The following is a 72,089-nucleotide window of genomic DNA, read 5'->3' on the forward strand; positions in this document are numbered from 1 at the left end:
TTTATGATCCTGCATAAGTTAGTTAACATTTCTGTGCCTCAGTTTCTTCATCGGTGGAGATATCAAGGCTAATCTCATAGGGTTTTTGTAACAATTACATGAATAAGAATACAGTGATTTATGTGTTAGCTATCATTTTTATTATTATCATTAGAAGCAGATACTAGTCAAAGCACCGAACCAATCTTCAAAAAAATTCTTAGGTGACTGACACATGGTGAGGTAAATTTAATTACTCATGATAACACCATTAGTAGTACTGGACCCAAAATTTGACTTTAAACATTATGGACCCATAGATTATTATGCTCCATAGAAACAAAGTCTTTATTTACAAAGCATTACAAAACTGCTATATAGATCACTAAACAGAAGGTGTTTATGATTTTAAGATTTGCATTAATCCAAATGACTTCTCCAAGTGACAAATTTACGATAAAAAACATTCATTATTTTACCACTGCAGTCTGAGAAATAGAGACTGTTTAGATGGTGTATTGAAGCAAAAAGCTTCCCTTTTTTCCTAAAGACATATTATCAATTAATAACAAGTAATTAAGGGAAACAGTTGATTGAGGTAACTGAAATAAACAGCTTTTAGAATGTATTCAGAATGCTTTGCCATGTGAATATTTTACACTTTCTCTATTTTTTATTCTTAAAAATTTATTTAAGAAGTAGAAATCTCTGAATCCCAGATTGAACAATGCATTCTAAAAGAAATACTGATTACACTGTTCCCATCTAGAACTTCTTTACTTCACAAACGAGTTGCTACAGTTGATGGAAGAAGGCATGTTATAGTTCCTCTGCTGAGCAGGTATGTACATGGAGACATATTTCCTCATTTTCTTTAAGTACAATCTCATGCTTGCAGAGTGGTGGTCTGTGAGAGAGAAAAGGGGAAAGGAAAAAATAACTGTTAGTATAACAAAAAAGTTTCTTTTCTTCTCATTAATGTCAGAATATTTTATGTCTATAACTAATTAGTTCTCCAAATTCTGGGAGTTGGAACAAACCTAGATGATGGTTTCCACTCTGTTATTGGGCTATAATGGGATGAAGTAGACACAGTGTTTGTGAAAGAAAAAAAAAAATACTCTGTGTGTTTCAACTTCTCTCTTTGTTGTTTCATTGGAATATTTACAATATATGGGAGATATTATTAGATACTGAAATAATTGAAACCTGAACTTAACTCAGTGGCTAGGCCTCCTCTTCTGACTCTGATAGTCAACATGGGTGAGTTGATCTGAACTGCATAAGCAAATGTTGCCAAAATGATTTAATCAATTCTCTTTGCCACCTACTAAAATGGAAATAATAATGTGTAGATTATTCTATATCTTGGAGATATTGTGTAGTTAGTATTTGAAGATTTCTGAAAAGTCAAGTAACTGGTAAATCAGGCATCTTATCTAGTTATCTTCCTATTAATGTCTTGAAAATTTCAAAAAGGTAATTAACTAGAATAAGACAAGATTAGTAAAGGTTCAGAAAAGGAACTAAAGAAAGAAATGGTAGCAATAAATAGAAATTTTCTGTATCAGCAATAGTAACTTAGTCAAGGAAAAAGGAGCAGTTCAACATCACAGGTGCTGGTAGTTCACCTTTATTTGTCATATGCACTTTTCTAGTTCAAGAAGAAGACATTGCTCCCGTCTTCTGCTAGCTTGGTTAAGACATCACTGAATATGTTTTTAAAAGATTCAACAGAATTTTTAGGTTAAATTATTCAATTTTAAAATAAGCCAATTTTCTATTTCTGTTAATGTATTTGAAAGCGATAAAATATAGACATTCATATTTAATTACAAAAGTTGATATAAAATACTACAGTACTTTGCATTTAAGATAACAAAGGTATGTTAGAATTTTAATGTTTATAGTATAGCAGTAAATGTAAAATGATAGTACTCTAACCTCATAAGATTTTTTATTTATTGATTTTTAAAATATATCTTTATTGATTTCAGAGAGAGGAAAGGAGAGGAAGAGAGAGACAGAAACATCAATGATGCGAGAGTCATTGATCACCTGCAGCGCACAGCCCAGGCATGTGCCCTGACCGGGAATCGAACCCTGATCGCCTGGATCCTAGGTCGATGCTCAACCGCTGAGCCACGCCCGGCCGGGCTCATAAGATTTTTTAGATGTTAGCAAAAATATCTTTTTATTACATTATCAGAGATCAGAATGTAATTGAAAAATCAGACTTGTCCTTTCTCCATTATTAAGAAATAAGTAGAGAAATGACTTTACCACTCTCCCACCCAAATGTATCTTTACTTGTATCAATTATTTATCCTGCCACATTCCTTATTCTCTGAATGTGCCTTCAGTGTTCTGGATCTCCCTCCAACTCATTTCTTTTCTTTAAATTTCTCACCTGAAGATATGTTTTTCTATTGATTTGAGAGAGAGAGAGAGAGAGAGAGAGAGAGAGAGAGAGAGAGAAACATCGTTGTGAAAGAAACAGCAATCGGTTGCCTCCCATAAGGACCCCAACTGGGAATTGAACCCAAAACCTAGGTATGTACCCTGACCAAAAATCAAACCACAAAATACCAACCAACTGTGCCACCTGACCAGGGCCCCACCTTGTTTTTTAACTTGCCATAGTAGGACAAGTGTGTCATTAAACTTTCTAATAGATAAGTAAGTTTAGTAATTCTGCTATTAAGTAATTCTGCTATTCACATATTTATAACATAATATTAGGGTAAGTATGTTTTTCTTTTCTACAGTAATATAAAAGCTCTCAACCCTGGTACCATTGAAATATCTTCAATTAGTAATTTACTAAATGCATATTTTTAATTAAGTGTTTCACACTGTACAAAGCCTCTACAAGAATTACAAAACAGTTTAGGCAGGTTAATAGTGCTTACAAAGTTAAATTTTACCAATACATATGAGGAAAATTAAGCTTGTTTGTTTTTATGTGGTGAAAAGCTAATCTAGTCCTACTGTCATGAATCTAATTTTGACATAATTTATTCTATGTTATTAACAGTTTCTCTCCCCAGGCAATAAAAATGATTTTTAAAAACCTATAATTTATAAGAAAATCTGTGGTTTATGTTGAGCTACCATGGGAAGAAGAATATTATGCTTCTTTTAATTTCAAAAAGAAATTAATATTGCATTTTAATGTTTTGTTTACCACAAGTTAGCAGAAATAAACACATTACATTGATAAAGTACAAACCAATAAAATAATAGAAAAAAATTCAGTGATAATAAATATCTCTTAAATTCAAACAAAATTAGTTTAATTTTGTTTTAATCCATATATATTAAACCAGTTTACAAGAAATATACATTATTTACAAGAAATATACTTTGAAAATTCTCCCTATGGCTTTTGTACAACATATCAGCACATCTATGCATCTAACATTCATTTAAAATTTTACTTAGGAGAAAGTTTCCAGCACTGACACTGGTGCCTGCTCCTGCATGCCAGTTGGGAAAAACCGATCACTCACAGGTCGCTGATGAAATGCATAGAAAGGTCGTGTGTCAATAGTGGGGATAGGAAACATAAATCTGAGCACTGCGTCAGGCCTGCCTAATCAATCTTGAAAGTGGGACCTGAAAGAGTCAACTTGTTTGTAGGTAAGTTAAGAGCATCTTGAGAATAGCCTAAAGAATATTCATAGAAATACAAAATTATAAAGCACCCAATGTGATAAAATGCACAATGCCTGGCATCTAATCAAGAATTACCAAGCATGCAAAAAAGCAGGGAAATGGACCCACTTGAAGGTCAAATAATTGAAACCAATCTAGAGCTAGCACAGATGTAAGAATTGGCAGTCAAGGGCACTAAAAGAATTGTTATAATTGTATTCCATGTATTCAAGTAGTTTAGGAGAGACATAAGAGTTATTTAAAAAACAAAAACAAAAAACAACTCAAACTTCCAGAGAAGAAAACTACAATGTCTAATATGAAAAGTACCCTGGATGAGATTCATATCTGATTAGGCATTATAGAAGAAAAGAATAATGATCTTAAAGACATAAAAACTAAATATATTCAAAATAAAATGAAAGAGGAAAATAAAATTAAAAAATTAACAAACCATCAGTGAGTTGTGGGATAATTCCAAGCAGCCTAAGAAACTTGAAATAGGAGTCCCCAAAAGGAGAGGAGAAAGAAGGGACACAGAAAAAGATATTTCAAAAAAGAGTGAGATCTTTTTTTAATAAAATTTGATGAAATCTATAAGCTCACCAGGCCCAAGAAGGTCAACAAACTCCAAACACAAGTGGTATAAATAAAATTACGTCACATCACAATAAAAATATTTAATATCAGTGATGGGAAAATCTTAAAACTACCCAAAGAAAAATGGCATATTTTCATCATAGGAACAAAGGATAGTGACAGATTTCTCATCAGGATAAATGCATGATAGAAGACAGTACAGTAATATTTTTAAAGTAGTCAAAGTAAAAAAAACAACAACAACAACAAAAACTGTCAAACTAGAATTCTATAACCAGATAAATTATCTTTTAAAATGAAGTCATCAGAAAGCTTTTTCAGGTTCAAAAATCTGACAAAATTCTCAACCACACTAACAAAAACATCTTAAAGGAACTCCTTCTCAAGAGATAAATTATACCAAATGAAAAAAAATGTATCTACATAAGGTTTAAGAACTGCATCAGAAATGGTAACTAAGTGGATAAATATATGAATTTTCCTAATTATTTATAATCTCTTTAATAGTTTGACTCTTTAAAAAATGATACATTTTTCAATAAAAGTTTTAGCATATATACAAGCAAAATATATGCCAACAACAAAACAAAAGTTAGAATAAAAGAAATGGAATTATATTACTATAGAATTTTTATGTTATATGTTGCACAGTGGTAAAATTCACCTGAAGGTAGGCTGCAGTAAATTAAAGATTATAATATAAATCCAAAGAAAAACCTTTAAACTAATTTTCAAAAAGAGTGATAGATAATAAACCTACAAAGGAGCTAAAGTGGAAGTGTAAGGCTTCTCAATTTATACAAAAGAAGGCAGATGATGAGGAAAATGGAAACAAAGAAAAAGAACAGATGAGAAAAATCGAAAACAAAATAGCAAGATGATAAATTTAAACGCAACCACATTAATAATCACATTAAATTACAAGATGTAAATACCCTTAATAAAATGGCAGAGGTCATCACCATAACTTGTTGTTAGAGAAATGCAAATTAAAAGCACAAGGAGACCTCAATACACCTATTAGAATAGTAAAAATAAAAACAAAACAAACAATAAAACTGGTGAAAGTGTAGTTTTTGGTGCAGGAGTACAGTGGAATTCTGATAAATGCCAGTGGAAATGAAAATGTACAATCACTTAAAAAAACAGCCTGGCAGTTATGGCAGTTTCAATATGACCCAGCAATCTCACTGATAGGTATTTATCCAACAGAAATAAAAACTTACGTTCACATGAAAATCTGCATGCAAATATTTATGTTGGCTTTATCCAGAGACAGATATCAAAAACTGTGAACAAACCATATGTCCTCCAACTGGTGAATGGATAAATGAACTCTGGTGTATCCATACATAGAATATACTATTCACCCATAACATTCCATTGATGTAGGAAACAACATGGATACATTTGAAATGTATGAAGCTAAGTGAAAAAAGCCATACTTGAAAGGCTACGTACTCTATGATTCCACTTATATACTGTTTGAGAAAGGGTGAAACCAGGTACAGTGATTGCCAGGGAGTAGGAGTGGGGAATGAGGCTGAAAATAAAGCAGCAGCGAAGGGCAGTTCCTGTGACTGATGGAAGCGTTCTGGATCTTGATTGTGGTGGGGGTTTCATGACTATGAATTTATCAAAACTCATGGAACTGTATGCCTAAAGGAGTACTTTTTACTGCTAAGTTTCCAAAGGTAGCTTTAGTCCAACTTTTCTCAGGAAGTTATACCAGGTCACCTCCACTGTGAATGTCCTTCTTAGTCCCTAAATTTGAAAGCCCTGCTTGCTGGAAAAACCTAGCCGAGAACTCGGTTGCCGTCTATCACAGTAGGTTGCAGAGAGAATTACTGGCTGAGTGCTTACACGGTTTAATCTGTACCATAAGGCATCACATTTTTATAACTCATGTTCCCAACAATTTGGCAGTGCTGATTCTCATTAATTGCACTTTATCTGTTTGGACAGATCTAAACAGAAAAAGCAACTAAATGGTTATGACAATTATGTAGGTAATTAAACTTAAAGCATACATTTCATCCAAGCATCTGTTAGCATCTCCAGCCAGCAGGGAATGATAAGAGTTTTGTTAAACACCCACAAGGTATTTTAGGTTTTTTTCCTCTTGGGTAGAAAACAATTGTATCTACATTTTGTAAATTTAGTAAATTTTCATAGTCTATCCACTATTTAGATTTCACATAAAAATTAAAATTACGTGCATGCTTACGTTTTGCTCTTAGCTTATCCCTATTTCACCCTACTAAGTGAGTTGTATATAACGTTTCTTTATGTAAAACATGATTGAGAAGGCAATGAGTCAAATATAACAGTGGTCACATCTGTCTGCATTTCCTTTCCCTGATAATAAGTCATTTAAAGAAGAGAAATGCTCAGAGAAGGCAATGGCTGTCTGGAGGCTCACCAACGTTCTGCATCAAGGAGTGAACATCATAAGGTGAGGTGGAAGATTTGAAAATGCCCCTTCTCCTTGATATTTCTCCTATGAACACATTGTTTGCGGGTAGTTTTTATTGCGCGCTCTACTACCAGTCAACATAAAACGTATAAATACGTTTCCCACATACAATGTGTGAATATAAAACAAGGAAACTTCAAAGTGCAGATCGTTGTCTATGCATAGCCAGTGCTTATGTCGAGCAAACACTGGGGGAAATGAGGTATCCAACAATAACTCAGCTGAATATCCCACAGAAGATGGCAGCCATTGACTTATGGTTACAAAGGGGAAATTGCTTATAGCCAGATTTATGATGTTGCAAAGCTTCAAGCACATTATGATCATATGGTTATCTGTGAATAGTGACCCTTGAAGCTATTTCAGGGACTAAGCTGCATGATTCCACAAAGATTTAAGTAATGAGAAAACTATCCAGTCCTGGCATTCGTCCACAGGCACAGGATGGATTATCCTTGGTTCCTTTTACTGTTCACATGTACAAAGCTAAATTTATCTTTCTCACTTTAATCTCCTGTGCTGTTTATGTACAAAGGTTCTAGCTAAATTCCTGGTGTCTGGCCACAATTTACATTATATACTTCTTCTACACTGTGGAGGTATCTCTTTTGTTTTTCTTTCCATGAATGATACACAGGAAGAAGACTTTGTTCCTGGGTAGTATGAATCCTTTACATCTAAATGCCAGAAACAGGGGATGTAAGCTACAGCCTCTAACTTCACTGTTCATACTCACCTCCTTTTATTTATGGCTTTTTAAAAATTATTAAATGTATTGGGATGACAATGGGTGATAGGATCATATAGGCTTCATGTGTACATTTGTATGATACAAGATCTGTATATTGAACTGTGTGCCCACAACCCAAGTCAAACCATCTTCCATCACCATATATTGGGCCTAGTCACCTTTCTTATGCTCACAGAGGTATTGATGGGGGAGAACAGGGAAATATAATCATGCAACAACCCTGGCTTCTTTAAAATCTAGCTAGTGAGGACCATAAAAATAGAGTTGTTCTGCCCAGCTGGGTGTGGCTCAGCAGTTGAGCGTTGACCTTTGATCCAAGAGATCGCGGTATGATTCCCGGTCAGGGCACATGTCCAGGTTGCGGGCTCCATCCCCAGTCAGGGGCGTGCAGGAGGCAGCCCATCAATGACTCTCTCATCACTGACGTTTCTATCTCTCTCTCTCCCTCTCCCTTCCTCTCTCTGAAATCAGTAACAGATATTAAAAAATAATAATAAAGTTGTTCCTTGAACAATGCAGGGGTTCCAGGAGTGCAGATCCCCTGAGCAGTCAAAGATCTGTGTTTAACTTTTGACTCTCCCAAAACTTAACTACTGATAACATAAGCAGTCAATTAACACATATTATGTATGATATATGTATTATGTACTGTATTCTTGCAATAAAGTAAGCTAGAAAAAAGAAAATATTAGGAAAATCATAAGGGGGAAAATACTTATGTATATTTTATGCATGCATGACATACCTAAATTTTAATTTTTTAATTTTATTTTTAGGATATATGATTCATCTGCAGTTTTTTCACATTGTCACAAATTTTCAAAAACTTTTCCAATATATTTATTTTTAAAAAATTATCCATGTGTTAAGTGGACCAATGCCATTCAAACCTTTAGTCTTTCAAACATAACCCCATAACACACACCCCCCAGCAATATACTTTGTCAGGGAATGATGTTGCTAATATTCTTAACTAAGAATATCCATATATTCTCATATTTTTGTAAGTATTTCACTCAAAGGAAAAGGACAGTAAAATTATCCTATTATATACTTTATACTTCTACATTACATACTTCTTCTACACTATGGAGGTATCTCTTTCGTTTCTCTTTCCATTAATGATATACAGGAAAAAGGCTTTATTCCTGGGTAGTATGAATCCTTTACATCTAAATGCCAGAAACAGGGGATGTAAGCTACAGGGAATGTAAAATTTTTTCCATCTGACTTAATGACTTTTGAATTACTAAATATTCTTATACCAAAAGTTACAAAATAACTTTCACTTCAAAGAATTTTCCCAACTCTATCGATATGTCAACTAAATGAATTTCTTATTTATTATTTTTATTCTTCAAAAATTCTTATTTACTAATTTCAACATTCATAGAAAGGCAATTAGGAAATCAAATATGTTAATACAGAAACATAAAGAGAAATAAAGATGAAGTGCTACAATTGACTGAAGACAAGAGATTTCTAGCAATCCACAACCCACGCTGTTGGCGCTCGGTTGATTCCCACCAACAAAGCACCTCACATATTCAAAGCTGGGAGATGCTCAGCCCATTAAAGACCTCTTGGCGGTTCTTAGTGCTTTCACATGGGTGTTTTTGTGGAAATATGGATTCTGCCGTGGTGAGCATGTACATCCACACCATGTGGACAAGGGTAGTGGGAAAACCTCTTTGGCTGGGAGGACGTGAAACCAAAAACAGCATATTAAATGGGCTTAGAAAAATACTGGCAGAATCTATTGTTTTTTAAAAATGGCACCTACACAATAATGATGGTGTCACAGTTTTTGGAATGGGGATTTTTGTGATGTTACTGACAAACCAAGACAGGTGACTATGAAATTAAAGCACAGAGTCAGATCCTCCTCAAGCTGTTATTGTACATATGCCAGAGTCTCACTCCTGTCAGTATATTCTTGGGGTTGAATCTCCAGTAATCTGGAGAATCTTAGATGCAGCAGATAAAAATGAACATTTCTCTTCACAAAAGAGTAGTAAATTAGGTGAAAGAAAAGATCATTGAAAATTGTAATGATTTATATATATCTTCTGTAAGCATATGTCTCATTATAGAGTTTTCAGCCATTGGACCTCATCTAAAGGATTGTATAAAAAGACTCGAAACCACTCTGTAAATATATATATATAAGAAATTATTGATAAACTTCTACAGCAGACATTTCTCTTCCTTTTTTCATTTTTGTTGTGTTTTAGAAAGTAATTGTGTGTGTATTTCCTTGCTTGGGTAACATGATTCCAAATGAATCTCAGCCAAACCAAAAAACAAAATGCATTTTATACCTTTTAGATATTCCAATAAAATATCATTTGAAATACACAATAAACAGATATTTGAGTACATGAATTCTTAAACCATTTTTTAGCAGGCCAATACGTTCAAGTTTAAAAGATGATGTATTTAAATTTAAATTTGATTTTCTTACCTTTCTGGATATGTAAGTGATTTTAACGTGAGACTCTGGATGCTGTATTCGCATGTGGAACACTGCCGGTTAGAGCGCCGATGGTACGTCAAACCAATGTGTGAAATATTAACAACGTCATTTAAAAACTCAGCAAGAATCTTGACTTCTTGAAGGTTACCAAACACTTTATTCTTCCTAAATGGAAAATTTGTCATACTTAGCATAACAGTAATTTGAAATATAATTTAACTCTAAAATCAATATAATATTAACAATGCAAGATAGAGACCAGTCTTATAGGAAAAAGCCAAACAATAAATGTTTGCTTAAAGTACTTATTAAAATAATTTAAACAGCAATTTAAAACAAAAAAATAATATTTGCATCCCCATACACAATATTTTGGAAATACTTTTTGGGGAAAACATGGACATTTTATCTTTCTGACTAGGTGTTTAGTTGTTCATTTGTCTAAAATTAGAGAAGTCATTTTATGCTTCTTTTTTTTAGACACCTGAACAACTATCACAGTTTCTTAATAATTCTTTATTGTTCTGTGCCACTTTATCAAGTATTTGTGAATTAAAGAAATAATTATAAAAGCCTGAGGTTCAAAAGAAAAATAAATTTAATAGTCAATAAGTACAATTTCCTGAGCATTTACAATGTACTCAGAACTGTAATAAAGCTTTTCACACTTGATATCATTTAATGATCTCCACCACTTCTTTTATTAGTAATATTAGTATTACTATTTTACATACAGGTAAGAAAACAGAGTGTATGAGTGCCTTTCCCAAGCAAGTGAATGCAAAGCTGGAATGCAAACACAGCCATGCCAGTGCTCTGTACCCCTCTACTCAACTCTTCATCCCCATGTGCCAGAAACAGGCGGCCCTGGCATCATGCCAACAGGGTCTGCTGACCCCAAAGGCAACTCCAAGGGAAATGAGGAGAAGGAAGGGGGGAGGAGGAAGGGGAGAGGGGGAAGGAGGGAGAGAGGGAAAATGAGAGGAGAAAGAGGGGAGGGGGGAGGGGAGGGGAGGGGAGGAAGGAAAGAGAGAATTTTTAAAAAATCTGATGAGATAATTTCCTCCTTTGAGGCAATGTTTTGCTTACGCAAAAGTGACAATCACACATAGAACAGCCAAAGTGAGACCAGTGGGCACCCGGCACTGGTGCCAACTTATATTTATCCCTGCCTCCTCTCCTTTTCAATCTCCACAACCTACACAACTAGTCAGAGAGATGAAAAGTCCACGTTTTCCCCAAAATGTTCATTATCACTGCTCTCAAAGTTCATTTCTGTGCCCACCTAGCTGAGTTACTACCTCCTCTCTCACAGGATATGTCATTGGTTATGTCTCTAAATTTTATCCAAAAGTTTATCTCGATTTCTCAGAGATACTTCAAAGTCAGCATATCCAGATGGGAATGTGTTGTCTTCCTCCACAAATGCACATCCACTCCAGTGGTTTCAAATATCTTTGCTTGTGGCACCAAATCTCCGCCCCCAGCTGAGTCCTGCCTGCTGGATCCAGACACATATACCCACAGTTATTGGCCCTGGATATCTACTTGGATACCTCAGGGATGCCTGAAGCTCAGTAGGTTAAATCTAAATGACACTTTCCCCAACACCTACCTCTCATAAAAAGAAATCCTAAAATTTACAAATTTCCTTACCATTTTAATTTGCACCACCGCTTGTTGCCCAAACCAGACAACTAGGATTCACCCTTGATATTATAATCCCTTTCAACCCCGCATTCAGTGTAGCATCAATTCCCCCTCACTGTACCTGTGAAATATCCTGAGTCTGCTTTGAATTCATTCTCATTTCTCCGCCTCCCCTGCAAACACTATCTCAGGGCTGCCTCTTGCCCATATTCTTGCAACAGCACCTTGTCTTTCTTGCTTCCACTCCACTGTGGTCAATTGTTTTTCCAAAATGAAAATCCAATCCCGCCCAACCTGATTGCCTCAGTTAAAACAGGTTGGCGGTCTTGATTTTCCCAGTGAATAAAATACAAATCCAGAAGCATGTCCTACAAACCTAGTTCCCACAAAATCTAGGTGTTCTCTAGCTCTCCCCCTGCCCCTATTTACAGACATAATGCGCTCCCTGAAATGGCCTATGCTCCCTCCTGCTCAGGATCCCTTTCTCTGCCTGGAAAACAGCAAAGCAGACCGACTCCAGCTCACCATGCAGGCCTCAGCCAAGAAGTACAGAACATCCTTAAAGAGCCTTTCAGTGGCCCCAATTTTATGTTTCCTTACACACTGTAATGTGCCTCAAGACATTTTTCATGGACAGATTTTATTTACATATTTTTATAATTATTTAATTACATGTACACCCTTCATTAGGCTGTAAGCTTAAGGAGGAAAGGACCAGGTCTGTTTTTCGCATCACAGCAGCCTCACCACTTAGCACAGTGCCTAGTTCCATGTGGATAGTCATTAAAAATTGTTCGAATAGAAAAATGGCTGACATCATTTTATTTGTATTATATATCGATAAAGTGTATCTGCTCCACTAGAAAAGTTATATAAAGACAAAAATATAACTTGTCCAAAATTTTATCCCCAATTTTTTGTGCAATTCCTGGACTACATAAGTCCTCAAGAATTTTTATTGAATGATTAAATTGGCTCCTCTCCATGGGTCTCCTAGCTCAGTGAGTGGCACCATAATTGAAATAGTCATAAAGAGCCCTAGCTGGTTTTGCTCAGTGGTTTAGAGCATCAATCTGTGGACTGAAGGGTCTGGGGTTCTATTCTGGCCAAGGACACGCTGCAGGCTCGGTTGCAGGCTCGATCCCCAGCCTGAGTGGGGGTGTGTGGGGGAGGCAACCAATCGATGAGTTTCTCTCACATCTATTTCTCTCTCTCTCTCTCCCTCTCCCTCTCTCTCTCTTTCTCTCCCCCTTCCACTGTCTCTGAAAAGCAATGGAAAAAAATATCCTAAGGTGAAAATTAAAAATAATAATAAATAAATAAATAAATAAATAAATAAAGATTAAAACTTGAATTCACTAGAGGTCAGTTTATTTCCTTCACTTTCACATGCTTAATCATAAAAACAGATCTATTCTAAATTCTATAAACCCACTTCCACTTGCTAGGTCTATGCCACCATCATCTTTCATGTCAATCATTATAATAGTCACCCTCTGATCTAGTTCCACTCTAACCTCCCCATTAGTCATTCATCTGGGGGATCATTCTAACCTGACTATCCATGACCGATATCGCCTGTTTAAAACCCTTTATTGGCATATATTTGGTATATTTTAATGGATGTGATTTTAATGATATATAGGTAAGTGATCACACAATTGCGTTTCTATAAAAATCAGAATGCAGAACACATTTGCAACAGGTTTGTAATTTTGATAAATAAAAAAGCAATATGCATGTACACAGGGAATGTCCAGCAAGGAGATTCAGGAGGAGAAGGAGGCGGGGAGAGGGAGAAGGGGTGGGAACGGTTATACACCAAGGGCTGATCTGAATGTCCCTGGGTAACGTAATTGTAGATGACTCTCATTTTCTAATGTATTATAGGACATGCTTTTTACAGCAAGCAAATATTCCTCTTTTAACTTTCAAAAGAGAAATGAAAGATCATTTAGAAGTCTTACTTCCCTGGCATCTAAAACAGTTTAAATCCCAAAGCATGACTAAATTTATTAACAAGAATTATTAATAGAAACATACTAAATTCATTATCCAGGCTTAGATGGACAGATTTACCATGGGTAAGTGTTCCATTTTATATTCCTTTATTTTAAAAATACACTAATTCAAGTATTTGAATAAAATACTCCAATATTTCATGTGTTCTGCAGAGAACATGATGTTTATAAAGGTAACCAAGACTCACAGTTCCTTTGCCTTCTGAACAAGTTTGAAACAACTGTTCCAGGGCTGCAGTCTGTGTGCCACTGTGGAAATCAGGTATATTCCTATCTCCAGGCCTTTGAAAGCACCCTGGATAGAAAATCCACACTATTTGGATTGTCTTACAAAGTGGATGCTCAAGAAAACAAGCATTTAATTTATGAAGAAAAATAATACTGAATTATACTTACTTATAGAGCCTTGGTTCTTCAATCTTTCCAAGCTGGTTCTTTAAATTAAATGTAACATAGCCATCCTTCATAGCACCATCCAAAACAATTATACTGAGAACAAAGTAATACACTACAAAACAAAAATATAGAATGCAATTCACATTTTTAAAATAAATTGTTTTGGTACATATGTAGATATGAATGTATTTATATCTGTATGTAAACTTAGCGCATATTACATATGCAAATAATGTTAAGAGGCACTTCTTTGGTATGTGGGTAATGTATTTCAGTTCTTGTCAATTTTTAACTAGTCTTGAAAATGAGGAATGACAAAGCCTGCCAGATAGTCATGGGTTTGGTAAAGAGGTGAACAAATAGTGAATACTAACTGTTCTGCAAACCAAACAACTTCAGAATTTAGGTCAATTAAATTATTTTTTAAAATAGCACATCTAAAGTTAATATAAAGTTCCCTAATTATCTGATTAATAGTCCTGGCTAAACTTGCTTGACAAATATATTTCCAAATTTCACTGGTTGTTTAGGAATAACTATGAAATTAAATAATCCTAAATAGATTGAGCTCATAGTAGTTCTTATTCAAAATGCTCCTATTAAAAATTGACATAGTATACCTTTCAGAGGTAAGGATGCTGAACTTACCCCTATAGTCTATATTGATTGGACTACACAGAAAGTTCTGACTCTGTAAGCTTTCCCAAGTACTGACACCATGTCCTAAAGATAATATATAAACAGAACATATAATGCATAAAATTTTCTTGTGAGAAATACAACTTACTAAAATTGTTCATGCTAGTTGTTAAATGTTGCTACTAAATAGCCAAGAATAACTTTTTGTCTTTTGCCTGATGCTTAGTACTATCTCAAATAAAGTAATGGATTTATGATTCGACCTCATCAATTTCTAACACAAGAGATACATAGGAAGGCTTCTTACTTTGATGTGACCCCCCCAGCTTTAGACAAAATATTTTGGTCAGCCTCACCCAAAAAAGGTGGGTTCAGACTTACTCAGATGATTTCTGGAAGCATGATATATTGAGATGTTATAGAATAAGCCCTCCTCCTGCTAAAATCACATAGACATTCTGGATATACAATCCATAAGTTAAATATACAACCAAGCTCAGAGGAAGAAGGAAAATATTGGGAGGCATAAATGAAGAGAAATTAAAGTAAACTCTGAGGCTATAAGAAAGGCTGAAGCCCTGGATTTCTACAGAACTTAAGAACTGGGCGTAGCATGGAAATAGAGGTTTAAGTGTCAACTTCCATGCTGAAACAGAAGATGTGATGTTAAGTAATAGAGTTCATAAAAATCCCTGCACAGTGTCAGGGTCCCTAATTTTTTGCTTTGTCATTGAAAGAGGAATCTGGAAAATTCTTCATATTGGCTGTATGTAGGTATAAGGTAGGGGAAAAAATTTCTGAGCCTCTTAAAAAAAAAATAAATAGAAAAATATCAGCAAAGAAATAGAGGTTATAAAAAAAAACAAAGTAGGAATTACATAAATTAAAAAAATGTAATAACATAAAAAAGGTCACTGGATATGTTCAATAGCAGAGTGGTGACGACAGAGGATAGAAATCAGTGAACTTGAGGGCAAATAAATCTGCCACTCAGTCTGTACAAGAGAGAAAAAACAGACTGAGAGAAAAAATGAACAAAGCCTCAGGGACCCATGGAACTATAACAAAGATGTAATATGTGTGTTAGCGCAGTGTCAAGATGAGGGAAAAGGGAGTGGAACTGAAAGAAAATTCAAAGAAATAATAATAATATTCAAAGAAATCAACTTTCTAAATTTGGTAAAGGAAAAATCACACAAATTCAAGAAGCTGAGTAAAACAGGATAAACCTGAAGAAATCCTCTCCAAGGCATATCATAAACTTCAGAAAACTAAAAATAAAGAAAATCCTGAAAGCAGCCAAAGGGAAATGATTAATTGCCTATAGGAGAACACCAATTTGAGTCACAATAGATTACTTACCTGAAACCACAGAGGCCAAAAGGAAGCGGCACATTTTTCAAGTGCTAAAAAAAACACTAACTTTGAATCTTAAATCCAGCAACAATATCCTTGAGAACAAAGAAGAAAAAAAGACATTCTCAAAGAAAAACTAAAAGAATTTCTCATGACCAGACCCATTCTTAATTATTACAAGAAGAAATTTCTTCAAAAAGAAAGAAAGTGATAAAGTAAATAATCTTGGAGCATAAGAGAAAAAGATGGAACAATGGAAAGAGAAGATGTATGGGTGCATACAATAGATTATCCCTTTCTTCATGAATTTTATAAATCTTATTTGATGAGTGAAACAAAAATGATCATACAATCTGATGCTCAAGATAATGATATTTAAAAGTGGAGAATGTGAAGGGACCTAAATGGAAGTGAGGTTCCCACCTTTCACTGAAGTGATAAACAGTTATTACCAGTAGACTATAAAATCTTGCATGCATGTTGTAACTGTGGTACACCCCCCAAAATATGCCACGTCCTACTCTCTGGAACCTGTTAATATGCTACCGTAAGGAGCGAAGGATAATGAAGGTATCAAATGGAATTTATGTTGTTAATCAACTGACTTTAAAACAACGAGATCACCCTAAATTATCCAAGTGGGTCCAATGTAATCACACAAGAATTGCAATCACAAGACCTTAAAAGCAGCAGAAGACAGAATAAGAGAATATGAAAAATGGATGCGATGCAGAAGAAAGGTCAAAGGGACTGTTGCGGAAGACGAGGCCACAAGCCAAAGAATGCAGAGTCTCCAGAAGCTCAAAAAGTCAAGGAGACAGATTCCCCCCTCGAGCCTCCAGAAGAGAATGCAGTCCTGCTGACATCCTGATTTTGCACAGTAACCCTTGTTTCAGGCTTCTGACCTCCATAGCCGTGCAATACTAAATTCCTATGCTTTAAGCCACTAAGTGTGTAGCGATTTGCTACGGCAGTGATAGAAAATAAAGACAGATTTTGGTATGAAAACTGAGATGGAGTACTATGCCGCTGTAAAAAAGAAGGATCTCTTACCCTTTGGGACAGCATGGAGGGACCTGGAGAGTATTATGCTAAGAGGAATAAGCCAGTCAGAGAAAGACAAATATCACGATTTCACTTATATGTGGAATCTAATGAACAAAATAAACTAACAAAGAAAACAGATCCAGAGACATGGAAGCATACAACAGGCTGAGGACTCTCAGAGGGAAGGGGGGTGGGTGAGGTGGGAAGAGATTAACCAAAGAATTTATTTGCATATGCGCACAACCCCAGGACACAGACAATAGTCTGTGGAGGCCTGGGGGCTGGGGAGGGGGGAGGAGCCTGCAGGAGGGGGTCAATGGAGGTAACAAAAAAAGGGGACATCTGTAATACTTTCAATAGTAATGATAAATTTTTAAAAAAGAGTAAATACTTTTGACCTTGCAAAATCCTTTGTGAAAAAAATTAAAAGACAGTCAAGTCACAGATAGGGAGAAAATATTTGCAGATCAAATATCCAACAAAGGCTACTATCCAAAATATATAAAGAGCCCTCAAAATTCAACAGTTTAAGAAAATCCAATTGGAAAATGGGTAAAAGACACAAAAACACATTATGCCAGAGAGAATGTATAGAAAATATATTCAATATCATGTCGACATGGCAACAAAAATTTAAAACCGCAATAAGGTATCACCATTTGCTTATCAGAATGAATAAAATTTTTAAAATAGTGACAGCACCAAATGCTAGTAAGAAATCAGAGGAACTGGATCACTTTGCTGAGAGGAATGTAAAATGGTACCTCCACTCTGAGAAGCACTTTGTCAGTTCCTTCTAAGGTTAAATCTGCAATTAGGTCTCACCCAGCAATTGCAGCCCTGGGCCTTTACAATAGGTAATAAAAACTTAAATTCACATGAAAACTTGTATGCAAATATTCATAGCAGCTATATTAATAATAGCCAAAACCTCAAAAACATCCTAATATTCAACAGATGAATGATGAACCCAGCTAGAGTACATACATACCATGGAATACCACTCAGCAATGGAAAGGAAGGAACTATTGCTACCTGCTAAACATGGATGAATCTTTAGAAAAAGGCCAATTAAAAGGTCACATACTGAATTATTCCCTTTATGTAATAGTTTCAAAATAACATTTTAGGAATTTATTAATGGATTATAGGGGTTAGTAACAGCAGGATGGAAGGAAGGTGGTATATGTGGTTATAAAAGTGCCACCCAAGAGATATTTGTGATAAAACTGTTTAATATTTTCACTGTGGTGATAGATACATAGCCCTGTATGTGTGACTACAATGTGCAGAGCTAAACACACACAGCACACATACACACACACATAGTCACAAGTCTGAGGGGAAATATAAATAAGATGTATAGATTATGTTAATGTCAATATCTTGGTAGTGATACTATATTTTATGAAATTTATACCATTGAGGAAAACTGGATAAAGTATACACAGGGTCTCTCTGTATTATTTCTTTCTTTCTTTTTTTTTTTTTTTTTAAATATATCTTTTATTGATTTCAGAGAGAGGAAAGGAGAGGGAGAGAGAGAGACAGAAACATCAATGATGAGAGAGTCATTGATCCAGCCCGCAACCAGGGCCTGTGCCCTGACCGGGAATCAAACCCCGATCGCTTAGATCCTAGGTTGACGCTCAACTGCTGAGCCACGCCCGGCCGGGCTCTCTCTGTATTATTTCTTATATCTGCATGTAAGTCTAAATTTAGCTGGATAAAATTTTAATTTACAAAATACACAGGCCCAATTCTGGACAGTAGAAAACATCACTAATGTTTAAAGAATTATAATATCTTATAACTAATACTAACTGTGACTGCAAAACATTGACAACAACTGACCTAAACATATTCTTAAGTATGAGAATTGATTTTAAATATTTATCACCCAGTAACCAAGGTCAATGACTGTGACTAGAAACTTTTTTCACAAGATCCTTTATATAACAGGATTTACTTTTATTTATAAACCACTTCAAGCTTTTCATCTAAACAGAATAATTTTGCTTTCTTAATAGATGTCATTATTTAGTACATTTCTAAAAGAATTTCTCTTGTTCTTTAAATTATTTTCCTTTTATCTAACTCTAAATATGTTGGGGAAATTATTATTTATTTGCACATTCTTTCATTTACATAGCTTAGTTTTGGTTCCCAAAAGTGTAAAATAGTGTAGATAGATGTCTTAAACTCTAGCCTGTTATATGTTGACATAACTCTAAAAAAGGGAAGGATCATCATGCAAATTTGGGGGGAAACAAGGACCTTGATTGTTTCTTTGGGGAAATATTAGCCAAATCATATGTTCATTTTATCTAAAAAAAAAAAAAAAAAATCAAGCCTTTATTTAAATTTGTATAACAGACTAACAAATTTTAAAGTTTATTGAAATCGCATGATGAAATTTGAATGGGTAGAAAGAACATTTTGGATAAAACTTAAATTAGTGTATAAAACCAATCATTTGTTTGTTAAAAATGTTAACTTACTACAGAATGGACTCTTGGCAGCAGTATCCAAAAACACAGTGGTCCTAAGAGATGTTCTCATTCTTTCTATTAAAACATCATTCCATAGCTCTGCTTGATAACCTGAGATTTGAGAAATAGAACATTAGCAGTTAGACTTACATCAAAAAGCATGAAAAAACTTCAAATTCCTAAAGGAACTAAAGCATCAATGTATAAGAATAATATTATTCATGGATTTTTATAACTGAAAACCTTTCAAATAATTTCACATTTTATTCAATTACAATAATAAGTCTTAAATTTAAGATTTGCAAATAAACCTTCTCCCTGGAAATCTTATCAGAACTCAACATACTCCATATGTCTGCAGTCCATTTGCAGACATTTTTACTATTGTATTACAAGTTCAGAATTTTGCTTGTAACTCTTTTTAGTAAATTCAGCAGAATAAATCTATTAGATATAACTTGAACACTAAATTTAGCTCAATGAGTACAGTCCCCATACTTCTATATATACATTCATCTAAATATGGTGTGCATATATATACATTATATATAATATACAGAATAGATAGCATCTCTATATATTAGGCATTACATATATTATATATATTTTAGATACATACATTATATGTGCATTAGGAATATGTATTACACAAACATGTATATATGTAAGGTGCTTCCCACTTCATGTATAGGTCTGTTCCCACTTTGCTACCTCCAAAATTGAGACCTGAGTACAGTAGAAAGGATACCTAACTGGGAATTCAGAGGTTTAATGCTTGTTCTCACTTGTGCCCTGGAGCCATCCATATGTTCACAGGAGGTCACAATTTTCTTATTTATGTGGAAAAGCAATGGGACCAGAAAAGCAAGCCCTGCATAAAGTGTGAAGAAAACGATTTCTACAGACTGTCTTATGGACTGACGGGGCCTGGCAAAGCCTGCTTCTTTCCTGCCTCTCCCGAGCAATTTTCTGTAAGTTAGTCCAGTGGTACCTCGGTTCTCGAACGTTTCAGAACTCGAACAGTCTTCGGGAAAGGGTCACATCAGAAAACCGAGGCACCCCGCTAACCCCTCCTGCTGGGGGAAACCGCGGCGGCCCTTTATTCAGCCTTTGTAATCGGTGCCCGTTCCACTGAGCCCCTCGGCTTCGGAAACATTTCTGGCAGATCTTGTCATGACACTGATCAGATGTTTACATGCTCGGGACATGCTCCAGGCCTGCTATTCGCTTTAAAAAACCCTGAACAAACAACCTTTGAGACTCTTTCCCGCTCTAACATTCTACTTTTATGTGGAATCTTTTTTTACTAAATGTCCCACTGGCAGGCTTTAGTTCTCAGAAATGACAATACTTAACTGCTCTCACCAAGTTTTATAGATTTAGAAGGTATGAACCACATATGAGTCATGTCTCCTTGCTAGTAGCAAATGAAAAGCTATGATTAGCTCTTCACTTGCTCCTAATACTTAACACACAAAACAACAACAAACACACCAGTAACACTAAGAATGCACAAGTCTCTTTTTTTAGTGGAAATAAAGATGGATGACATATCAATGAGATCCTTTTGTATATCAAAAACAAAGATCATCATGAAACCACCAAATTCACCCACTATATTGAGCATAGAAAGGCAGTGGGTCAAGTTCCCCTTACTAAACATTCTTAACAATATTTAGTAAGAAGTAAACTATTTTTCCTGGTTGTTCCACAGATAATTTTTCCATAAAATGTTGACATAGAAATAAATATGAAAATCTCCAGCAGAAAATACTAACACAATTATGTTACTTATTTCCCACAAAGAATTATAGTAATTAGAACAATCTCTCTTACCTAGCCTAGGGCATGATTTCTTAAAGTTGTCACAATCGGTACATGAACCAGTCTTGTAATCTTTGTATGAATGACAAGGAAAGGAAATAATATTGCACTTTGTTTCCAAAGCTGCCATGAACAAGTAAACTGCTCTCTGGTGGTTGCATTTAATGAACTTTATTCCTTAAGTGTTAAAAAGCAAGCAAAAGAATTGTAGACGAATTAAATTAAGTTCAAGCAAATCAGAGAAAAATGAAAGATTAAGCTCTACTCAATACTGTGCTTTACGAATTGTTAAAGTGTTTACTACAATGCAGTGTTATCTCGAGCAACTAAATAAACCGTACCTATGAAAACTTAAACTTAGTATACCTTTTACATGATATTTATAAGAAATTTTTCTAAAGTAATAATTAACACAGAAAAAAGGTTAATTTCAATGATTTTACAAACTCTGCAAACATGGTCCTACCACACTTTATAACGAGCATGCCGTCTCTCTTTTCCAACCCCGCAGGCCCTCAGCATTTCTCAGCATTTCTGCTCAGTGTCAGAGGGGACCCTGGAATCAGGTGATATTGAAACTGTAACCTGCCCCGCCCCGGCCAGGAGGCCGCGCCGGTGGAGCATCGCCCAGGGCACCAAAAGGGTTAGGGTTCAGGCCAGGTCGGAACACGTGTAGGTGAGGGTTGAAAAACAAAACAAAGCTGTGTCATGTGCCTTTCCTTTGCCGACGTCTCACAGCCTTACTCCTGCCACCAAACGTGCAGTGACATTTAGCGATGCCCTGCCTGGCCAGTTGCCACCGCGGGACTCAGAGCATTTCTCTCGAAGGCTCTGAACTTAGCCAAATCCACCCCTGGAGCAGCTGCTCAGCTGTTTGTGTGCAGGACAACCAAGAGCAAGAGTTCACAAATGTGTGTTTATACTACGGTGACAATGACAGTTAAATTGTAAGACCAGACTTGTGTTATATGATACTTGGTTGGCTACACCTAAGTGATCCTTCAGTGACTTACAACTTTTCCTAATGGAAAAATTATGAACAAAAACTTCTGAAACTATAATGTACTAGGCCTCACCCATGCCCACATGGGATGCCTACTGGTAAACTGTACAAACTAAGAAGGGTAAAATTAAACCAGTTTTCACCGATAACTCCTGACCCTTGGGCAATGGTGATCAAAACCCTGCCCACAGGTTAGGAGGGGGGGAAAGAGTATTGATTTTCTTTCATCATTTTGAATCATATGAAATTCATTTGAAAATACTGTTAGTATACCTGCAAATATTGATTTAGGACAGCCAGGCTGCTTTTTTCCTCCATTTGGATAAAAATCTATATGTCCCAAGGGCTCGTTAATGCCTAAACCTGAGAAGAAAAGCACCCAAGAATCACAAAGTGCATCTAATCAGATCAGCAACACTTGTATAAAATAAAACCTCTCTTAAAATCTATTGAAAGAGACTTAAATTTTGAATTGAAAATAAAGTAAACGCAATTTTTAAAAAGATGAATTTTTCTGGTACTAATTCCTCAAATTAATTCCTCATGAAAAGTATGGTTCATTAATTTAACACATTTATCAGTCACCAGTTTACTATGGGCCCATCATAGTTCTTTGAGCTATGAATATAAGCAGAAAAAAAAAAGTGGAGCAATAATCCTTATTGTCGGGGAAGTTACATTCCAGTGGAAGTAAGACATAATATAATAAACGAGTAGAGATACAATGCGTCAGACGAGTGCTGTAGGAAAATTTACTAGAATAAGGGAACCATAAGTGATGCTTGAAAGTGGTTGTTTGCACTTTTTTTTAATCCATTTTATTTCATTGCTTAGAAGTATATGCATCAGTTTTTATAATTTCCCCAAATCTATTTTTTTAATTTTAATTTTAATTTTTGTTGTTGTTTAAAATATACAGATGTCCCTTTTTCTCCCCAATGACCATTCCCCCCTAAGTGATTCGTTAGAGCGCTTCTCACTGAGGAGAGCTGAGCCAAGGCTGAAGGGTCACCTGTGTCGCATGCCCGGGCATTGAAAGAAGCCAGGCTAGCCAGGGCACAGTGTGTAAGGGAGCACTGGAAGAAATGAAAGCTGCTCGTCCAGGGCCTTTTATTTGAGAGGGATCACTTCCTCTCATTCTGGATAACAATGCCTCTGGCTTGGTGCTAGATTCACAAATTGGAAAAAATCTAAATATGCTGTTTCCGCTGAAACAAGTTGGGCCAGGGTGACATGAAACACATAGCTGTGACTTAAGAGCTTCTGGGCGTCTGTAGATCTTTGGGGTACTGGGAAAAGTGCAAATTCTGGATCCTTTACCAATATGGGATCTGTAACCCAAGGGAGCCATAGGAATGAAAAGGGTAGCAAGCTCAGAATATTCAGCACTGTGATTGGATATGAAGTTACAATGCTTTGGCTTTGGGCAGAAGAAATATCCTACAACCCAATGAACTCAAAAAAAAATCAGTAATAAATTTAGCATAACGAAGATAAATACTGAGATCGACAGTAAGTGTTAAGATGGCCCTGTAGAAAATGAAAAGAACAGCAGGCCTGCGGGGACACAGCAGTAGATCAGGCACAGCTGCCACAACTGCCTAAGAAGGGTGCATTTCATACTAAACTTGCCAACCACTGTAAGCTTTAATACCATTTCTCAGGGAATTCCAAACATTAATAAAGTATTGACTATAGTGAAACATTTATTGGGAGACACTGCAAACTAAAAGTAAATTTTGGAAAATGTTTTCACAGGTTGTTAATGGTAATAAGATTTTTGAAGATGAAAAAAAAAGATGCAACAACTTGATTTAATTATAGCATGTCAGAGAACAAGATAACAGCGAGTGAGGTGTCCCCAGGGCCTGAGAACGCTGGGCATCACTGGGCATGTGCATTATGGGGAAGGGAAATCAGCACATATGGAAAGAGAAAGCGTGATTTAGACGACTGCATTAGAACCTGTCGGAATTCAGCAAAGCATATGTGGGCTTTGATTGTGACAGTGGAAAGGGTATGCTAAGCAGTCCCTCCTTACATTCCATCATCTGCTTAACTTGTGGAATTTAAGCAAGGATAAACAGCTTCCTGAATATGGTAAAAAAAAAAAAAATTCTATAAGTTTTGAGATCTTTAAAATTTCCTCATATCTAAACTCAATGTGAAGTTTCAAGACTAAGGGTTCCAGGTTTAGAGCCATCATTTTCTCTAGTCTGCCCCTGAAGTAGAATCAAACCAAGAAGGCTGCTTAGGAATCATGGAGAAGCAAAAGAATTTATCATTAACTTACAAGCTGCTGATTCAGGCATGTTATTTCCCTTTTATCAGATGAAGAGGCAGGGCAGCCTAGTCTGCTTAGGTCATGCATTCCCTTGGCTTCAGGAAGGGTGGGGAGAGCAGATGTGGGTTTTTAATTCTCTTTTATTGTAGATGTAACACATAATGCAGAAAGGAATATAAAGCTAGTGATTATTATAAAGCCAGTAGCCACTTGACACCCATGTCAAGAAATAGCAACTTAGAAGGCCCTACTGTGCCCTAATTCAATCACCAGCTTCTCTCTTTCCTCTAAAAAAACAGCCATCTTTCCTATTAATAAAATCATGTATTTTGCTATTCTCTACCTTCTAAGCATGTCTCCCAGAACATTACATTTAGATTTGGCCATTTTGAAAATGTATATAAATTGACTCATACGTCATGTATGCTTTGTGTCTGGCTTCCTTAGAGTATTAGTAATCCTGACATTAACCCACATTGTCAGGTGAACACGCTGTATTGAAAGTCTCTGTTCCTCATTTGTGACTGTCATAAAAAGATCAACAAAGATGCCAACTCTGTGGTTTCTAGTGGCAACTTAGATCTGATCAGCTGTCTTCCAAAGATGTTGAGCACAGTTGGCCCACCATATCCATGAGTTCCACATCCATAGAGTCAACCAGCTACAGATCAAAAATGTTTAAAAAAATGTTATGTTGTTTCTGACATGTGCTATGCAGTTAGGCCTATGGTAGTTGCATCTCTACCGAACACCACAGACTTTTTCTGGTCATTATTCCCTAAATAATACAGTATCACAACTATTTACAAGGCATTTACATTATATTAGGTATAAGTAAAGTAGATCTGATTTAAAGCATGTGGGACGATGCGTGTAGGTTATATGCATGTACTGTGCCATTTTATATAAGGGACTTGAATAGCTGAGGATTTGGGTATTTGAGGGGGTTCTGTAACCAATCTCCTATGGATACCAAGAGATGACTATATATGACAATCTAAAAGAGTTTATCAGGAAAAGTCAAAAATGCAAACAAAAATAGGAAAAAGTATAAAGAGCTCATTCAAAAGACCATAGGCAGAATAGAAATTGGGGTGTCAGAAAGAGCTCAGACAAAGAACTTGAGAGTAATTGGGCAGCAGGTGTGCTGTGTGTAGGAATTTTAAGCTGATATAAACAGCTAAAGATAAAGGAGACTAGAGAGGTTGGGGTTATCGTACTAGAGCTATGAAACTTTGGGCACTGTAAGTGAACTTAGATTCCAAATAAGGAGCAGAATTGCTCCCATTATAGGCTCAGCCCATTGGCATATAGACATAGAAGTTGAAAAGTTGTCATCTACGGCATTTATGGCATTTATATTCCTCACAAAGTCAGTGGTATGGATCGATCACCATAAGGTAAATCCAGAGGAATATGGGAACAATAAATTACCTGGACCAAAGAAAAAGAAACTCGAGGAAACAGGGAAATAGAGACAGTCTGGGTGTCACTTCCTCCTGTCTCTACCTTAGCACTATAGCCTCCCACGCCCACAACCACAGCACACCTTGATTAGCACAACAGGCTGGCACAGTGTAGACTCTGTAACCAAAAGGTTTGATTTCAAATTCTGCCTCTGCCACTTGCTGGCCTCGTGACCTTGACCCTAGATTTCCCATTGGTAAAACGTGGATAGTAATGTTTGCTTATCTCATAGGGACTTAGAGGAATTTCATAATTAATTCATACAAAGCAGTTAAAGCATTGCCTGATGTATAGGAAGTGCTCAATAAATATTATTATGATCAGTGTCAAAGGGATCAGGGTCATCTAAATTATTCCTTGAAAATGTCTGTCCAGTGTATTCTGGCCAAAACTATCAATAGTCTATTAGACATCTTCAAGAAGATAATTAAAAACAATAAGATATTCTTCCCCTACCTTTAGGGAAAGGTATCCTCTATCTGGGCCTGAAGTGCTGTGCTCAATTCTAGTTGATTTACATCTACTTGAGTGGAGAGAATGGTAACCTAAATACATTAAGCATGGGGGAAATTGTGATCAAATCAATAACACTGTCAATAGAATGAACAGGATGAAGCATTGTTTTTATAAATTTTAAATTTTTTTGGATGACATGACAGTTCTTGAAACCTGAAGGAGGAACACCGGAGGCAAAGAGTACCACTGGACACCACAGGATTTCACTAACTCCCAAAATGGTGCTTGTTGGAAACAGTCACTACATAATTACAGGTGTAACATCACTTTATCTCCAACTCTTTCTCCTCTTAAGTTCTCTTTTTCAAGTGTCTACATCCCTTTTGTTCATTTTCAAATAATTAAGCAATTAAGTCTTGCGTTGTTACCATCAATGTCAGAATGGATGACATCCACAAACTTGGCATCAGTGTAATGCAATCTGCCATTTGATGGTTTTCCAGAGAATTTTGGCCCAGCAGGGTCAAGTCCTGAAATTCAAGAAAGAAACTATCAATCTATCAGTTATGTCCTACTGTAGTGTTCATTAAACCATACACTTGCACTATTATTACATCATAAACATAAGCCTGTACAGTTTTAGCTTAAACTTGTCTAAAAACAACTTTAAAGATAAATAAAACTGGGTGAATATCAAGTATCTTTGCTATTTTAATAATACTTTTTACCAGTCTTCAGAGTTTATCAACAATACAGTATTAAGTCACACTAGAGATGCTTCAACAAAATATTGTAGTTTTTTTAGCAATTTTATTTAAGAAATAATTATAAAAAATGGTAGAACTTTAATAATAAGTAACTACTACTACTTTTGGGGGGGGGGATTAATACCATCCCGTCCTATCTTGAACCTGTGCCTTACTTGTTCATACTGGATCTATCTATAGGTCTAAAATAATTTGTAAGCATTAGATGCAATTTGGGCTATGGGATAAAACATATTTATTACTGTTTTATATTTAAATAAACATTTATTTATCATTCACTTCTCACAAAAGTTTACCGCACACATAAGAAAAAAATATATTAAAAATTCCATGAAATATGAATATATTTCTGATGCATTTGAAATTCTAGGCTCATGATTCTGGAGAGTGTCAAAAGAGGAGAGAGGAGATAAAAGTCAACATCTTGAGAAGATCTATGAAATGGAAGACACAATCATCTTAAAAATATATTTTAGTTAGTAAAATATAAGGTTGTTTACCTCAGACCCTTCTGTTATTCTTGTTTATTTTGCTACTTACTGAATGAGGCAGAAACTTCTCTCTTCCTATAGATTATTCTGATGGAGAAGCACAACATTTTCTGACCTTGTAAACTTTCATAATTGCTTGGCATGTGGAGCCTTTCAAACTGGTCTAATATGTGAGTAAACACACCTTAAAATAAAATAGGATTTCCACCAGTTGAAACTGAGCTAGCATGGTGACTGAATAAGAAAGCGCCTTGGGTGCCAGAGACCTTTGTGCAAATCCTGGCTTAGCTGCGCTAACTTTTTAACCCTGTCACATTCATTCGATTAACCTCAGTTTTCACATCTGTATAGTGAGAATGATATTAGAACTGATCAGAGTATGGAAAGTATACTAAAGGCCTGTAAACATCCTAACAATCTGTACAAGTTATCCACATCTCCCCCGCCCCCCCCTTTGCTTAATTAACTTCACTAAGAACTCTATTACCTTTTATGTACACTTGAAATTATTACAAATATTCTATGGACATCAATCTCCATAATTTTTAAAAAGCTAAATTGGTTGGGGAAGCATAGTACATACTAGTTCTAAAACCACCTTTATTCCAGCGGCAGGTAGCTACTAGAATTATTGGAGGTGGTCACTTTGTAAATCATATAGCTGCCTGGCCACTATGGTGTACACCCGTGAACAACATTGAATGTCAGCCTCTCACTAAAGAGGTGGAAGCACACTTGCTGTGTCCAGCTAAGCCACTTCTGCCACTGTCCCCAGAAAACTAAAACATGCTGCTAGAAGATGGTGAGCAGAGAGAAAGACCTGTGGTCCAATTTGGGTTCTCTCACTAAAGAGACTGCACCTGGGAGCTAGCAAGGCCATGATGGGCTGCTGTGCTGTGTGGTTGTGGTCTGGAGAACTGAAGGGAGCACCATTTCCATATATCCTCAGAGATGTACAGGGTTCAACCTGTGCAGCCATGCTCTGTGGCCTTATAGCCAACTCACCCCTACCATAAATGGAAGCCTTCCACTACAAAGAAAATGTATAATTCTAAAAAAAAAAAAAAAATCACTAGCATTATTTGGTTACCAAATGGGTGAAGTAACTTTGTTAAGGAAATATGAGAGGTACTGGGATCCGGAATCCCTTAAGCTTGAATACCAACTCCTAGTTCTCCTGTCCTTCCAGTAAAATGTTTAAAGGAACTGAAATACATCAAAGTTTGTGGAAATTAAACACAGTTCACTTTAATATTTTTAGCTAATACATGAAAAAAGTTTTATATTTATGGACCAAATTTTTCTCTAGGTTGTTATAATTCCTTCAAATTCTCATGGGGCTGCAGAAGTTGATCTGATTCTTTTCAGTTCTCTAAGGGTAACCTAAGCTCAGTTAAGAACCAAACAAGACTTTAAAGTCTAACTAAAATGAAGACTAGAATTTGAATATAATTTAGAAAAAATAAATATCTGTGCATCATTTTTATGGCTTAATTATATCTATTAAATTTTAAATAAAGTAACTTCTGGTGCTTAAAAGTATGCTGACACATTAATTTTACCAAAACTATTTTACCTGTTATCCTTCCAAGTTGACCTTGAAATATCTTTCCAACAAATCCACTAATATGAGCCCCTAAGCTCATACCTATGAAATGAAAATTAGCAAGAGACGCTCCATGCATCTGCAATTGAAAATGCAGTGTTACAATTTTCATTTCAGACAATCACAAATTTTGCCTTTTGCGTCAGTAGTTTAAAGTTTGTTTGTTTTTTTCTAGTTTAACCCATTTCTGGGAGCTAGGGAGTAAGATTTTATACTTTCAAGACAACTATACCTTTGTTCAACTTCTTCCATAAAATACGTGATTTTTCTCTATACATTTTTAACAATCACATTACATTTTTATTAAAAAAAAATTAAAACCTCTGTCATCTATTATCTAGATTAATATATGCAAAATAACACATTTAATTAATAAAGCATTTTATAACACTAATAATTAAACATTGTTGGATATTTACTTTGTACCAGCTACCTTGACAAGTGCTTCATAAATCTCATATTCAATATTCACAATAGTTCTGTGAGTTACTTACTTTTATCCTATTGCCTAAAACTGTTCCTGGAACATTTGAAATGCTGAGTAAATATCATCTGATCATAAGTTGCCCAAAGCCTCACACACTTATTACTATAAGGGAAAAAGATGGACTTCAAGTCCAGGTCTGTTTAACTCCAAAATATATACTAATAAGATTGTGTCAAAAATTCTTGGAAGACTGAACAGTGTGAATCATCCTCCTCATTTCAGAGATGATAAAATGAGACCCATGGATTTTAAAGGATTTCCCCAGATCACAAGCTGGAGAGTGACGAAATCTGATCTTTCAAACCCAAATTTTAAACACCTTTCCAAGTTCCAGGCACCCCTCCCTGGTGGGGGATGGGGCAAATTAGGGGTTTAAATGAGGGAGAATTTCTTCCCCCATGCTCTCAAGGAGCAAGTCAGGGTCCACTTTGCACAGTGACATGACACATCCGATGGCTTGTGAAAGATGTGAAGCATTTACTTCTAATGAGAAACGAGACTCAAGCTTTCGAAGCTCAAGGTGATAATTTTCTTCAAAATTTTCAGAGCAGTGCCTAGAGACCTGGGGGAGTATCACTTTCAAGTTTAATGCTACTGATCTTTTCATCTCTTCTCCTTAATGTGCAGCCTTTGCACGCAAAGCCACTCTTAGAAATGTAGCTACTGCTACAACTCTTCCTAGATTTTCTATTTCACATCACATTTCCCATACTTTGAGGTACATGTTCATTAGTGAGAGACCCCTGCTGTAAGGAAAAATCAATTATGCGAAGCACAGACCACCCGTGACAGCAGGCGTGTCAGTTACCTTCTCTGTCTCTCTAGAGGGATCGTTCGGTTTTGTCCAAATTTGAGTATGTAAAAATAACTAGGATAGGTGATTTTAGTCAATGATTTTGTTTAATACTTAAATATTGTAATAAAATTTTGTTGTTCCAAATGTATAGCTAGGGAAATGAGGCAGAGAGGTTAAGCAATTGCTCAAAGTCATGCAGATGATGGGATGGATTTGGTCTTTGAAACCCTCCAGTCTGACTCCTAACCACTACATGTAACTAATTCTTGGATGTGTCATCTTGCGTAGCTTACTTCTGCCAACCTTGGAGGCAGGTCTCAGCTTCATTCATATTTGTAGAGCATTTAGGTCCAGGGTTGGGATGGGTGAAATTAATTCAGGACAGTTTTAGGTCATCTTTCTTTACCAGATCAACCCGTATGGTTGCTCTAGAGAGAGGTGGTGGTGATGGGCACTCGAGAGAAGGAAGGGTGATATCTTATTTGAGGGATATTCAGGGCCTTGAAACCTGCATTTGAATTGTATTGTGCTTAACTTCCAAGTCTCTGCTGAAATGATTTTCAAGTTGTTGTTCTCTCATTTTTACCAATTCACACCTGATTTACTACAAACATATTAACCACACCTTAGAAAAAAATATCTAAAGCATCTAATGATTATATAGTTTATTCCCTATGTCCACATAGAATCACTACTTTATCCTGAAATCTGTATAAATAGAGTTAAAAACTTAAAATCTTAAAAATATTAAGATGAAACACAATAACTTGGTCTTTGGTAATTTTTAAAAAGTAAGATAGGTCATGTCTAAGTATAAAATTATCCATTTACACAAACAAAAACAAAAATGATAGCTGCATACATTAGCATATCAAAGCAGCAATTCCGAATGTTTATGAGAAAAAGGCATTCCTCATTAAAAGTGTGAAAAACATTATTTTATTAACACTGTAGTCTTGCACAACACACTGAAGGTTGCATAACATATATGATACATAACATTCTAGACTTACCAGCAGCTTCCGAATGCACTCACTCAAGTACACGGCGACTTTCCAGGTGTTTTTAACTGCTCGGTCATAAATCAAAGTTGTAGCGCCCCGGTTCCAGTCTACTACAACTATATTTATATCCTCGTGTTTCAACAAACTCCGTAGGAAGCCCTGAAGCCATGCTGGGATGGAGCCCAGTGGCCTGTACCCGTGAATGAGCCAGACTGTTTTCCTACTTGTGTTGAAGTTGACATTAAGTGAGTTATTCCGTTCCAGCAGTGGCTCGGGACAGTTTAGGTTGTTCCTTGTGTACATTATCAGAAATATCTCTATTTGGGGATTAAACAAATCTTTGAAGGAATCCTTTATGCTTAGCTGAGAGAACTTAAGGCATGGTCTTTTATTCTCTGAAATGAAAACACAATTCAGTCAAGCTGAGTACTGAGATGGTATTTGATCCCATTCCCGTTGCTCTTGCAAAAAATAGAATTGAACTCGAAGGGTGGGGAAGATTTACTTTCATCAGCACTTCAACATAATTTACTAAGCAACTACAGTATTGATTTGTTGCGGTTCATAAGGACTCAAAATGGAAAGAATCTACATGTCAATCAAGAGGAATATGGATAAACACATTGCAGTGTATCTCTATAACCTAATACTCCCCAGCCTGTGTATGCAAAGCTTTGGTGAGACTGATAGCATTCACAGAACACAGATTTAAAACTTCTGTAATGAACACTATACACTAGCCAAATGGTGAAAAATGAATAAACTAGGGAAATATTTTCAATAAAAGGTAGGAAAGGAATTAATACCTTACATATAAGAAACTTGGAATGAAAACAAATAGCCCAATTGAACACAAAGTGAAGGACATAAATATACTTTGCAAAATAAAATATTGCTCATAAATGAATTAAAAGGTACCTGATCTTCTTAAAAATCAAATAAAGATTAAACAACATTACCATGTCATTTTACCATTAAACACATTGACCATCAACACCAATGTATCACAAAATTTTTAATAGTGCACATTTGGAAATCAACTATATATATCGCAACGAGAAACTAGAAAAATAAATTGTGGTGTATCCATAAGATAAGGACTATGTGCAGCAATTAATATATCTATACAGTCCATATATACATAGTTATAATTTTATCAATAGTATATGATACTTATGCAGTATACTATAAACACAGATACGCATTTGTACACATACACATATTTATTGTAATGGGACTGGTAGGAAACAAAACAATTACTTTATTTTTATTTGTAATGATGGTGATAATAATGCAGATTTTTTTTGTATTTTTGTTTCCTGTTTTCTGTATTTTAATATTTTCTGAATGCTCTAGATCTAAACCATTTATTAATTGTATGATGAGGAAAAAATGGCTTAAATTACTTCAGGTAATTAAAAATGATACCAGCCCTGGCCAGTTTGGCTCAGCAGTTAGAGCATTGATTGAAGAGTCCCAGGTTTGATTCGGGCCAAGGGCATGTACCTCAGTTGCAGGCTCCATCCCCGGCCAGGGTTGGGGAGAGTGCGGGAGGCAATCAATTGATGTGTCTCTCACATCAATGTTTCTCTCTCTCCCTTTCCCTTCCACTCTCTCTGAAAAGCAATGGAAACAATGTCTTTGGGTGAGGATTGAAATAAATAAATAAAATAAGATAAAAATAACAGCAAAAAAATAATGTTATTAGCAAAAAGACAAATATATCTAGAACAAAAGGTACTGATTTTTAAAATCCTGTTTGAAAAATTAACAAATTGAGGGTCTGGACACTAGTCTAAATAACTGTATTGTGATTAGAAACTCAGTAGCAGGAATAAAATATTGCATTTCATTGCCAAGTACGTAAGAAGATAATGACTCTAGCAATATTTCAACACAGAGGTACACTGAGAAAGAATTCTAAAAATCTTCTTAGGTTTCAAATTATAGAGGCCGTAAAACTGTTAGAAACATCAAAGACATATGGTGATGCTAGGAACAATAATCCTAATTGTTCTGCTGCATCTCTGAAATATATTTCCATTATAGTGACAGTGACTGTGAAGTGAAGGACAAGGAGACCACATGGACAGAGTCCAGAGCTATGGGCAGTGTCCTGGGTATGGGGGCTGTGGCCCCAGAGCCTCGAGTAACTCCGAACAAATTCTTTTTCTTCTCATCTCTGAGCCTTGGTTTCTTTAAATAACTCAGTGTTCTAACTTTCTTTGATTTCCAACCCATTCTCAGAGATGATAACCTTCAGAGCAAGTTAGCCTGCCTTGCAACTTTCGGCATTGACCAAATCAATAACAGAGAGGCCTCAAAACCCGACTATAAAAAGCGACCAACCCTAACACATTCTGGAAAGATTGAACCCTTCTTTCTCTGATGATCCTCTAACACCCCACACTCATCTCAAAAAGCTGCATGAAAACCTCCTTCCTTCTCTTTCCCCATTTCTGAAAACAGAATGTATTTGCCAACAGCAATAACAATCAGCAATAATAATGGTGTATGATCATTAGCAGTGGTTCCATATTAGGAACTGTGCTGCTTTATGTTTGCTATCCTTTTCCTCATTTTATATATGAAGCAAGTGAAGTTTAATGAGATTAAATGACCTGTCCAAGGTCACACAATTAGAAGCAAGAGGACATTTCTGGGTGAAATCTGAAAATCATGGGCATATGTATGGCACATATTTTTATGTAAACAGTTGAACAACATAAATGAGACTATGAGAAGTTCACTAGTTGTTTATTCATGTGTAGTGAAAATGAAGACCTTTGTGGGCCAGCGGAATTCCAGGTACAAGCTATCGACCAACTTGATGCTACAAACACAGAGGTTTGTGTGGCCATAAAGCCAGTTAGGATGCAAATTGTAGGTAGAACTTTAAAATCTCTGAAGGCTAGTGGCAGAAAACAAAAATAGATGTAAAAGTATCTTTTTCTGGTTCTGAGGCAATCAAAGTGCATTTAGAAAATATACAATTATTTAACATGTCCTAAGAAATCAAGACACACAATCAGTAACTAACTCAACAGGGCAAATGTTTGGAGAGCTGTTGAAAATGAAGCTGAATACATAAGCAAAATAAAGTAGGTGTCTGATAAGTCTTCAGAGCAAGAATTCCTAAGCATAGGTTTAAAAATGAGTATAAAAAAATGCCTGGGAATGTTATTCAAAATGTAGCTTCCTGAGGCCATCTCCAGAGATTCATCTGCATTTTTAACTTCGTAGCCCAGGAGATTCAAACACAGATGGTCCATAGGCCACACATGGTAAAGGCTTACACCTGGGAATCATCTGAGAAAATGAACATGGAAGAAAACACAGTGGATTGTTCTAACTAATTGATGCTGCTTTATAATTGACCAAATCACACATTTATATTATCTCCTTGGAACTGCACATTTTATTTCCATTTAAAAATAAGAAAACTGGGGTTCAGGGAGGTTAAGTGATTTGGCCTGGGATAACAAGCCACGAGAACTTGAGTCCCATGTTCTTTCACATTTTCCGGGAACTTGGTACAATAAATTAATAAATTTAATAAGAATAAATTAATGTTGCTGTGGCACCTGATTAGAGTAAATAGATTGAAATAAATTACTAGTCATATCAGAAATAGTTTTATATAATTTAGAGAAAAATAATGATGAATTTGTTGAGGACAAAGAGCCCCAAATTCCATGGGTTTTGAAAAGATCATTGCTCTACAAACAGCCTGGTTAGTAAGGTTCTACAAATTTCTATACTCTTGCCACTTAAAGTGTGTTTCGCATACCCATGCGCATTACCTGGGAGTGTATTACAGTTCCAGAATCTTGAGTTTCACCTCCAGCCAATGGATAAGCAACTCCATTTTAATTAAGATTCTAGGTGTCCTATATCACATACTGTCTTGTTAAGTTCTACCATCTTAGAAAAATGACTCCATTTTTCTGAATTTCACTTTCTTCAACAGTGAAATGAGAATGAATTAATCTATCTCTTCCAGCTTACTGCAACACAAGAGTTGGCTAACTGCCTTATAGGCCAAATCTGGCTGGTAGGCTAAGAATGGTTTTTACATTTTCAAATAGTTGAAAAAATTAAAATAATATTTTGTAACATGTAAAAAATATAATAAATTCAGGCCTAAAATATTTACTATCTGGCCCTTTACAGAAACGTTTGCTGACCCTTGCTATACTAATGATAGCAACCACAACTGCCATTTAAGCAGTTTGTATGAATCAGAAACAGTAATAAGAATATATATACATATGCATATAACTCGAATGTATATTCATACATATTTATATGGAGTTTGTTCAGCTATCTCTCCACTCCTCTTTTATTCTATTAAATTTTTCAAAAACATTTGACTATTTTTCAGAATGTATTTTTCTTTTTTGAAGGCAGATGTAATCATATAATGACTTTCATGTTAGAAGAGTTTGAGACATGACCTCCAAGAAGTATATATCAGAATCTCTAGGGGAGAAGGGAGGAACACGTGTAATTTGAATAAACATTCTCATATAAATAAATTACTGAAAATTCAACAAAATGTCCTAGGCATGTGGGAATTGGAGGAAAATGCCATTGGAGAACATACTCACCAATGATATATCTGATAAGAGGTTAATCTCCAAAATATATAAAGAACTTATACAACTCAACACCAGGAAGACAAACAATTCAATTGAAAATGGACAAAAGAGCTGAATAGACACTTCTCCAAAGAGGACATACAGATGGCCAAGAGACATATGAAAAGATGCTCAGTGTCACTAATCATCAGAGAGATGCAAATTAAAACCACAATGAGATAGCACCTCACATCTGCCAGAATGGCTCCATCAACAAATCAACAAGCAAGTGCTGGCCAGTTCACTCAGTGGTTAGAGCATCCGCCCATGGACTGAGGGGTCTCGAGTTTGATTGCCAGTCAACGGCACATACCTCAGAGGTAGGCTCTATCCCCAGCCTTGGTCTGGTCTGGGGCCATGTGGGAGGCAACCAATCCATGTGTCTCTCACACATCAATGTTTCTCTCTTTCTCTCTCTACCCCTCCTCCCTCCCTTCTACTCTCTCCAAAAATCCATTTAAAAAAAACCTTGGTGAGGATTTAAATAAATAAATCAACAAACAACAAGTGTTGGCTAGGATATAAGGAAAGGGGAACCCTCATGTACTGGTGGTGAGAATGCAGACTCGTGCAGACACTGTGGAAAGCAGTATGGAGTTTCCTCAAAAAACTAAAAATGTAACTGCCTCTTGACCCAGCTATCCCACTTCTAGGAATACACCTAAGAATCCTGAAACACCAATGAGAAAGAATATTTGCATCCCTATGTTGATTGCAGCATTATTTACAATAGCCAAGATCTGGAAGCAGCCCAAGGGCCCAGCAGTAGAGAAGTAGACTACAGGGCTGTGGTACATATATACCATGCAATATTACATGGCTGTAAAAAAGAAGGAATGCTTACCCTTTGCTATGGCATGGATGGACCTGGAGATTGTTATGTTAAGCAAAATAAGCCAGTCAGAAAAAGACAAATACTATATGATCTCACTTACATGTGGAATCTAGTGAACAAAATAAACTGACAAAGCAAAATACAAGCAGAGGCGTGGATGCATGGAACAGACTGACAGATGTCAAGGGGGAGGGGTTGGGGGGACTGGCTGAAAGGAGGTAAAGGGGTTAGCCAAAAACATATCTGCATTGCTCCTGGACGCAGTTTGGTGAAAGAGGGGAGTTATGGGGGGGGGGGGGGGGTGTTGCATGGAGGTAGGCTAAAGGGGGAGGAATGGGGGACATCTGTAATAGTGTCAACAAGAAAAATAAAAGAAAAAGAAAATTCGAGAAAGCATGAGTTTGCATGGGTTAAGAATGATTTTGAGACTCACTGAATTCTTTTATTTCCTTATTTCCTATTTACTGGTAATAACTAAAAGGTCTATTGTTCTATGTAGTCAATAGAGACAGAAGCATACTTAGAATTATATCTGAGTTTTTCCAATGGAAAATATAGGCAACTGCCTTAACTAGTAACAAAAACAAATAATCTCAGAAATTCAGCCATATAAATTTGGTGTATACACTGTGATATTAAAATGCTATAAATCATGGTATGACAAAGCTTAGGAGCCTAAACTTTAAATTTCTCTGACTTTCAAGTTAAAGTACTACTATTATACATTACAGAAACATAAAATGCCTATCAAGAAACTTCCAAATGAGTAAAACATAAATGATAAACTGTATATCAGAACCATTTAAATTCTGTACTTGAATTTTGGGAGTTCAGACACCCTAAGATGTGGCTCTGTGGTATTCAGATTGTTTGAGCTAAACACAATCAAGATCCTGTAGGCTCAAGGGAAACTTCTACCCCCTCCCATTAACTACCCAGAGGAGTTTGAATTAGGGGACTTGCCTATAATAAGAGATTGTCTAGAGATAACCTTTATTTTAAACCTATCTTCTAATTCCTGAACAGCTGATCTTATCACCTGGGGCCCAAGGTGCCTTACCTGATCCTTAGCTTAGAGCGTCATATATGCCGATTTCCCCCCTGCCTTTGACTCTCTCGAGCATGCAGGGTCCCCAGGCATACAGACGCATTAAACTTGGTTCTGTTCTCTCGTTCGTCCATCTCAGGCCTATTTGATTTTCAGACCAGCTGGAAGAAACTTGTGGGTGGAGGAGACTTTCTTCCTCCCCACAGAATAGAAAACTCAAACATTCCCCAAATTTATAATTAGCTCACATAGTTCATGGAAGAGAAACAACAAATATCTTGAATTTTTAGATTATATTTTTAAGGTTACTCAAGTATCCAGTCATGAAGTTTAAAGAAATCAAAACACAGACAAAAATCGGCTTAACAAGAAAGCTATTCATCATTAATTTTAAATTTGTTACTTTAAAGTAGAACAAGTAGTTCTACTTTATTGCCATAAAGTAATAAATATTATTAAAATTAGGAAACTTTATTACCATAAGCTACTAAACCAGGTGAAGAAAGTTCTGCTTTATTACCATAAATCAGTTTTGGTTTTGCTTTAGCACAATAGGACCAAAAAAAAGAAAAAGAAAAAGAAAGTTTGCTTTGCAATTGACAATATACCTGTATAAAAATTTTCCTCAAAAGTAGGATTATTTGAACAAATAAAACTGAAACAAAATGTTTATTATGTCAGAATTTTCAAATATTGAATTTACCAAAACACACATACACACATGTACACATTCTTCATAGTAACCCGTTGGATGGCATTTGTATCCATAATCATAGTGTATTTTTTCATATCATCAGCATTTTATATATCACAAAACAGACCATGCTGATTATTTTATACACAATTTTTAAAGATAATCCAAGTTATCGAGCTCTTACCAGATCTTGCCCAGCACATCAAACAGAGAAATACGAATACTCTCATTTGGAATCTGATGAAAGAAATTCTGATATTCAGCGAGGTTTCTCTTCAGTAGGACTGTCACAGTCTGGTAGCTTTTAATGTAAAAGATCCCTGACCTTTTGCTCCACCCTGTTTGTTGAAAAGGTGAGGTAGTTTGTTTTACCGAATTAGCCTGTGGTTGTGAGAAAGATTTTTAAGTCAAAGACTTTGTAATAAGTCACAAACATTCAACTACACAAGTTGAATTTAAGGGCAAGAAAAACTAATTATATCTGTCTTTACTCCTCCTGACCTCAGGATTTCAGAAGTGGTTAGGAGGAACATATCTGTTGAAAGCCTGGAGCAAATGTGATGTTAGCAAATGCTAGAAATGGAAAGAGTCAGAAAAAGTTGTGGTTTTATGTTAATTTTGATTATAAACTAAGTTGTCTTTATACACCATAAAATCAATAATGAAATCCATATCCATAAAACTGTCAAGTATAAATATGGTTTTTTCATTCTTGTCATTTTGCAACCCAAACTCAGGGGCTATTTTAAAACTCAAAATGCTAGCCTGCCTCTCAAGATCTACAATTGGAAAATGAAAAATATTTCTGTTTTTAGTATAACAAACATTTAAAAAAATTATTACAGGTTTTAGTTTCATGTTTACTTAATTTTCTCTTATTTTCCTTCCAGTAATGGGCTTCAGTAGGTAAGAAATATAGAGAATTGTTCTAAATGCATGCATTATAAGTTCAAAATTAAATTTGGTTTTGGAAATTTAAGTCTGTAAATTTCCAAAGATACTTTAAGAAGAGAAGTGTTTAATTTATATCATTGATCAACAGAAACCAGTCTGAGGTTTGGGGAGGTGTTTCAGAGGATTCACAAAGAGAATGAGTTATTCATTTAAAAATCATGAAAAATTTAATTGCTGCCCAGCCGGGCATGGCTCAGCGGTTGAGCGTCGACCTAGGATCCAGGCGATCGGGGTTCGATTCCCGGTCAGGGCACATGCCCGGGTTGTGGGCTCGATCAATGACTCTCTCATCATTGATGTTTCTATCTCTCTCTCCCTCTCCTTTCCTCTCTCTGAAATCAATAAAAAGATATATTAAAAAATTTTTTAAAAGAAAAAAAAAGAAAAATTTAATTGCTAATGAAGCTTCATCATTATTTTGTGAGACTTCCTTTTTAAAAGGGTGACACCATTAAATTTTTTTTACTGTTCACATTATTACAGGTGTTCCCCATTCCCCCCTCCTTTGCCCCTCTCTGCCCAAACCCCACCCTCCCTTCCCTCTGGTCCTGGTTGTGTGTGTCCATTAAAATTTGACTGAAGGCCACCAAATAACCTAGGTTATTCCACATTATTTAGTTGTGACAACTACATTTTTCTAACAGAGATAAATAGACATTTCAAAATTTGGGAAGAAAAATATATATCATATTTATACATGTTAAAAGAGATTTTTCTCAACCAGTTGATACTGAAATGAAAAGATGTGTTTCCTATTTAACATAAGTTTTCCTTTTGCTTTGTGCTTTTGATGTGACAGGGTAATATGAATCTTGCACAATATTTTCCAGATTGCATGTTATTTTAATTTTTATCATTCTAAAGAGCTCATATTGAAAATATAAACTTGGCATTTAAGACAGCATAATACATAGAAGTTTTAAAATATAAAATTACATTTTCATATTTTTTACTTACTGTCAATAGTGAGAAAGTCAGGATTATTAATGCCCATTGCATTAAATAGCAAAATATTGAGGAATGATTAATGTTACATAAAATGACTATAATTTAGAAAGATGATATTTATTTTTGTACTTATTTAGTTCTCCTTGGATATGAACAACGATTTTTAGAAGCTTATTATAAACATGCATACAATATAAACAAGACTGTAAGAGTGATAATGAAGATGAGGATGATTAAAAATTGATTGAACCCTATGTACAAAGAATGCTTTTAGGCACTTTCAGGAAATCATAATAGGTAATTGAGTAGTTGTTAAGATGGAGGAGTTATTGATCATCAGAATATATTTTGGCACTATCTTTTGTATAATTTAAGAATATGTGTCAAACTGTTTAATGATCTTACTCTCTGATTCAGCAATTAAACATCCAAGGTATTTTCCTACAGAAATACTTACTCATGTGCACAAAGATATCTAAGCAAAGATATCTATCCTAGCATTTTTTGTTGTTGTTCAAAATATTACAGATGCCCCTTTCCTCCCCATTGACCCCCTCCACCCCGCCGCACCCCCTCCCCAGTCCCTCACCACACCATTGCCTGTGTCCCTGGGTTATGCATATATGCATGTAAATTCTTTGGTTAATCTTTCCCCCTCCCCCCACGTCCCCCCCTCCAGCATTTTTATAATAGCCAAAAATAGAAACAATGTAAATGTCTAACAGTGAGGGATTAGTTTAATTATGCACATACTGTGGATTAAAATTAGTCATGTAGGTAAATCAATATTTATTTATGTAGAAGGTCTCCATTATATGGTTTTAGGGGAGAAACAGCAAGCTAAACAATATGTAAAGTTTATTTTCCTAAAATAGATTTTATGTGTATATGCATAGATCAAAGTTAGAAAGGTTTTCCTTTAAAATGTTTATCTCTGCATGATAAGCTTATTAATGATTTTCATTTTCTTATTTATTTCCTTAAACATTAAAAATATTTCTTTACAATAAATATCTAATACAAGTAAAACAAAAAAAAGTTATGTTTACTTGGGACAACATGGTTATTAAAATCAGAATAATGTCAAAATGAATATAAGAATAAAAGTGAAGACAAAAGTGAGGTCAGTTTAAAAAATGCATCTACTAGAGTCCCTTAATACTAATTTACCAAGTTTCTCCATTCATTCATTTTTTTCATTCATTTATGCAACTTTATTAAGCATCTGCTGATATCCAGGTATAACTTAGCTGTTAGACATACAGAGACATTCATTTATTCAAACTGTATTATTTCCACAATTTATGATACATTCACAGATGTGTACTATAATTACCTTATCGTTACTCTATAGTACTTCACAGTGAGAAGGACTTGAAAATGTATATCTAGGAAATTATGGGACCATACAGGTAGGGCATCCATCTAATCTGGAGCGCAGAGTTCGGGAAAACCTAGTTGGAGATGCTGCCTGGGCTGAATTACAAAAGAAAATAAGAGCCAACTGGACAAAGAATGGGAGAAAGGAGCTCTAATTTAGATATAAAATACATAAAAATATAAATTATATAAAATATACATAAATTTATATTTATTATATAAATATATTTTCTATGAACATATAGCTTTATATAGAATATATTATATATTCATAAACATTTTTATTTTTGATGTTGAAGACATCCTGATATGAATGAAAAAAGCAAATTTTTTATTGAGTGTTCCATGCATTTAACCCTTAAACCTTATAAGTGACCAACAGTCCAGTAAATGCTGAGAGTAAAGTGAATTCTTTTTCAGCTCCTGATAGGTTTGTGGCCATGCATAGTCATGAAATGAGTTAGGAAGTACAGTAAGCTTACATAGAAAAATGATATAGTGATATCAAATTTTGAACAAAGCTAACTACATGAGCTGACTTTCAGAGCTTATGTAAAATATTCTTAAAACTATAAACACTATAAACCTACGTACTGCCAGAGGAAAAGATGGATGTAATAGGAACTCCAAAATCATATACATTTGTAGATAAAGAATAATGCTAATTTCACTATAGCAAGATAATACAATCATTAATTACTTACGAATATTTAGCATTCAGTCATATATATGTGCTGCATATTTTACAATAAAACCTGAAGATGAGCAGTGTTTGCGGGGAGTTAAAGAGGAAATACGTTGGTCTGGATAAGATTTATGAGGTAAATTAATTTTTAAAAATCTATAGATCCAGGCATAATAGAAACTTGCAAGTATGCATTCATTCACTTGATCAACATATATTTGTTATACACTGACAACGCGCTAGTTTCCTTAACCCCTTTCTAGCCTATACAACAACATTAATGAGAGAGGAAAGAAAGAACAAATGAAGACAGGATTTATATCATGATATATATCAACTGAAGGTGACTAGTAAAGTTACACATTATTTGCTACTTATATGTTCAGAAAGTCTGTCTCTCCCATTAGGCTGTAAGCTTTAGGAAGGCAGGTCTTCATCTTACTTTTTTCCCCCAAGGATGGAAGACAGTGCCTGGCACATAACACTTAGAAAAATACTATTAAATTAAGTAATTATATTAGTCTGTTACCAGGGAGAGGATGAGGAGACCTCTGTTCTTGTCTTCTTGAGGGAAAGATTTCAATTAAGAGACAAAGTGTAGGAAAGCAAGCAAGAATTTATTTGCAGCATCAAAAATATACTTAGGGCAGCGAAACAAGGAAGGGCCTAGAGGAAGCAACAGGAGAGCCTAGGCTGGGCTGCTTTGGCTCACTGGGGAGTCAGGGAGAGAAGGGGGTAGGTTCCGAGACCTTGGAGACAGGTTCAGGGGGTAAGCCCAGGACGAGCTGCCACTGGCCATTGCTCCCCTGGTTGCATGTCTCATGGGGGCCCCTTGGAAGAGAGAGGGGGGAAGGAGATGGTGCTGGTGTGCTGGGGTTGGTTGGGGGGAGAGGGGGAGACAATTGGGTCCTTCGTCCTGAGTGTATTTCTTTCTTTCTTGCCAGTGGGAAATCTCAGGGGAGGTTTCAAGGGAGTGTCTTAAAAGAATACTCATCAGCTTTATGCTGATATTCCAAAACGAGGTTTATTCTCTTAACTTCATTTGTCCTTGGGTGTGGTTGGCAAATGCTACTAATTGGATTTCTGTTATCTGTCTCCCTGAGTCCAATGATTTAAGCTATCTACCCTCTGGCTGGGGAGGAGAAATGCAAACCATTTACCCTTAAGGGTCCTTGGTTTAGGGAAGACAGGATTTACTAGGGGGCCACAAAACTGCTGTTTAACTATCTTAGTTTCCCTATTCCATTTGTCCTGGAATTTTCCTAGTTTCATACTATAGTATAACAAGTCTTAAGAAATGGAAGGTGAGTTCCAAAAAGTGAAATTACGTATCTAGTATCTAAAAGTATAAAACTAAGAAATGTCAGAGTTCAATTAGAAATCAGGGTTTCAACGAGCTGTCCTTTTTCATCGGATGAGATCTGTTTTGGTCCACCAACCAAGTGAAAGCATGCCTCCTCAATGTAAAGTGAATTATCTCCATGCCTACCTATAGGCCAAATGGTGTTCTGATTATTTGAATGATACTAACACAATGACTTCAGGTTTCTATGAAGGTAAAGGGTATCTTCAGAAAGGAAGCCAAGTTAACATTTGGCAGTTGATTTACCAAAGTACTGAGATTCTAAGTTTTCTTTCCTCTTTCTTTAAAGTATCTTTATTGTTTTTAGGATTTTTACAACTCCTCCTCAAATAAGAATCAATTATTCACAATGTTACACAGTCTACAAAGTACAGTTATAATACAAAGTGCAAATATTGGATCCTGTTGCAGCTCCCAGCAGCCATCCTCCAGAATTCTGGCTTCAGTCTCCAAACTTGCTGTGCACTTTGCAGTATCCCTTGGTATATGCCCTTTCCCAAGTTCAAATGCATTCCAGCCTCCACCCAAAACCTCTGCAGCCATGTTCAGACTTCTCTAGGAAGCGCTTCCCAGGTGAATAAACTTTAGTTTAGTATTCTATCGTATCCAGATCCACGCATGCACGCACGCATGCATTCTTTCAAAAAGAATTTTACAAAGAATATAATTTTCAGATCCTAATGATTCACTTAGTCTTTGGAAACGGATCTTCCCCCATTAGCCCGGGGGCGTCGGCAATGCCGTTAGTATAACTTAATCTCTATAGACATTTTAAATCCAGAGTCCAAGAATAACGACTCGCCCCCCAGCAGTCGGGCAACGCCCCTTTCTCACTACTCTCCGACTCTCCCTCACTCCCCGGGTCCCAGCCAATCCCCGGCTGGCGGCGGCGCGGGGGGCGGGCCCGCGGGCGCAGGGGGCGTGGCCTCGCCGCCTGGCTCCGCCCCGCGCGACGTCCCGGTCCCGGCCCCGCCCCGCCGCCCCGGCGGCGCCGAGAGCGGCGAGCGAGGGCGGTGCGTGGGCGCCTCCTCCTCTGTCCGCCGCCGAGCCCGGAGGGATGTTCCCGGTCCAGGAGGAGGCCGATAGGACGGTCTTTGTGGGGAATTTAGAGGCCCGTGTGCGGGAGGAGATCCTCTACGAGCTGTTCCTTCAGGTACCGTCGGTGGGGGGGGCCGGCGGGGGGCAGGCGCACCTGCGCCGTTCGCAGCCCGGCCCCGTCGCGCCCGGAGCTGTGCCTGGGTCGCCGGCTGGCTCTGCGCCTGTGTCCGGGCGTGCGGCGGGGTAGCGAGGTGACCCTGTGCGCGCCCCCTCCCCTCCGCCCCTCCCCTCCCTCCCCCTCCTCCCCCCTCCCCCTCCTCCCCCCTCCCCCTCCTCCCCCCTCCCCCTCCTCCCCCCTCCCCCTCCTCCCCCTCCGCCCCCTCCCCCTCCTCCCCCGCCCCGGGGCCGGGGCCGGGCCGGGGCCGGGCCCCGCCCTGAGCGAGGGCTTCGCGGAGGTGCCTGGCCTGGGCGGGCCCCTGCCTGCAGGGGATGGAAGATGCATCCTCACGCCCTGCCTCCCGCGAAGTCGGCCGTATCTATTTCTAAAGGTTTCCCTGTTCGTTCCTTTCCCCCCAGGCCCTTTTATGTGGCGGGTGTATGCTAAACGATATTTGAGATTATTTGATCAGCTAAGTCATAACTGTGATCGGTTCATTCCCTGGCCAGTTCCTTTTCTTTCATACCGAGAAGACCTGGAAATACTGCCGACCTGGCACCTCCAGGAGGAAGCCCCTTGGCCCCCGCGAGCGCTTCCCTCTCCTCTACACCTAGGTCTCACTCGGCCGCCCCTCTCACCGCTTACTGCCCGGAATGAGTGGCGAACGCTAAGTAAGGAACGGGGCGTACAGGTTTAAGAGATGGCCTTTGGTCTTCCTAAAAGGGAAAACTAAAAGTGAATTGCCGTGATTTAGGGTAATCGCCAAAAGAGAGGGATAGAGAGCATAGCAAAGTTTTTTAAAGCGAGAGTTCTGAATAATCAGCAGTGTGACCTTGGGCAAGTAACTGAATTGTCAGTGCCTCAGTTTCCTCAAGTGTCACATGGGCCCAGCAGTATCTCCAGAATGATGTGTGAAGATTAAATAAACTAATCCAGGTAAAAGGGAGCTGAGCCTGGCAGTGACTGCTGCTGCTGCTACTGCTAATAGCACTGCTGGTACTAACACCAAGAGAAATCAGAAAGGAGGGACTTCCCCCTATCAGAAGAAAGGCAAGTTCCGAGGAAGACAATAGCAAAGCTAAATTTCCAAGAGTAAGTATGAGTAGCAGCCATGAAGAGGGTTCGTTATCTGGTTTTTGAGAGGCCCTTTGTCTCTGAACTGAAGCACCCCTCTGTTAATTACAGATACACACAATTTGATAGAGACAGTCCCTTCCAGGAGCACAGTTTCCTGTCCTAGACATAAAACTTTTTAATATTTGAAAAATATCGTTAAGTAGAAGGCTTTTACGCTTATCCTTCCAATAACTTGCCATCTTTTAAAACTTGCTTTTTAAAATCTGCTCTAACACTTGCCTTTCTCTATAGTTATATTTCCCCCAGTATCATTTAAAACTTGTCACTAACAAAAACAGGAGGAGGAAGAGAGAGAGGCGGAGAGAGAGGGAGGGAGGAAAAACTTAAACATTCTTTTTCTCCAGAAGGCTTTTTTTTATGTGGAAACTCCAAAAATGAAGTGGGGGTGTGTGTGGAAAGGCATGAAGGCCCCCATGCACATACATTATTTCTACTCAGTAGGCACTGGATCTGTAAGACAATATATATATATATATGTATATATGTATATTATATACATATAATATGAAGGCTTTTACATTTCATTTTTTATGATGTCTACCTAAACAAAATGTTCACCTTTTCTAACGATCAGACAACGAAGCATATGTTTTTATTTTGTCGAGGTCCTTCTCTAGTCTAGAACAGTGATTTTCAACTTCTGTGCCTCAAGAATTTTTAAAACATGCAGCACCTGACTGTTTAGTCAGGGGCACTGACCTCTTTCCCCTTAGATTGTCAAATAAAAAGTGACAGCAGCCAACACAACAATAGCCATCTGGTGTGAATGAGTCAAAATTATAAATTTTTTTGTCAGATTGGCAAAAAACGAGTTTTTTGGTGTGCGCAGAATTTTAGTAATTAGTTTATGTGTGCCATGAGATGAAAAAGGTTGAAAATCGCTGTTCTAAAAGAAGTTGCTAAAGCGAGGTATCTTTTAGAAAGGCTTCAGCCCAGCCAAACCTAGCAAGTCTTGACAACTGCAACACTATTTAAGCATTTTACTCTGATAAAAAGACTATAAGCTGATGTGATGCGATTGTTGCTACAAGCACATCTCTTGTTGAATTTATCTTTAAACATACTTTGGCATATCTTTGAATTTGTTAAATTCGAAGCATTTAAAATATTCTGTCCCTTTGTGATTTCATATATTTAATACCAGTGGTAGAAAAAGTACTGATTAAAATTGGTTTTATTATTATACATTTATCCTTTTACTCGTGTCTTTCAAATCTCTGATTATCCTTTGAAGTGAGAAAGTAAGCTTTCATACCTTTGTATTTTTAACTAAGGAATGGAGTAGAGATTTCGAGGGGAAAGATAATGAAGTAAGTTTAAAAAATGTTGAGTTTGAAGTGCAGTTACATGGAAGTGTCCAGGAGACTGTCTCTTAGAAAGATGCACAAAAGAGGGAAATGAGTAGGAAAAAACAGATCTGTTGATGAAATGGTCCTCAAAGCCAGAAGAGAAGATAAGCTAATTCATGAGAAAGCAGAGAATGAAAAGAAGTCTGAATCCTAAAATACAGCATCATTTGAAAGATGATAGTTAACATTTTTCTTCAGATTAAAAGCAATTTCATAATATAGTTATCCATCTCTACAGAGAAAAGCAATCTTTAATTGTACAATTTGAAAGCTTGAGCCAGCCATTCACTGTCAAATCTTAGCTCTTCGTAAGTCTTGGCCTCCTGTTTTCCTTACCTTTGTGGAAATGTATTTTTTTTCTTAGTTATAATTAATTATAATTTTAATTTTGTTTTATAATATTTGACTCCACTTTTTTATTCCATATTGCTAATTATAGGTTTTATTATCAATGCAATCTGAATATTTCAGTACATATTTTATTTCATTTTAATAATACACCATGGAATAATATTCTCTAGTTGGATTTAGAGCCTTTCTGATTTTTCACTAATTATAAATAATGCACCTACATATTAAAATATTTCTTGCTCAGCCGGTGTGGCTCAGCGGTTGAGCACCAACCTATGATCCAGGCATTCTCAGTTTGATTCCTGGTCAGGGCACATGCTCGGGTTTCGGGCTCGAGCCCCAGTAGGGAGTGTGCAGGAGGCAGCCGATCAATGACTCATCATTGATGTTTCTGTCTCTCTCTTCCTTCCTCTCTTTGAAATCAATAAAGATACATTTAAAAAAATAAATAAAATAATAAAACATTTCTTGACAAAAAAAAAACTTCTTGACAAAAAAATTAGGCTGTGAGGAATTGTTACCAGTTTTTGATTTTTTTTTGGTCATAACTCAACCAACATTGGATTTGTCATTTCATTTTTGAGTTACACACTCTTAAAGGCACCTAGTAAATGCTCTCTAAATTGTTTTGTTTAGCCTAACTGAAGGGTAATATAGCTTTCCTTTCAAGATTTGCACCTATTACCTAGAATTTCTCATTACCTATAATTTCCTATTCTTAGCACCATGATCGTTTCTTGGTGAGCAAGAGAGTACCAAGCAAGTGTGATGAAGTGTAATATTTATTGTTAGGAAAACACATTATTGGCAGAGCTGCATAAAGCTATTACTGCTGACAGATTTTTTAAAATCTAAAGTTAAATGTTCTTGATTTATCTGTAAAAAAATCTTTAGATTTACGAGAAAATAATTTTTAAGTTTTTTATAGGCTGGGCCATTAACCAAAGTGACTATATGCAAAGACAGAGAAGGAAAGCCGAAGTCTTTTGGATTTGTCTGCTTTAAACACCCAGAATCGGTGTCTTATGCCATAGCTTTGCTGAATGGAATTCGTTTATATGGAAGACCAATTAATGTGCAGTATCGATTTGGTAGGTTTATCCAAGTGAGTTTTGTTATTGTTGGTGTTCTCAGAGTTGTAAGCATTTTGCTTTCTATATAAGACTTCAAAAAAGTGCCCCCATAGTCTCTCTTAAATTTTTCAGAACATATGTCTGATTCATAATGGTATGTAATTTATTAGTATTGCCAGTTACATTGCCAACCCTATTGTATCTCCTCTCTATTAAAATTATTAATGTTCTATTTTAGTATCTATGATAGTTGCTACTGGCTATTATAAATTAAGCAAATTTAAATGAACTAGAGACACACAACTCTAGCTTTTATATAACTAGACTATTTGCCCATCCTTTTGTCGTTGCTAATGTATGATTTCAGATACCTGCTATTTGGAAGATAGGGTGGGTGACAGCCCTTCTCAGGGAACGAACCCTGCCATGTATATTGCCCTGGATCTAAGCAAGAGCAGCTGGCCAGAGGCAGCTGCAGAGTGACCCTTCATAGTGGGGGAGGAAAGCTTCCTGCCATGAATGGCCTCAAGTGCCTTCTACATACGTACCAAGAACTGATTGTCTTTGATGAGGTGTCCGGAGACCACTGTCCTGATACGCTAGGCCTTTCATGTTTGGAGGGACGGATAGGGGCAGTGCTTAGGTTTATGTTGCAATACTTGCAATGCTTATGTTGCTTCCCTCCCCTAAATGAATCAGGCTTAATGATATATCCCTTGTTTGTTCATTCCTTTGTTATTCCTCTTGCTGTACAGAACAAATAAGAATAGCAAAATAATGCCTTGTTGCAAAGGAAAAGTGCTTCTCTTTGCATTTCATTTTTTTAATGTCTTTGCAAAGAAAACTGGCTGCATCCTGCTCTCAAATACTGTCCAGTTAATTACTATAAGCTGGTAGGATGGGCCAGGACATTGTGTTCTGATATTTCCCTAGCCAGCTACTTAGCATCCTCTGTAAGGCTGTATTGACTTTGTCAGTGCAGTTTAAAGAACTCATGCCTTATACATGGGAGGCAAATAACACTGATTATTTGCCATTTTTAGTTTATAGGTGTGTGGAACAAAACAGCGTGTATCTTATATGGTCCCACGCCAATGTAATTCTTTTGTAGAGCCATTGCTTTGGAAGAAGCTTGATTAAAATTTAGTTATTTATAATAATATAAACAATCTGTAAATATTACTTGGGAGACCAAAGACATATTCATGTACCTTATATGGGTATAAAATTTTAATTAATACTATGTCCTCTTGGGCTTGGAGGTGTTTTTATGGTTTAATGTTAGAACTCAAAAAAATTGTACCATTAAGTAATAAACATGTTGTTCTATTTCTTTTAAAGGGAGCACTCGGTCTTCTGAACCAACTAACCAAAGTTTTGAGAGCTGTGTTAAGATAAATTCACACAGCTACAGGTAATTAAAATGTTTTTTCATGAAGGTAAAGAAAATAAGCATGTTCTTGTGACAGGAAGAATTATTTTGAGTTATTGTAAACCTTACCATTTAGACATACAATTAAGGAATTCATTTTTTCTGAAACCGTGAAAAGTGACAGAAAATATTTTCATTTAAGTTCAGATATATTATTTTCAGCAGTATGTGAGAGAGATTTATATCTTTTGTGTTCTTTAGTTTATTATGTTCTTTCATAGCTGTTAAATCATTTAAGCATCCGGCCTTGTTGCGATGGATCATTTAGGCTTCTGTGGTACTACTCTCCGCACATATAAATGGGATATCCACCTATTTATCTGACTGCTTCCTGTCATTTTCCTGCCTCATCTTTGCTTCTGCCTGCCTGTGTTAATTTCACTCTTCCGCAGTACACTTTCTGTCCAAGGATTAGTAGTAGTAGCATTAAAATTGTGGAGTACTGTGGAGCAAGTAGACTAGTGAAGACTAGCTATAGCCCTAGCCAGTATTTGTAATATTAGAATTTTTTGAACATCTCCATAGAAGAAAATATTACACTTTTAAATGAAACTTTAGGGCACCACAGTTTTTAAATTAGCAATTTTTATTATCTTAATGTGTAGAAGAAATTAGCAAATATGTGTGCATGTTAACATCAGCAGTCTATTTAGAAAAGAGCATAATTTATATAAACAATGAATATACATTCAAAAATGAGAAAAATTTCTACCTTTTTTTACTTTTAAATACCTGTAAAAGATTGAATGTACCCTTGGTAAATTATTAATGCCTTGTTCTGCTGTCTTCGTATCTAAGTGCCCTCCTCTTTATAAAATTAACATTGCTTGATATTTTCCTATCAGAAAGCCAAATGTAACTCTAAATACTGAGATTTCAATATGTAGTAATTAATAAGACTTAAGGTACTGCTGTGTCAGTACATTATCAGTATAATAACTGGTTATTTATGTGTACATGTTTAAAGTTAATTAATCTTAACTGAGCTCTCTTAGAGAAGCTCTTTTTTTTAAATTACAAAGTGCTGTCTTGTTTGTTTTTTTAAAGAAAAAACATTCGTGAGCAGGAATTTTAACTTTTTATTGTTTTCTTTTACCTTCCCAAAGAAATGAAGAAGTCCTTGGCAGATCTTTCTTTCCCATGCAGTTCTTTCCAACTAATAATGCAGCTTTACCTCAAGAACATTTTTTCTTTCAGAAGATGGTAAGTTTGACATGCCTTTGGTTCAATATATAATGTGATGCAAAAACTATTTGGAACTCACAGTGCTCAAATATAAACCTGGGACAAAGGCCACAGCTTCTAGGGGCACTTTCCCCCAGTGGCACTGGGCTCTAACACGGTCATCTTAAATCCAACACATTGTACCTCAGCGAACAGCCAGCATGTCAGTCAAAAAGGGGCAGACAGGAATGATGTTGCACTGTGGCCTGAGTAAAATTTGAGTAGAGAGTTGTCATTTAAATGACTATTTTAAAAGATATTTTTTAGAATTGAATTATTTTATTTAGTGAATTGTTTTTACATAATATAAACATTAATCACAAATATATTGCTTTTGGACATGGATTCTTTTTAAAATAATTTTTTTTGAAACTAAAGGCAAAGATTCTCAGTATAGTAAACTACATTCCAAAGACTCTCAGAAATATGGTTTTGGCCTAGAAATCTTAAATTATGACCTTTATTATTAAAAGAGAACTTAGGAAGTTTTTTCAAATCATAATTTTATACACAATAAAATTGAGGTCTAAGAATATTAATCAACAAGCCCAAGGTTCTACTTCTTACTGACAGATGTGGGACTATAACACAGGTATTCTAATTCACAGGGTGGGATTTTTACAAACATCCAGCATACATGTGAGCTTTACATTTTTTAAATAGCTTTTTTCACTTTTGTAAATATAAGGAAAATTGATAGTTCAAATTTTGGAAAAAGTTTTCTTAGTTATAGTGAGGTATTAGTGAGCCAGTTCTCATCTGAAACTGTCAGTATCTTCCCAGAATTTTTAATCTTTGGTAGATTTAAGAAAACACACATACACTCACTCTCACATCCTCTCTATTAACCTTTAACATACTTTGAATAGTTAGAAATTTGAGTTAAAAATTACTTTAAAAAGAAAAGTATCTAGCATAACTGTTGACAACTGTGCTATACAATATGGTGGCCTTTAGACACATGTGAGAGCAAAACACTGAGTTTTTAATTTAAATTAAAATTTAAAACATATACTTAATTCACTTATTGGAAAACTTTTACATATATTTGAAAGAACTTGGGTATGTGTACCTAGTTTCTCAAATGTAAATTTTATATAATCTAAATTTAGATGAAGTTTTTTATATAAAAATTTATCTAAATTGAGATATACTGTAAGTATAAAATATATACCACATTTTGAAGACATAGAATGAGAAAAGAAAGTAAAATATCTCATAACTTTTTATTGCTTACATGTTGAAATGACAATATTTTGGATATTTTGAGATAAATAAGATACATTATTTAATTGCACCTTTTTTTTAATTATTGAGCCTACTTGAAGATTTAAAACTACATGTGTGGCTTGCATTTTATTTCTATAGGATGGCACTAAGCTGTATTGTAGGAAGCTGTATGAAACTACCACCTCTCTGCTTTGCGAAGTCATGGCCCTTTTTTTTGTTGTTGTTAACATTCACCTGAGGATATTTTTTTCATTGCTTTTCAGAGAGAGAGAAACATCAATGTGAGAGAGACACATCGACTGGTTGCCTTGACTGGTTGCCTCCCACAGGTGCCAGGGGCCGGTAGTGAACCCTCAACCCAGGTACATTCCCTTGACTGGAATTGAACCTGAGACCCTCCAGTGAGCAGGCTGACTATTGTAACCACTGAGCCACATTGGCCAGGGCATAGCCTTTTCTTATATACAGCCTGGTTTGCTCGAAGTTATTTGTATAATGCATGTAAACCATAAACTTTTCACTTTTGCACTTGTTTTGGTAGATGAATGTATTTTTCCCCACAGCAGTGGCGGGCGTGTAATCCAGCCCTGCAGCTTCCTTACTGTGAGATGACAGCGCCTCTTCCTAATAGCACGTCCGTGCCTCCTCCACTGAACCATGCTCCAGATCTGGAGGCTGGACCCAGCTCTTACGAATGGACTCACCAACAACCACGGGACTCTGACCTTTATCAGATGAATAAACGCAAGAGGCAGAAGCACACCAGCGATAGTGATAGTAGCACAGGAAACACTAGAGAAAGTGAATATAGTCAAAAGTTCCGAAAGTGTAAGAGGAAGAAAAGATACTAGTATTACCTTCAAATGAATTTATCTGCACTAAAAGGAAAAAAAAAAGTCTGTATTCTACTAAATGACAAATTCCATGGCTTTCTTGTCTTTTTTGAAATATATAATAATGTGGCATCTGATTTGCTATTGAAAGTTTGTTTTGAATGACAAAAACCTAAAAGTAATATAATGTACTATTTTTGCTTTTGTAATGATATTGTTGACACACTGTCAACAAGAAATATACTTTGAGTGATGTATTTTAGTACTGATGATGAAATTGCACTAAACTGTCAATGAAAAGTCACTTACGAATACGGCACCATGCTTTCCTAGGTTGTCTCCTATATAGAGTGGTAGGTTTTCTGAGTGAAACTAGTGCAGATATTTAAGAGTCACATGTTGTTAATAACAGAAATGGAATAAGCAGACTTTAGTTTCCCTTTGCTAATATTTATTTTTTATGTCTCAATGTGTTATTTCTGAGCTTTATGCTCCCACAGGTTTATTTCATAAAAGGAAGATATATGACAGTAATACCAAAGGAAAAATCATTATTATGGAGCTGGTTTTAGTATCATTCCTTTTTTATACAGTTTATATAAATATGAGCATCTTCCTCATATTAATTGTGTTGTATTTCATAAAAATTATTTGGTTATGTTAGAAGTTATCAACTTATTTTACCAACTGGGTTTGAGAGGGTATGTTTGACATTAAGTAAATCTTGATAATAAACAGTAAATAGAGTATTTCATTAATGTATGATATTTAATATTTATTATCAAATCAAGTTTTCTATTTTTGGTTCATTTCTTTCTAGAATATAAATAGAGTACATGTAAAATTAATGATTTATTTATATATTTTTGTTCATTTTTTAGCTCATAAACTAAAACAATGAAAATATTTATTTACTAAAGCTAATTGAAAGACGCATTGGGAGGTTCCCACCCACTTCCATAGGAAAAGCCATGCTTGGGTAGTTCTTTTGTATGTTGCATAGCACTTTATGCATCTTTATTATTATTTTTTAAATATATCATAATTGCTTTCAGAGAGAGGAAGGGAGCGGGAGAAAGAGCTAGAAACATCAATGATGAGAGAGTCATTGACTGGCTGCCTCCTGCACACCCCTGACCAGGGATCAAGCCCACAGCCCAGGCATGTGCCCTGACCAGGAATCAAACCGCGATCCCCTGGATCTTAGGTTGACACTCAACAGCTGAGCCAAGCCCGGCCGGGCAAGATCTTTATTATTTAAAATAATAAAGGTGTTTTTAACAAAATGAGTAACTGAATTTAACTTTGGGTTATAAATTTGCAATGTCGTATAACTAGGCTTATTTTAAATGTAAATATTAGTCTATTTCCATTGATCAACATGAAATGCTAAATTCTGTTTGATGTAACTTGACCTGTATACTTTCATGTTCCTAACTATTCAAACAAAAAAAGATGTCATTTTTTCTTTTTTAATTTACATTTTTGTGATTTAGAATTATGCTAAGGAGAAATATATTTCTATGTAAATAGAAAAAAACGCCTTAGCCCTAAATTATTTCTGCGTGATGGGCATTATAGAGAATATGTACATGAGAAAGGACTCTTAGCAAGTAAGATTAGCATATTTGTAAGAAAATTATCCTGAAATACTGTTACACGAACTAAAACCTTATAACTGCAGGGAATTCTTGCATCGTCTTCATCACAGACAGGAATTACCCTGAGAGCAGCTTCAGCAAGTCAGCCAGTTCAACCAACCAGAAGGCGCATTCACTTCTTTACCTAGTATCTTTCCTTAGAAAATATGAAACTTCTCCTAAAATGTTATCATCTACAGTCCTATGTAATTTTAAACTATCAATTTTCCCAATGCTGTGGGTTTGTTTTTTTGTTTTAAATATATTTTTATTGATTTCAGAGAGAGGAAGAGAGAGGGAGAGAGAGAAACATCAATGACGAGAGTCATTGATCGGCTGCCTCCTGCACGCCCCCTACTGGGGATCAAGCCTGCAGCCCAGGTATGTGCCCTGACCAGGAATTGAACCTCCATCTCCTGGATCCTAGGTTGATGCTCAACTGCTGAGCCATGTCAGCCCAGCACCAATACTATGTTTTTGACTTAAAATTTATTTAAATTATTTGCCTTAGAGGATTTTGTTTTTACAATTTTAAGTCTCTACTCTCAAAATCTATTTTTAAGTATGTACACATTCTGTTTCAAATGTTAGACAAAAGTTGAAATTTGAGAACAAAATCAGTATTTTTATTCTTGTTCACTAATTTATTTTTTCAAAATGAGTTTCTGGAATTTAGTGGAAAAACAAGAGAAAAAGTACTTAGAATTAAAATTGGTCCAAAATATGAGTGCAGATCACACCTTTGAAATCTGTAAGTGTGCATATTCTTCTGTTTTCTGTTTCCATACATCTTAGTAAAGCCAGTTACATCAGAACTAAGAGTCTGTCTCTCATTAATTTATTTCCCATTAAGCAAACTGCATTAAGAGCCTGGGCTTGATTTTGGTGACTATGAGCAAGCACTATTACATAAATCTCTATAGAAATTATATTTTACTGCAAAAGGTTCAAAAAAGGATCTTTTTAACAAAGAATGAATGATACCTGCCTTTCCACCTCAAGCCCAGGGAAGCTGAGTGAGCACAGCCTTTCCAGTTTTTACTATGCAACATTTGCTGAGGTTATTAGTGTTCAGCCTGATCAGAGTGAGTTCTACAAGTTCACATGATGCCCCAGCAGTGGGCTAACTTAAGTTTCTTATTCCCAGTCATGACACACCTGCAAGAATGACTTCATGTGTGTGCAAAAACCGCCTTAGCAAGTGAGGAGCAGTTATCTAGTATCTGGGTCTATCTAGTTTCTGGTAAAATTTTATTTTGAGCTTCCAATACCATCTTATATCATCAACAGGTTATATAAGGGTTAAGAAATACATATGCTACTGACATTGTAATTAGAGAACATAACCAGTGTGTAAAGATACAAACTAATATATTTCTTGAGTTATAAACCCTGAGAAAGATTAAGCCCAACAAGCCTACATAATAGCATCTACTGCAAGGAACCAGGATCTAATAAGAAATTGGTTCAACTACTTGACCTTGCTTGGGGAGCTTAATAAATGAAAGCATTCTTAAATGAATAATGTTGATCAGTCCAACACACTATTTGAATCCTAATAATTACTGTATTTGCTTCTATATATGATAAAAATGGTAAACTCCTAGATAGGAAAGCAGCCCACAGCCCACCTTCTTACCCCAGGCTGACATCCTCATTGATTTTATCCTGCCTCCAAGGGAAACACTGCAGACTCTCCTGTTTGCTAGTCAAAACCCTGAAAGTTATTCTGGACAATTCCCTTTGCTTTATTTCTTAGTGGTAATTAGCTCCTCACTGTGACCTTCTTCAGGTTTTTTTTTTTTTTTTTTTTCATTTCCTGCTTGGAGTATTCATTAAGAAAATCAACAACAAATATCACTCTAAACACAGGCTTTGGTGCTGAGGCTACATCACTGAAAAAGTATGGTCCCAACATTCAAGGAGCTTATAGTCTAGTGGCACAGATGGACAGGTAGTAAGGTGATTTCAGAAAAGTGTTATATCAGAAGTAAATGCCATGCAATGGGAGTGCATTAGAGTCTCCTTTCTTCAAGAAAATAAATCCTGTCTGGCCAGGCGTGGCTCAGCGGTTGAGCATCAACCTAGGATCCAGGAGATCCTGGTTCGATTCCCAGTCTGGGCACATGTCTGGATTTCGGGCTCCATCCCCAGCAGGGGATGTGCAGAAGACAGCCGATCAATGACTCTCTCTCGTCATTGATTTTTCCCTTTCCTTCTCCCTCTCTCTGAAATCAGTAAAAATAAAATAAAAACACAAAAAGAAATCCTGGGAGGAGGGAGCCAATCTCTTGAATACATAGAATAAAAGGAGAGGATCTAGGTCTCCAAAGGCTTTCTATACTGACTCCCAGCTGTTTGCACGTTTTCAACCCTGCAGTTCACTCTTTCCTGGAGGTATGACTCCAGGTTTTGAGCCAGTACAAGTAAAACGTCTTGCCTCTTGGCAGTATCACTCCATTCTCTTAAGGATACAGAGGCTTGGGATATGGAAATCAATGAAAAAGATAAAACACCCTGCTCTCACGGAACATGCTAGTAGAAAGATAGATAAAGCTATGTTTAGGAATTAAAAAGGTAAACCAGGAGAGGTAGTAAACTACATGGATATCTGAGGGAGAGCTGGAAGAAACACCCTTAAAAGAAAGGGAAGGAAGCCAGTGTGCTGGATGCAGATAGAGGGAGAGATGAGATCAAAAGATAATGAGACCCTATCAGCCGTTGTAAGCACTGACTTTTGTAAATGGCCAGTGGGAGTGAGGGTGTGACAAGGGCAGAAATATTGAGACTGTTGAAGTTACACAGGTAAGGAAAAGGTTACTTTAGTCAAAGTGATAGCAGCAGAAGAGGTAAGTGGTTAGATTATGGATCTATTTTGAAGGTAGAGCTGACAATGCACTAAGCATTCTACTAATTCTATTGGGAAAGAGAAAATGAATGAGTGGAGTCAACAATGGCTCCGAGGTAGCTGGTCAGAGTAACTGGAAGAATGAAGTTACATTTATTGATATGAGGAAAACTATGAAGGAGCAAGTTTTGGAGAAAAATCAGGAGCAGAACTTTGGACATGTTAATTATGATTTGCACGCCAAACGTCTAATAGAAGAGATCAAGAAGTGTGTACATCTAAGATCAGGGAAGAGGTTTAGGTTGAAGTCTTAAACATTAGAATTATTGCCATAGCAATGCTATTTCAAGCTTGAAGACTGCATAAGACCACCTATAAAGTGCACGTACTTAGAAAGGAGATGAAATGATATAAGAAATGCTAACGGGTCTTCTTCAAGAAGAAGAAGAAAAAAAGTAGCCAAGATACGGAGGCAACCTAAGTGTCCATCAATAGGTAAGTGGGTAAAGGAGAAGCACATATATACAATGAAATAGGGCTCAGCCATTAAAAAATAGAGAAATGAAATCTTGCATCTGCAACATGTATTTACCTAGAGGGTATTGTGCTGAGTGAAATAAGTCAGACAGAGAAAGACAAATCCATGTGATTTCACTTGTATGTGGAACCTAAAAAACAAACTAAACAAGCAAGCAGCCAAGAAACATACCCATAGATACAGAAAACATTGTGACGGTTGCCCGATGGGTGGGGGTTTGGAGGGGGTGGTTTGAAAAAGGTGAAAGAATTAAGAAGTACAAATTGGTAGTTAGAGAGTAGTCCCAGGGATGTGAAGTACAGCAGAGGGAATATAGTCAACAACACTGGAATAACTATGGATGGTGTCAGGCGGGTTCTAGATTTATTGGGTTATCACGTTGTAAGGTATATAATCACTGGGTTGTACACCTAAAACCAATATAATATTGTACATCGACTGTAACTGAAAACTAAAAAACTGCTTCCAAAAAGAACAAACAAAACAAACCCATAGGTCCAGGTAACAGAATGGTTATGAGAAGGAAGAACGGTGGGGGGAGGGCAAGGGGGTGAAAGGGTGTCGAACACAAGGTGCTGGAGGAGACTAGATTTGGGTTATGAGCACGCGCCAAAGTACTCAGGTGCAGTATTGAAGAGAAGAAAGGAGGCGAGGCCTCAGGACTGTGCCCAGCCTTCGTGGTGGATTACCTTAGGAAAGTCATTTCCAGGGAACAGGAGAAACGGCCAGCGAAGTGAGCAGTCTTTCCAGCAGGAAGAACTGATTAGTTGTGTCAAGTGCTGTTACTAGTTCAGGTAAGATGACTCAGGATTGATCCTTGGGTTTAGCAGTGATCCTTTCTATGAGACATTTCTGATAAAAGGGGTTTTGGCAAAAGCATGATTGGAGTGATTTCAAGTGAGAACACAGGAAATAACAGAGAAACAGCAAGAAAAGATAAGTTATTCAAGTATATTGCTGTAAAACGGAGGGGAGAAATAGGACTATAACTCAAGGAAGCTATGTGATTCAGAGGGTTTTGCTGCAGTGGTTGTTTTCTTAAAGACCTAAAAAATGTCTAAAATTTTGCTGTTGTCTCTTTTCCCATTCTCTGTGGCTTAGTACTTATTAAGTTTAAAAAATTCTCTTGTTTAATCATATTTTTGGAGGAAGAGAAGATAAAATTGGCCTCAATATGTCAGTATGTCATGTTTAAAAAGAAGTTACGTTTCCTAATTTTTAAAATCCTTTTTATCTTAAGAAAATTAGCTATCTGTTACATATGTTTTAAATTTTTGTTTTCTTTCCAGAAGATTTAATTTTTATACAGTTACTATGTTTTCAAGCCTATCAGTCTTCTGCCTGGTTTCTGGGATTTTTATCATAAGTAGAAAAGCCTTTCACAATGAAATATTAAGAAAAAAGTCTATTACGTTTTCTTTTAGAAATTTGTCCGATTCAATTTTACATCCAAACCATGGGTCACGGACTGCTTTCTTAGGATATGAGGACGTAAAATCTGTGGATTTTTGTTCGGCATCAGCAGTTTTGAATCTTTCTGAACGCCTGCACCAAGACTTTACACCAGAGCAGCACTTGCGTTCCCTCTGCTGGGCAGCCCTGAAGAGGCGGCGGCCCTGACCCGAGGACCGCAGGCTGTCACCCACAGGGTGTCCCCCTGGGAGAGGAGCTGGAAACAGGAATTAAGCAGAAGGAAGGCGCCAGCCTCCTGCGTAGCAGAAGCAGTGCCCACAGCAAGGGCTCCAGGGACGTCGGCTCCATTTCCACCCACGGTGACGGGAAACTTAGAGAAGATGGTTGCGTTAAACTCGAATGCAGAAGAAGTGGTGGCATTTTGAAACATCAGGAATGAGGAGGTTATTTTCCAGCCAAATGAACAGTTTAGAGGTAGGAAAATGAAAGTGTAATCAAAATGTGGCAAATAAAGTGGGGAAATTTGAGACACTCAAGTAAGATACAGTTGATGGCAGTTAGAAATTTAAACGCCAACTAAGATTGAAGTTGGGGGAGTCAAAAGTTGGGGGAGACACACTTTAAAATAGCGTAAGAAATTTGTCTTCTGTTATAAAAAATTTTAAGTGAATAGATGAGTGAACCTCTAAGGAAAGTAAATTGTCAGCTGTTATGCAAAGAGCAGGATTTTCTTTTTCTTTTCCATTTTATTATTTTTTAAATATATCTTTATTGATTTCAGACAGAGGAAGGGAGAGGGAGAGAGAGATAGAAACATTAATGATGAGACAGTGATTGATCGGCTGCCTCCTGCACGCCCCTGACTGGGGATGGAGCCCGAAACCCCGGCATGTGCCCTGACAGGGAATCGAACCTCGATCTCCTGGATCATGGGTCGATGCTCAACCACTGAGCCATGCTGGCCAGGCAAGGAGCACGATCTTCTCAGGGGAAAACACAAGCGCCCAGTCTGATTAAAATCTAGCTGAAATAAGGATTCCCTGCCTCTTCTTCCAGCCAGATTAAGCTCACGTTTAGTTTTCTGTGGGATAAGTGGCTTCCTTCCACTTCCCCATCCCCAGCAGGAGAACTGTAACTTCCCCTGTGCCCAGCATCTTCAAGCACAGAGCAGCAGTGACCCCTGCAATGGCACACAAACCCACAGCACACACCTTCAGCTTCTCCGAGGGAGCATTGGGAGCATGGTGAACTCTGCCTTCACTTGTGTTACTCTAAAATTCACTAATGAAGTCCACTCTTCAACCCATCTGTGGGATGGTGAGAAAGTCATACTGAGTCCTGTTGCAAGACAGTTGGTGACTCCAAAGCTGCCCGTCATACAGGGTACCAAGCTATAAAAAGCTTCTTTTTAAAACCATGGTCAACACAGAAAGTTGATGTCTTTTCCAAACTGTGAAGCTTATTATTTGTTTTTTTAATAAAGATATTTGAGTTTCACATCATGGGGAGAAGTGATATATACTAAAGAAAGATATCCTCAATTACCAAGCTGGACAGTGTCGGAAGGAAAATGTTTCCTCTACCAACTTCAGTCTATGTGGCCTGGGACCTGCAAATTAATTAATGACAGATCAATTCTCTCTGAATTAATGAATTTGAGAAAAGTGAAATTCACATGCATGTGAGTACTCTATAAGGAGTAGCTTCCCAAACAGTGGGAGGTAAGGTTTATATACCAGCTTAAAAAGAGGCCAGGAAAAGAGCTATATTGGGTGTATCTGAGAGGAGGGCGTGTAAAAATTTGATAAGGGCAACAAAATTGGGAATCTATTGTTAACAATAGCCAGCTGCCCCTAAGAATTCGCATCATTGTTTTTTTGTCTTTGGAAGAGAGATGGACAATATATTGACTCAAGGCATTTGGAGGTGAGTATTTGCATATACTGAGATAGTTTATGATCTAAATAGCCAACAGTTGTTTATACCCCTTGAAGTTTATACTGGGGGCTTTATGACCTCAGTCAGCTGGTGCGTCAAGAGCACTGTGCTTAGTTTGATTACAAAGTAGGAGGCCATCAACATCTTGGACAAGAGTGGAGCCTTGGGTCAAACTTATAGCAAATAAATCATCTCTAAGGGCTTGGGAAAATACTGAGTGGGACAATATCCTGAGGTTTGCAAGTTCACATTAACCATCTTTCTCTAAATGTGAATGCAAAAGGAAAATAATTATGAGTCAGTGTGCAATGGTATTGAGAAGAAAGCTGAGCATAGCTGTAAACCACATTGCATTAGCAGAGATCGAAGTGAGGATGGTGGCTGAGTTAGACTGTGGCATAGCATGGGATCATGATGAAGTTAATTGCTCTTAGACCTCACAGAAATCAATAGCTTTTATTTCTTTTAAAATCAAATTTCCTTTCTTACTTTACTGGAAAGATTAAGGCATTGCACAGTGAAGGGGTGAACATAAGGACACCTTGTTGTAAAAGGGTGTCTATTACAGGCTGAGTTCCTCACTCTGCATCTCAGTAGAGGGGGTTTCGGGCTCCAGATAAGAGAGGTCTGGGTTTTTTTCCAGGTAAGGTATATGGGTTCTGAATTTTGTAATAATGCAACCTGATTTGCATGCAAGGCCCAAAGGCTAATTGGAACATCTTCTAAGACTAGATCTTTTCCAGAAGATTTTGAATCAAAATGGGTTTCCATTAAGGATAGTAGGAAGGTTGAGATTTTTGTCTGAGGGTAGGGAAATAAAGATGTTCATTTTGTTGCATTGTATTTTAGCACTGAACTTACATAATAAATCTCTATCTGAAAGATTTGCTGGTCAAGAGTCAGAGACCAAAAAGGAGTGGTGAGTCTTAAGAGGCCCTAAGGATATCAGAGTAGCCTAGGAAATGGCAGCAAAATAAGTTGTCCAGAGACTCAATAGCTTGAAAAGAATTAGAGGTGATAGGCAAAGTTAATCATCTGAGCAGGTGATTTAGAGAAAGTCACATCAGTCTCAATTTAAAAATCCAGTTCCCGATCCTCTATTTTAATTTGAATGATTTATTCTAGGGGTGTGACTGCAGATTAGCTGATCCCATCAAGTGTCAATTGGTGGGGTTTACGGGAACTCAACCTGTTGAAGGGGAAAACCAGACCCCCTGAAGATGCTGAGGTCTAGGGTAATTACTATTTACGTTGTGTTTTCCTTTAAACATAGGACATTCCTTTTCCAAGGTCCTGGCATCATATAGTATCTGCAAGGGTCCTAAGATAAATAGGCAAGGCTCTGTGGTTGGAAAGGATAGGTGGGTCAGGTTTCTGTTAAAGTCCTGTTTTTGTAAAAACTTCAATCATTAAGGCAAGAACTATTTTCTTTACTTTTTTCTTTTTCTTGCTTTCCACAAGCTGCTTTCAAAGAATTGAATGGCAACCTCAATGATAACACTAAGGGATTGGGCTGCCCACCATTTTAGATGTTTCTTTACATCAAAGAGATTTCCACTTAAGACAGAAATCAAATGCTTCCTATGTTCTGAGGCTCTGGATCGAGGGCAGTTGCGTCTTTAGAATGAGTGATGCTGTGCTCCACAAAGGCTTTGGAATATTCTCCTTCCTTCTGAGCATAGTTAACTTTAACCCTGTTAGCTTTTGGAGGAAAGTCTTCTCCAATAGCTATCTGGCCCTGAATATCAGCCTCCAATGGACCCATCTTGAGCATTTGCAGGAGGGCCTGGGACAGGGGCTGGCCATCAGTATCCTCAGTGAAGAGGATTTTTCTCCAGGGGACCCTCTGGCTTGTCATATCACTATAATATAACCAGAGGTGGGAATGACACCCAATTAACAATCTCCATGAGTGGGACTGCACAAGGCCACCATCTTTCTAGTTCTTCCCTAAATGTGTTAGGATCTCCAGAAAGTGGGGTAAAGGGGTTTTGTAATTTAGAACGTGAGCTGCTATCTAAGCTTCATGAGTTCTTTGTGGCGGCGATGTAGCATACACACATAATGGGCATTTCATAGGAGACATGAGGCTGGTGGGGCCTGGTTGTTTGGGACCAACTTAGAGTCACAGAAAATATGCTGTGCATCTCTGACCCATTAGCTAGAGCCATTTCTTGATTGGCAGCAGTCACGTGAGTGACTTGACCGCCCTGTGTTTTGAGGTCAGGTTGGAGAGCCTCTTGTAATTGTTGTAAGGAAAGGGAGATATTTAAGTGGTCAAGAGATTTTCTGGGGAAGCCAGAGAGGTTTTGGATTTGGGGTGAGTAGATCTGGGGCAGGGTTACAGAGATCTAAAAGATCTGGATGTCAGGAATAGAGAATTGAGAGTAAAGGGGAGTAACGAGGGAGGTGAAGGAAAATGTAGGGTAAATATTAATTTTTATTCTGAGTCTGACTTCTCTTCAATTTTGTTAAGGGAGTCTTTTAAATCAGCTATGATAATTTTTTGTGCCTGTCTTTCAATTGGATCCTTTCAGAGGAACCAAGAGGGCATTTGTTTAGGATGAGAGCTCTCTATAAATCCCCTTAAGTATAAAAGTTTTTTAAATGAAAGGATTCATTGTCTGGCCATTGCCAATTAGGATCTGCATAAGTACACTTATTCCAAATGTGACACAAATCAATATCTTTTTATGGGAAGGCCCTAAGGTAATCTTCCAGGCTTAGAATGTATTTTAATTATGGTCGCAAGAGCTGTCCCTGAAGAAGGCACAGAAGATGTATCCCCCATAATCCAAAGTCACTCCTAAAGATCACTGGAAAGAAGAAAACATGCTGTCACAGGCAGTAAAAATGGTACTTCAGTCTCCCTCAAGATTGAGATGCCTCTATTCATGGACCCGCTAATTCATGATACCAGGTGAGCAATATTGAGATGGAATATTCAGCAGTACAAAGGCAATGAGATAGGAGAGGGTTTAGAATTAGACAATCCCCTGTAAATTGGTGATGATCAGTAAGAACATAATATTTGTGCATTTTATGTCTTGGAACCTCAACCTGACCGCTGGCTGCCTCCAGGCACAGGCCTGACAATCTGTACCCTCCAGCAGATAGAAGATTAGAGAGAACAGTATCTCTGGACCTTAGCCAAGCTCTCAGAACACAAAATCAAGATGGAAGGAGAAACTCGTCTAGTTTTTTAGATGACTCACAACAAAGTTTTTTCAAGCAAATGGCTATCCAGTGAGAACCACAAACTCAATTATCTATGAGGTCAGCTCAAACAATAGACTTATAGGCACTATGCCTGTTTTTTATCCTATGATTCTCATTTTTATGACAAACAACCCTTTTAGATTGCACAGTACTAAACAGTCACACAAACATCATTGACAAATGGACACAATGCTATCCCTGGGAAGAACTAACCCAAACCAAGAATCACCGTACCCGAAGAAAGAGTTCTAACCAAAAAGTTTTCTCCTGTAAATCTAAATTATGTATACCCCTGCTAGAAAAAGTCAAGGAGAGGTTCTTACTGCCCTTGCTTGACCAAGCACCGAGCAGAGATCCAGGAGTCGGACTGGTAAGAAAGCTTGGTAGGGTCAGAAGTCTCAAAATCTCACTGCAGCCTTGAGAGTGAGTGGGGAGTACACTCCATCTTCATCACCCAAACTCTTGGGAGAGAACCTTTTCCTCTACCAACTTATATCTAAGTTGTGCAGGCCTGTGAATTATTGGAAGACAGATTAGCAGGATGTATTAATCAGAGTTCTCTAGAGAAACAGAACCAACAGGATTTATTAACGGATTGATTGATTATAAGGAATTTGGTTTACATGATCACAAAGGCTGACAAGTCCCAAGTTCTGCAGCTGGCAAGCTAAAAGCCAACGACGGAGTTTCAGTTTTCCTTTGAAGGGCCAAGAACAAGTAGGCCTCCCGTCTGAAAGCTAAACTACTGCCCGGCTTGAAAGCAGACCTCTTGTTCAGGGAGGAATCAGCTCTTTCTTCTATCCAGGCCTTTACTGATTGGGTGAGGCCCACACACATTAGGAAGGGCAACCTGCTTTACCCAGTCAATCGATGTAAATGTTAGACCCATCCAAAAACACCCTCACAGAAACACCAGAATAATGTTTTACAGAATATCTGGGCATCCTGTGGTCCAGTCAAGTTGACACATAAAACTAACCAATACATTGGAAAAAAGTGTCATTCACATGCATGTATAAGTACTCTATAAGGAGTAGCTCTTCAAGTTGCCACAGATAATGGTTTACACATCAACTTAACAAAAGGGTGTGGGGTGGTTGAGGGCTTTGATGGGAAAGTAGAGAAGGTTCTATTGGGCTTACACAATTTCTCAGGCAGGAGCTCATGGGCAGTCTCCTTCCTGGCTGGAATTCCCCCCACAGGGTGATTTATGGCAGGTGAATGCTAACATTCCAGTGTTAAGGATCAGTCTTCTCCAGAACAGAAACACCCTTCAGAGGGGGCTTATGGCTCTGCTTAAGTCAGCAAAAGGAAGTTTAAGTAAAGTTTCTTTCTGAGGCGACTGTTCATTTATTCAGATGTTTTCCGTTTAAAGTAATCCTTATACAATTCTGGTGAGTTGCTGATCCTTTTAATAGCAAATTTGCTTTCCTGTTTATATTCATGTAAGGCAACTGATACTACATTTTGAAGAAAAAAAAAGTCTTTCTTGAGTGGTAAAAATTCAGTAAGCCTTAAACTGCATTTAATATGAGCTAAGTATTTTTGTTTCAACTAACATATGCCTTTGCATTCATGTCCAGACATGTATCAGAATTTTTAACTGTTCAAATGCCTATGCAATATTTGGTCTGACAAATTGGCATGTTTTCTTAACCGGAGATTGCTAAATTACTAATAATATTGCTTTAAAATACAATTAAAATTTTCTAAGCTTAAAACCTCACCCCTTGGCAGTAGCAAAGCTCAGGGTCATGTCACAAGGTTTTAGATGGCACAACATACCTGCCGTTTATCCCAACTTCCTCCCTCAGAATATATACACACAGGTAGAGTCTGATTCCATAAATATCATATTCAGAAAATAAGAAACTCCAAAATGTGAGCCTGTGGGTTGCATGTGAAAATGGGAGAGAGGCTGTTACAAGCCATTACTTTGATGAAAATCTCAGGTTTGTCTTTCTCATAAACTGGCACCACCTCCACTTGCTGCCCACAGATTATCCAGCAGTTCACACAGCAGCTTCTTCTGTCTGTGTCCCCATCAAAGCAGCACCGAGACCATCATTCCAATCTGCTCTACCCCAGAAGTAGTTGGGAACCTTATCAAACAATTGCTCAGGATACCATAATGTACTTTCCTGAAGAACACTGAATATACTATAAAAGATAAATTAACTGAATTACTTCAAAGAACTGAATTTTCAGGTAATAATAAAAAAGAACATTAATAACTTTCTTTGTTTACTGACGAAGATGTTTATTACCTGATTTGGGGAGTAGGAATGAGTGAGTGAATGAATGAATGAGTGAATGAGTGAATGAGGGACTGAAGCTGTAAGAGGTTAATAATAATAGCAACTACTATTTATTCAGGCTACTACATGCTAAACATTAGTCCTAAGTAAAACACCTTACAAATGAGGAAGCTGAGTTCAATTGCCCCCAAATGCCCATCTTTTTTCAGCAGAGTAAGCTAGAATATAAGTCTCATGGTACCTGTTCCAGTGCTCTAAATATATTACCACACTGCTGGTGTTAAAGATTTGCTTGAAGAATCTATAATAACTGGACAGTGCTTTTGAATGGGAAGTTGTGTAATATTATAATTACCTCTTCCTGCAGTAGATTTCACTATCGCTTCTCCTTGCTATAAACCTGGGCCTAACAGGCAGTGTGACTGAAAATGAGACCCTGTGTAAAACTTAAGTAATTATAAATTTCAAATACATTAAGTTTACTTTGGATAAATTAAATGGAGGGTTTCCTACCATATTCCCTGTCAAGAACAGTATTATGACAAAACTGCTCCCCACCCCCTCCCTGACGACGTAATCATCTTATTTCAGTTCCACATCTCCCTAAGTCTCAGGGGTCTTTTCTCCACATGATGTGCACCATTTAGGAAATGTAAACAAGAGAAATTTTAAAAGGACTATTGAAGAGTGTGTGTGTGTGTGTGTGTGTGTGTGTGTGTAACAAAAGGCACTAGTAGCAAAAAACTAACATAAAAACAGAATTTAAAAGATTTAAATACAATAAAACCACCTTCTACAAAGACGAGTGACAATGAGATGCCACATTCTCAGTGACTTTTAAATACTTCACTTTCTCTTTTTGCTTGGTTAAATTATTCTGTCACTTAAAGAAATCTGAAACTGGGGTATAGTCACTGTATTGAAATTTGAAAGAAAGGTAGGAAATAAAGCAGGGTTGTAGCCCAGAGAGTGGGCAGCTCCCAGGCTGAGAAGAGGCCTTAAGGGGGGATTGTTAAATTCAGTGTCAGAGCCCATGAAGAGCCTAGTCCCACATTCTGAAGTTCCAAGACCTGATTACGTCTGCACACCTATTGTGAATCGCCTCACATATTTAATAATCTCACTTAACGCCCAACCCTCCCTCACCATGATCCATGTTATAAAAGCCATTTTTACACAAGGACACTGTCATCTTAGTCACAGATGCTTGAAGCAGCAAATGTACAAAACCCAAGCCAAACCCATCACAGCCTCTTTTTTTGCAGCCTCCTACTTTAGGCCAAAAGTGCTTGGTTGGAATTGGCACCCAATCCAAGGTGGTGCAATTAGGGTCTCTTCTGCCGAAAAATACAAAAGGGAAAGGAAAAGAGCAGCTTTATCAGCACGTGTAAATTCAGGAGCTGTCAGAAGCCATTTTTCATCTTGTAGATAAATAAACCCAGTGAAGTCCACGGAATAGAATAACAGATATGCAGAGAAATGCAGAAACAAAAGAGAAGAGTAGAGATATTTGAAACCTTAGGTCAAGAATCTACTTAAGACTCTGGAGTGTTGCAATAAAGCCCTTCTTGTTGCTTAGGTATTTGATTTCGATTCCAGCTACTTCACACCTTACATCTAAGCATTTATTGTAAAGTGAAGATCGTAGGTCCAGCTTGTAGTGATCTCTGTGTTAAAATCTGACTTAGGTCACTTCCAACCTGTTACTTAAGGTAAATTGCTTACAATTCTTGTTTTGGTTTTCTCTTCAGAAAGATTATGGTAATTTACATTCCACCAATAGCATATGTTCTTTAATCAGTTCAGGCTGCTAAAGCAAAGTACCATAGACTGGGTGCTTTATAAACAAAATAAATTTCTTCCTCACCATTCTGGAGGCTGGATGTCCCAGATCAGAGTGCCAGCATGGGCAAGTTCTGGTGAGAACCCTCTGCCAGGCTGCAGGCAGCCAACTTCTCATTGTAGCCTCACGTGGGAGAGAGCAAAGAGGGGCAGCTAGCTCTCTCCTGACTCTAACAAGGGCACTGGTCCCATTCTTGAGGGCTCCACCCTAAAGACCTCATCTAATCTAATCACCTCCCAAAGTCCCCACCTCCTAACACCATCACTCTGAGGGGTACGCTTCCAACATACGAATTTTAGGGGAACACAATCATCCAGTCCCTGATATTATGAGATAGCTCATTTTCCAATAACTTTACCCTAATTTGATATTTAATTTCTTTTATAATTGTCAATCACTAACCTAGTAAGCCAACTATATTATTTTGTTGCTGCTTATATTTTCATATATATTATTAAAAATGAAATTTATAAAGAAAAAAGGGTGATCCTTTTTCTTATTTATTGATCATTTTCTGGCTTGTGTAAATTAAGTTCTTTGTCCATTTTTTTTATTGGGGAAATCATATTTTTAAAATTATTTTTAAGAGGTCCTTATGTCAGCAGTGGTCAAGGGAGTCTCTAGAGACAACTTCTGGCCAAAGACAGGACTCTGTACCCCCAGTTTTTGTCTTGCTTGTAGGATTGAATTCAAACAAGAGACAACAAATAACAGCAAAAGCAGACAAGAACTTATTTGTAGGAAAGAAATATGCTCAGATAGAATCTGAGGCAACTCAGCCGGGCGCAACCAACCCGAGTGGCCCTGTATTTGGGAGTTTAGAGGATTTATACCCCTAGGCTGGAATGCCCCTAGGCAGGGAGCAAGCCATCCCCTCCCCCATATCTCAAAAATATGTACTTTTAAGCTATAAGGCTCCTCCAGCTAGGTGTATGCCGCCAGTTAGGCCATATCCTGGAGGGCTCTGAATCTTTCCTGCTCACATGGGGGCCTGCGGCCTCCGTTATCTATTCTCAGTTTGTCACATCTCACACATACTCCCTCCAAGCCCCAGCTGCCTCCCCCAGCTCATATCTACCTCGTCCCTTACTCTCACATTTATATGGAAAGAATACTAGCCACTGGCATTTATAATGGTTTCAAATGTACTTTGACTGTTTATCACTTGCATTCACATTTGTTTAGGGAACTCTGAACTGGGGAATTTAGTTTGTCCTCAAGTCTACCATTTTCTCCTTTGTGGTACCTGCCTTGGGCTACATTTTCAGGAATTGAATTTTTATCATTATTTAAATTATGTGACTATGTCCAGCTTTTTCTCTGGCATTTTAGTTCATGTTTAGTATTTAAATGTCTAGTGTACCTAGAATTAATGTTATTGTGTATTTAAGTTAAGGTTCAAGCTTTATTTACCCTCCAAATATTTAGTTAAAATGATTCCTCTATCATTTAATAAATTCTTACTTGTTTGTGTTTCTGTACCTTTAGTTCTATTCCATAGAACTATCTGTCTTTTTATCAGTACTACATTGTTTAATTACTCTAGCTTCAAAATAAAAGGTACTGTCTCCACAGGCTTTGGCATCTCCATAAAACATTTAAATCAATAAAACTTTATTGCAGTTAAATTTGTTTTTCTGCTCATTTTATTTTATTGGTGTAAAATAGTTTAAATTCAGGAACTGCTTACCAATAATTTAATTAAAAGCCTGGTTAATTTTGCTTTGGATTCCTTTCCCGTCTTTTCTAATCTAAGCTAAAATATCGCCATAATTATTTGAAATCCTGGCAATTTATTTCAAAAATATGTATGAAGACGCTGCCCTCTTGTGTCACTGCAGCTTCCAGTTTTATCAATCCTACCGGTTTCAAGTCATCTCTGTTGGGGTCGAGGGGGGAAAACAGTCAACGCTTTTGAACACTTATGTGAATGTGTCATTAGAAATAAATATTAGGGGAAAGTGAACAATCTAATATTGCTGTCTTTTTTCTTCTCTCATCTTTGTTCAACTGACAGCTTGTGAAATATGAAAAATTATTATTCCTACAAATTCTGTTCCATTTATAAAAATGTGTCAATCCTATTTCCAGTGGCATTGGAACATAGTTCTTCAAAGGATGAAGCATCCCATAGCACGTCAACATTTCCATCTGTCACTGACGCATTTCCCAGGCTAGGAGACTGCCATTGGTGGGGCCTCCTAACACCCAGAAACTAGGAGGCGACTAATCAAGGGTTCACATGACATGACTCCCCATTCCCTAGCAGGACATACCAGTGCTCTGGAGAGAAAGT

General features: G+C 37.0%; 2 protein-coding genes across 2 annotated transcripts; one reads left to right on the plus strand and one right to left on the minus strand.

The window, feature by feature from the left end:
• Positions 1 to 798: 798 nt before the first annotated feature.
• On the minus strand, positions 799 to 39,200 carry LIPI (lipase I; the record flags this gene model as incomplete). The annotated part of the gene is made up of 10 exons (XM_081137999.1): positions 39,127 to 39,200; positions 31,735 to 32,120; positions 29,409 to 29,517; positions 27,003 to 27,104; positions 22,641 to 22,730; positions 21,377 to 21,436; positions 19,550 to 19,651; positions 14,007 to 14,118; positions 9,928 to 10,104; positions 799 to 886 (listed from the first exon to the last, which is right to left on the minus strand). Exons 1-10 carry the CDS (start codon positions 39,170 to 39,172, stop codon positions 799 to 801), a joined length of 1,272 nt encoding a protein of 423 aa, XP_080994125.1. The 5' UTR covers positions 39,173 to 39,200.
• A 6,054-nt stretch (positions 39,201 to 45,254) lies between these two features.
• Positions 45,255 to 56,546, plus strand: RBM11 (RNA binding motif protein 11). Its single transcript, XM_081138134.1, has 5 exons — positions 45,255 to 45,425; positions 49,233 to 49,395; positions 50,719 to 50,791; positions 51,916 to 52,012; positions 53,827 to 56,546. Exons 1-5 carry the CDS (start codon positions 45,330 to 45,332, stop codon positions 54,112 to 54,114), a joined length of 717 nt encoding a protein of 238 aa, XP_080994260.1. The 5' UTR covers positions 45,255 to 45,329; the 3' UTR covers positions 54,115 to 56,546.
• The last annotated feature ends 15,543 nt before the right edge of the window (positions 56,547 to 72,089 follow it).

This window comes from Miniopterus schreibersii, assembly GCF_964146895.1.
Source record: "Miniopterus schreibersii genome assembly, chromosome: 5".
Taxonomy (NCBI): Eukaryota; Metazoa; Chordata; class Mammalia; order Chiroptera; family Miniopteridae; genus Miniopterus; species Miniopterus schreibersii.

Bases quoted from the DNA above. Each gene is read 5' to 3' on its own strand.
- RBM11 (XM_081138134.1), top strand. From the start codon at position 45,330: ATGTTCCCGGTCCAGGAGGAGGCCGATAGGACGGTCTTTGTGGGGAAT. The intron at 49,396-50,718 runs GTAGGTTTATCC...TTTCTTTTAAAG, and splicing joins TAATGTGCAGTATCGATTTG to GGAGCACTCGGTCTTCTGAA. The intron at 50,792-51,915 runs GTAATTAAAATG...ACCTTCCCAAAG, and splicing joins ATAAATTCACACAGCTACAG to AAATGAAGAAGTCCTTGGCA.